This window comes from Brachycentrus maculatus, unplaced genomic scaffold (genome assembly GCF_059751285.1).
Source record: "Brachycentrus maculatus isolate JH-2025_06_01 unplaced genomic scaffold, ASM5975128v1 h1tg000026l, whole genome shotgun sequence".
Lineage (NCBI taxonomy): Eukaryota > Metazoa > Arthropoda > Insecta > Trichoptera > Brachycentridae > Brachycentrus > Brachycentrus maculatus.
The window spans coordinates 79,354-151,442 of NW_028280780.1; the positions used below are offsets into that span (position 1 = coordinate 79,354).

General features: G+C 30.2%; 1 protein-coding gene across 1 annotated transcript; it reads left to right on the top strand.

The window, feature by feature from the left end:
- The first annotated feature begins 686 nt into the window (after positions 1-686).
- On the top strand, positions 687-56,942 carry LOC148312989 (protein CFDP2-like). Its single transcript, XM_088269604.1, has 2 exons — positions 687-2,019; positions 56,851-56,942. Exons 1-2 carry the CDS (start codon positions 687-689, stop codon positions 56,940-56,942), a joined length of 1,425 nt encoding a protein of 474 aa, XP_088125730.1.
- The last annotated feature ends 15,147 nt before the right edge of the window (positions 56,943-72,089 follow it).

The window sequence follows — 72,089 nt, forward strand, 5'->3', positions numbered from 1 at the left end:
TGCACCGATTGCCTAATATTGTCAACACCTGAAGCAGCATGTCTCATTGTTAGTCAAAACACAATCTGCCGTACATCCCCACAGGATTTTCCGTTTAATTGAATCATAATATTTGTTTTTGTCCCAAGTCCAGCGCAAGGGGTCCAGACCAGCATTAGGATTTAGTGTTGGCGGAATGTTGCGGAGAAACTTTGCTACGTTTATTACATCATTTTAACGTATGAATATTTCATGCGAGCCGTTTGAGGCACGGTTTATTCAAACAACTAAAGTATTAATGTATTTTACTGAACAAGTATATCCTAAATGTATGAATATTATAATATTATGTACAAAGCACTTCGCCATTACAGTGCTTTACGTTGCGATATTAGTCTCGTAAGGTAAAACTTTTCAACTTAATTAATTTATCATACTGTTATTCATACCTTTTAAAACAACTTTTTGACATAAAACTTACATAAATTCAATACTCTCTTTATCATTCATCGTTTATTTTATGTAATGCCACAACAAATACTTTTTAAACAACAAATCTAATAATAATAAAAAAAAAAACAAAAAATAAAAAATGTATTAACATGTATTTCCCCCTCTTGATCCCCACCTTGTCGCGGTGAGGGGGCTTGCGTGCCTCAGTGATTCACCAGGCTATGGCGGTAGTCTAACTACCAGAAGGGTCTCCCATGCCAAGCAGGTTGGTGAAGAGAGGCCAGACAAAGCGGGAAACAAGGTTGAGCCAACCTGGTGAGGGGTCCTCGGACCTCAGGCCTCGGGAGCGCAGGGCCAATCACTCTGCCTCCCTAAACCCTTTGATTACGATAAGTCCACGAAATGCCTCGGACACCGGCTTCTCTGGCACCCCCCGACCCGGCTGTGGTATTAGGACTGCGCTCACTAAACGGCTCCTATCCAACAATTCATCTTTCCGGATTGGAACGTACAATGTGCGGACAATGCAGGTCCACGGTAAAGATATTCACGCGACTCGTATCATGGATGACTACAAGTTAGACATCCTAGGACTGAGCGAGTCGCGATGGAAAGGATCTGGAAAGAGGTTGTTGGATAGTCACATGTGTCTGCACTCCGGCCAAGAACGATATCACCGTCAAGGGGTGGCAATTCTCCTTTCAGAAAGAGCAGCAAAGTGCTTGCTTAGTTGGGAACCAATTTCTGAAAGGCTTATACGCGTCACCCTCCAAACGGCCGATAGTTCTGTCACTGTCCTTCAGTGCTACGCGCCTACCGAAATTGCAGATGTCCAAACAAAAGATGCCTTTTACGACTCTCTCCATGCGGTCATCGCCTCTCTCCCAAGAAGAACCCGCGTGGTAGTATTGGGAGATTTCAACGCGAGAGTTGGAACAGACCCATCACTTGCCCCAACGGTGATGGGAAGGCACGGCTATGGGCAAGCCAATGACAATGGAGAAAGACTGGTTGAGTTCGCTAGTATTAACGACCTTGTCATTGGCGGTACGCTATTTCCCCATAAGTCCATCCATAAGTACACCTGGACCTCCCCTGATGGACGAACAAGAGCGCAGATAGATCACGTCCTCTATGGACGTGCTAACCGGCGAGAGCTCCTCGATGTCAGGTCCTACAGAGGGGCCGACATTCAAAGTGATCACGAGTTACTCGTCGGAAGAATCTGTCTGCAGCTCAAACGTCTGACGAGATGTCCTCGGCGGAAGAGAATCAACTTAGACAAGTTGAAGAGTGCCGAAATAAGATTGAGATTCGAGGAAACGGTTGGACAACGTGTCCAGCAAGAAACCGATCCTCAGTCCATTTATGTTGACTCAATTGAGGCGCAGTGGGCTAGTCTCAAATCGGCTCTCAACTCTTCCGCCAATGAGGTTCTTGGCCCCAGGATAGGAGAAAGACCCCATTGGATGTCAGATGAGACTTGGGGAAAGATAGCTGAGCGCGCTCACTTAAAAGCACTGAGGGACAGTGAAAGCGACCCCTTCCAACTGGACACCCTCAGAGATGACTACAGGCGCCAAGATCGTATAGTTAAACGATCATGTAGACTCGATAAGCGCCGTCATCTCGATTCTCTTATTGTAACGGCGGAACATGCTGCCCAAGGAAATGACACGCGGAAATTATTCCAAATAACAAGAAAGATCTGCGGAAAGAATTCGATAACCCCTGGAGCTGTGAAAAACACAAATGGAGTTATCGAATCTGACGCGGATCGTATAAAGGAAATATGGCGTGATCATTTCCACAGGGTCTTGAATCGCCCTCCTCCACCAATCATCCTCGATATTCCCTCGGAGGCTGCGTCAAGCATTCCGCGGGCGGTCGCCATACCTGATGGTCCACCGACACAGGTAGAAATTATAGCTGCCGTGTCGAAATTGAAAAATGGGACTGCCCCTGGTGTTGATGGTATCCACCCGGAATTCTTGAAATGCAGCGTTACTGGCATTATTGGCCCTTTACACCAATTAATGTCCAGTGTGTGGGAAGAAGAGCGATGCTCTAGAGACTGGGTAAATGGGGAGATTACCGTGTTACATAAGAAGGGTGATCCACTCAACTGTGACAACTACCGCGGCATTACGCTACTCAGCGTACCTGGGAAGGTGCTTGCCCACGTAATCTTGCAGAGAATCCGAGCCCCCATTATGCAGGTGCTCAGAGAAAACCAGGCAGGGTTTCTGCCTGGCAGGTCCTGTGCGGATCAAATCCATAATATTCGCCACATTCTACAGCAGAGCCAGGAATTTAACAGTTCTCTGGCGATGTGTTTTGTAGACTATGAGAAAGCGTTTGATAGTCCGCACAGGCCCACACTCTGGAAAGTACTGGAAGCTTATGGGGTGCCTGCGAAATTAGTGGAGCTAATTAAGTCCCTTCACCTCAATAGTGAATGCCGTATGAGAGTTGACAATGTTGTCACGGATTGGTTTGGGGTCTCTACCGGAGTCAGACAAGGCTGCGTCCTTGCGCCGTTTCTCTTCATCATCCTCATGGATTTCATTCTTCGAAAGTCATTACCATCTGACCGAGGTATAACCATCTCCCCCTCCCGGAAACTCTGCGACCTAGAGTACGCAGATGATGCTGTTTTAATTGATGACTCCGTCGAGGGTCTTCAATTAATCGTCGACAGGGTAAATAGGTACTCTACGCACATGGGGCTAACAATAAATGTTGCAAAAACCCATGTGTTGTGCAACAGCTCATGCCTAGATGCCCAACAACCCTTGATGTTGAGTAACCAGCGCATCGAAAGGGTCGAGAGTTTCAAGTACTTGGGAGTGTACGCGACTGAAAATGGCAGCCTTCAAAAGGAACTGGGAGTGCGATTAGGACTCGCAGGGTCCGCATTTAACAGTATGAAGGCTGTCTGGAGATCGGATTTATACTCGGTGAGGACCAAATGCCGCCTATACAATGCCTGCATTGCTCCTGTTCTCTTATACGGCTGTGAAACATGGCACCTTACAAGGGCCCAGAGCAGCCGTGTACTAAGCTTTGAGAACAGGTGTTTGCGGAGAATTTTAGGCGTGCGGTGGTTTGACTTTGTGAGGAATGAAGAGATAAGGCGTAGGACGCAGCAAATCTTGATCACAACTGTCGTCAAGAAAAGGCGATTCAGTTGGCTTGGCCATGTACTCCGCATGCCTCCTGAGAGCCTTAATCAAGCTTGCCTCTTTTACAAGGCATCAGGTTCGCGCCGCCCAGGACGACCACTGCTGACAATTCGTCGGCAGTTCTCGTCAGAACTTCGGGACGCGGATCTGACTTGGGAGGATGCAAGGGAGCTGGCAGCCGACAGAAAAGCCTGGAGACAGTTTGTGGACTCCATATGCTCCACCTAGGGAGCGGATATGGTTTATTATTATTATTTCGGCTCAACACAGGCCATGCCTACATAGCCGTAATACATGTAGTGAAAAAATTGAAATGTATGTATAAAAAAAAACTTTTCGACATAAAAGTTACATAATTTCAACACTCTTATTAACATTCATCGTTCATTTTGTGTAAAGCCACTAGAAATACTTTTTAAACAACTTTTTGACAAAAAATAATACAACTTCTACATTCTTCTTATTATTTATTGTTCAAAATAGTTATGCTACAATAAATACCTCTTAAAACAATTTTTTGTCATAAAAGTTATATAACTCAAATACTCTCCTTATAAATCGTTCATTTTGTGTGGTGCCATAATAAAACTTGAAAAGGCAGACTTACCCCTTAAAATATGAGCGGTTAAATCAATCAAGACACAATACTTTAATATTAAACCAGAGCTTTAGGTACGATTTATATTTTATTATTATTTATTCTACGAAACACTGGATTATTCACCTTCAGCATGATATATCAATATTACACGCATTGTAACTTTAGATTAAATATCTTTATATTTTAAGCAGTATTAATATTAAAAGTATTGTTAACTTTGTGGTATGGTAATAAAACACTCTCATCATTCATTGTTCACTTTGTGTAATGCGTCTTAAAAATACTTCTTGATGTATACCGGTTTTGGAACAGCCAATCCATCATCAAGTCAAAAGAATTCTTACAATGCTCTTAATAAACAATAAATTTCAACATTTTGAGTGTGTCCAAATACTTGCTCACAAAATCTGGATTATCTCCAATTACAGGAGTTATTTTCATATTATTTTTTGACATCTCATCAAAGACGAAGAAGAATATGGAAGTCTGGGCATTTACGGGGCTGACGACCGTCATAGGCTGGTTTAAGTGATCACTTTACACACGTGTAACATTCACCAATTCTACCCATTATTGACTACCACACTACTCAAAATTTTACTGAGTAGTGTGGTGTGATATTCAATAATGGGGAGAATTGTGTACATTTTACAAGTATATGAAGTGTAATCACTTAAACCTTTATGTTAAGGTCGTAAGGGCTGGAATGCTCAGACTTCTATCATCTATCGCATAAAAATGATAGTCGCTTCGTCTTAAATCGAGATATATTTATGAAATGCGTTTGATGAAATACTCTCGAGTAAATCAAATAAAGCTTAGCGTGCGTCGAAGAGGTACTAGGCAAAAATCTGTATTCGCAGTATTTATATAATACATAATGCAAACTATGCCATGTTCTCTCCGATTCCGCGGCTTCACATGTTAGCCAATGCTTTTGAAAATATAGATTTATTTAATATATTGTTATCCACCTTGAAGTCTGTAATTTCTTCTCCATGTTATAATGGATAAATTTAAACGTTGTGTTTCGCTCTCTCTCGCTGCTCGCTGATAGTGTGTAAAGGAGACGTGTATTTACCAGTGCTTACTATTTATTATTTTATTATTACTTTCTGTTTAAGACTTTTTGTTTCTCTGTTAGTGTATTCATTCGTGTATTTTGATGCAGTATATATGTATTTTGTTTAAGGCTTTAGCCGTTCAATAAATAAATAAATCTATAAATGTATGATCTGCCTACCCTCTCGGAACACGGCAAACGAAATAGTTTTGTAGTTTGAAACACCATTAAATCTTTATCATGAATATATAGGGTGCTCTTTATATAGATGCTAATCCGTGATTTATGAGGGGAATTAAATTGCACTAACGAGTATGCACTTTATACCCTAAATAGATTTTACTGACTGGAAATGATTAAAGCATACGTTTTAAAATACTCTACTTACAAAGATTTGTTGCAAGTCATTTAGAAGGAATTATTGTAATGTATGTATATATCTAACGCAGTAAATGGCGTGTGAAAAATATCCAGCATTATACGGATGAAAAAGAAAAAAAAAAACATTCATTTCATCTATAAAAGTTTCGTCTTAAAATCCAAAAAGAATGAATTTATATTATTTTTTGACATCTCATCAAAGTTGAAGAAGAATATGGAAGTCTGGGCATTTACGGGGCTTACGACCGTCATAGGCTGGTTTAAGTGATCACTTTACACACGTGTAACATTCACCAATTCTACCCATTATTGACAACCACACTACTCAAATTCTTGGAAGTTCTATATATATGAACAGTTCTATATATATATGAACATATATATATAGAACTGTTGAACATATATATATAGAATATATATGAACAGTTCCATATATATACAGGAAGTTCTATATATATGAATAGTTCTATATATATGTAATTGGAGATAATCCAGATTTTGTGAACAAGTATTTGGACACACTCAAAATGTTGTAGAATGAATTTAGATAAAACACACTTTTTCCTACGTTTTTTTCCAAAATAATAATCATTTAAATATCCAAAATGCGAAATAAGACTCACATATTTTTTTATTAAAAGAGAACTATTTGTGTTTTTATTATTTTAAAAAAAAAACTTCAGTTTCATTTTTATTTCTGTGAGCCTAAGCGGCTCATTGTTAGAAAAACGTATCAAATTGTGGTAGAGTGGGTTCGAACCGAGAAACTCTGACTCAAGAGTCCGCGGCACTAACCACGGGACCACAACCCGACACCCCCGACAAACCTGACTTTAATTCAAAGATTTTGTTTATACATATGTATGTTATACATACTCCATCTACGCTTACTTTACAGAAGAAAGTAGAAATATTACGATACAACAATAAACTAACTTTGCATCCTTCAAGTAAATTCATCCATAGTAACCGACGATTATTCCGACACCTGACCACTTTCAAGTGTTCGACATACTGGATTATACCAAGTTTTCCTTGGTCTTTCTCTGCTTCTATTACCAATTACATTGACCTCTTTTTTCACTCGTTTGGTTCACATGCTTATTCACATTCACGTTCTCAACACATTTTTCTTAATTTTATCGATAATGCTTATCTCAGCCTCAACAATAAATTGCGTTTGATTAGTTAGTTTTATTAACATTTTGGGTGAACAAAGATTTCTCTTCTAACACTTATCCTCATCCAATGGTGCATATTGACGCAGTGTTGTCTTAATCATTATTTGCGTGAAGGCTAGGTGATCACTCCTGCGCTTCAGGGACCAGTCCAGGGTAATGTTATATAAATATTATGATGTAAATCACTAATATTTATTATACATCCCCCCCTGGGAATCGAATCTCGGACCTTCAGTACGGTAGCTAAATACGCTAACCATCATACCACGGAGGCTGACAAAAGATTTAGACACGCTCAAAATGTTGCCGAGGATAATAATATCAATTCTTTGAAATATAATCTAGATCATATCCATCGGTTTTATCTTTTTGTACATTTTTTAACATCTTGGTTTGACTGCAACGTTTCTCAATTTACCTATAATAAAGTCGTTACGTAGCGTCGGTCTCCAGGAGAACTTTTTCCTTATTTAAAGCCCGCAGGTGAGCAAAAAGTCTTGTGTCTGGAGAAACGGAGCAAATTACAGTGTGTTCACTAAATTTGTAAAACTTTTCCTTTGATATCCGCAACGCCAGGCGAGTCCTGTGCATCTGAATGGAAAATTTCATCCTTATCATCACAAGAGGATCATATTTGTTTTTTGACTTCCTTTAGGCGATTTATTGGAAAAACCGTCGTGTTAGTTCTATTAGGTGTCATAAATCAAACTTCATATTTTAAAGTGTATTGCAAAATCAATGATAAATATGTTCATTTTTAATTAATGTTTTACTTAGTAAATACCACTGGTGTTTGAAAATGATGCGGAATGCGTCGAAACACGTGTCACAGTAGATTTTAAGAAATAGTGGTATTTACTAAGTAAAACATTAATTACATAAAAGTGGATAGATTTTACCACAAAGTGACTGCCGAATCAATTAATGAAATAAATATGTTCATTTATTGAGTAAATATGGAATTTTTTTAAAGGTTATGTACTTAAAAGAGTAACTTTTTAGTACCTACTTAAAATAATATCTGAAATTCAAATTTGGAAATCTGGATTTCAGATGTTTTTTTTTTACATTTATTACATTTATTCAATAAATATTTTAATTACAATAAGTTGTATCCCGCTGCATATTTGTGTAGCTTAGCCTGTTTAATGGAAATGAAAGAAAATATAAAATTTAAACAAGAGCGTATTGAAATGCAATGTTAGTATATTATAGAATTTGTGAACTACAAGCGAAAATTTTAATTTTAATTTTTAAAGCTAACGGGCCTTTTATATCGAGGACAATACAATGCATTTTGAATAGCTACGTTCACAATAAAACGAATAAAACAGTAAAAATAATTCAAATAAAGATGAAAAACACAATGACATGTTTTATAAAAACACACGCGTATTCAAATGCAACGTTTCAAGGCTATCGGTGACTACCTCAAGGGGAAAAGAGATTTTGAGAAAATTACCATATATTTTCACTTATATAGAAAGATAGAATATGCATTTTTTCATTATTCAAGATCAGACAATAATTCAAGAGAATTATTTTTTTGATGTATAAAGAAGCAATTTCTTTATACTTGAAAGTATTACTATACGAGTATTATTACTTTTCTAACATATATTTTAATTATCATATAGTAAAAATTAATTAGAATAAAAATTATCTCTAACTATCAACTATCCACGAGTCTATACAAAATATGAAGGAACTGTTTTAATATAATTTTCGTTATAATTCATCTTAAGTGCTTTGCAAAAGACTAAACAATTAAATGAAAAAAATCTTCTTAGGAAGTAAAAGTATCCTCTGACATAAACTATTGAAATATGTTTTCAGAAATAATGGAATATTTATAAAATTCATTTCATTTATTGAAGACTCGAGCACCGCTAGGCAACTCGCGTAAAAATAAAACATACCCTTCCTTTTAGAAACGCTACTGGTATTAAACATGAAAATAGCAATGAATTCCTCTACCGTGTACGAAACCTAGTCTATGTTACCTTAGCAATCACACAAATGGCATCTGCATTAAATGCAAGCGGTAAATGTAGTAACATATAAAACATTTAACTTATGTGTCTTCTCCTTCTTCTGCTTTAGTTAGGGCTGTGTTTTGTTGTTCTCGGAGCCAACTTCTGTAAGGTCCTGATGTCCCTCCATCGTTTGGGTGGTCTTTCTGGGGTCTTACCTGTTATGTAAAATTTTTTTATCCTAGTCATACAGGAGAAACTGACCAAGTGCATTTTTTTACAAAAAACGTGATCATTGACTATTTGATATCTTACTAGCTTAATATTGCCCTGAAAAAATCATACATATTGATTTGTTAAAAAAGACTGACTGCATTGATGTTTATTTTCTTGCCAAGCAAAAGTGACTTTAATGGCCCTCCTGAACATTTTACGTTTTGGTAGTTGGTCACTTTCTCCTGTACGACTACGATATGCATATGAATATATTTCATTTATTTATTTTTATGTAAAACAAATACTAACCTTAAAAGCTTATTCCATATGATATTTCGTTATACAGACTGGTCTTATAACGATAAAATAACGACAAAATCCATTCTCTTGTATTAAAAATATTTGAATGAATCTTAATGAAATGTCATAAAGAAATATTGGCATTTTTATTAAAATTTAACTTGTTACACACAAATTATGAAAGATAACTATTTTGACGTGTGTTCATTCAACGCATTTAGCAAAATTATCAATCACCCTAAAATGTTTTAAAATTATGCTTACTGAATTGAAATACGTGACCAAATGGATTTTAACATAAATTGAGATATCGCTCACTCCTTTCAAGAATGTCATAAATCAAAATATTAGATTTTTCAGGAGAACGATTTTAATGTTTAAAAATATAACACAATGTATTAAAAATAAATATCAAGCCACTTATTGAACTTTTTACTGTGCAACAGATCTTTTTAGGTAAAACCTGAAGGTTTTTTCTACATTTGAAAAATATTTAATTTATTTTTAAAAATAATTAAACAATACATTTTCTTCAAAAACAACATTTTCTGCCCTGTACCGGGTAAATATTAAGTTAAAAATATGCCTTTTTTGCTGGGATTTAGTACATTTTCTGGGCATTCCGAAAACTGAAAATTGACGATTTTTGATTTATGACGTTCTTGAAAGGAGTGAGCGTATATACCACATACAATTTAAATTTAAAATGGATACATATTTCCAAAATGTAACTGCCGAATGAATTAATGAAACAGTTCAAATTTAGTGGATTTTTGTGAAATTAATTCGTATTAGTAGGTATATTACGCTCAAGATTACGTCACATTCCGATGCTGTGAAATGTGCTCCAATATATACAGATAGAAACAAGAGTTAATATATTTTAAAAAAATCAATTTTTCAAAAAGAAAAAAAGTAATTAAAAGAACTGTTTCAAACTTTCATAATTGAAGCTTACGTATTACAGAACCATACTTCAATTAGATAATGTTTGAAGTACTTTCAAACGTATGTGAAAGCGTACATACACAATATTTTGTACATGTGATGGTTGAAGCTGGTGGGAGATACTAAGGATGATGACCGACTCCACGATTATTTGAATGTCCCTACTTTCAACACTTTCAATCCAGAAACTCTTAATGAGTATAAAATTTTTACCATATTATATATCTATTATTAGAAATATTTATTTTCTTTTGAACTAAATATCAATTCATTTATTCTTGTTAACATTAAAAAAAATCATAATCCAAACCTTTTAAATAAAGTTTGTAGGCCTCCAGGGTGAATACAAATAGAGTTTTTTAATGGATAAAAAAAAGCGATAAAATAAAATAAAACCAATGAAGTATGCACACAAACATATATATTTATATATGGACGTAGCTTATAATGTTGTAACATAATTAAATTAATAATATTTTCAATTAATATTTTACTTAGTCGATACCACTATTTCTTAAAATCTACTGTGACGCATTCGCTATATGTTGCGATGCATTCGGCATCATTTTCAAACACCGTATGTGAAGCTGATTCTAAATTTTAGAGTTGGGTTCTTGGGACGTTGAAGGTTGAAGAAGGGGTAGTAGCTGTTTCTTATTTTTATTTATTTATAAATAAAAAAAATAATAAAAAAATAATTTCAGTGGGAACATAGAAAATAGGGGGGAGGCTTTAGTCATTGTCATATTGTTAATTATGGGTTAATTGTTATTTATATTTTTATGAATTTCTATTGTTTCAAAATGTTATAGTTTATGGCTTTTCGTATCGGTTATTTTTTAGGATTTCTAAGTTATTGTGGTTAAATTTGTGATCAATTAATTAATGATACACTTTAATTGAGTAAAAAAATCTTGTTGTGGTCAATCATGGGAAGAATGATGAATGTTATACGTCTGTAATGTGATCACTTCACCAGCCTTTGACTGATCATAAGCCCAATACATACACAGACTTCCATATTCTTCTTCATCTATGGTGAGATGTCAATTTTTTTTTTAAATACCTTTTTTTCTCATAATTTGTTTATTTTTGTTCCGGGTGTAAACGTGTTCACTTCCCTTTGAAGTATATTTGCTCTCCAAACGTATGGAGGGTAATGCAATATCCCTAAAGGCAGGAGAGTTCTGCAGTTTGTAACTGGCGAATGCTGGCAGTATGATGCATTGTATCATTTTATCCGTGAGAGCGCAATGCTTTATCGAAAATTTGAATCGTGAAAGCTTTGTTCCATGAATTTCTTGTCAGATACACGAATATCAAAAACAAATGAAAAAAACAAAAACAGAAAATAACAATTGTTTTAGTATTTTTATATCTCAACATAGATGAAGATGATATGGATTTGAACTTATGTCAGTATCATCAGTCTGTTTTTTATTGGTTGAAAGATAATGCCTCGTAAAAAAAAACAATATTAATTTATATCATGCATAAATATTATATCTATTATATATTTTATTATATAACATTAAACCACAAGTGTAAGTCCCTCTCCAAGCAAAGGAGCACAGTCTCTTTTATGGAGAGGCACAGCGAATCGAAATATAAAAGTTCTCCATATGTATAAATGATTCAAATGTATTATGTTATAAATAAAAATGTAATTATATGAAATGAATAAAAAAAAAAATAAAAAAATTAATGACAACATGAGTCTCCTAATACTTGTAGTTATTTTTACATTTTGACTTCTCAACATAACATAGATGAAGAAGAATATGGAAGTCTGGGTTTCCACAGAGTTATGATCTGTCATAGACTGGTTAAGTGATCACTTTACACACGTGCAAAATGTACCAATTCTACCCATGATTGACAACCATATAACTAAAAAATTTTATTGATCAATACAAAGATGTATTGATCAATCTCATGACAGTACACATGACTTTAAAACGACTATCTATGTTGGATTGAGAATTTTTTTATTTAGCAGAGACGATTTGCAAGATCCAAACCCGTAAATGTTAAAATAAATCCTAAGTGGAGAAAATCGAGATTTTTTAACAAGCATTTGGACACATTCAGAATGTGGTAGACTATTTTTTTCCAAACATTTATTTGAGTTTTAAGGCTGATGAATGAAAATGATTCTCTAATGAAAAATGAACCCATTAGGGTATAAATTGCAAACATATATAGGGTATAGTTTTCACAACGTAGAGAAGATAACATTAATTTGACTACAATTCGATAAAAACAAATTCATTTATTTTCTTTTCGGCACCTTCTGAAAACAATAATAAAATCCTTTTTTTTTAAATTATTTTTCTATTTATAAGCTGATATTTCTTTTAAATGTTAACTTATTATTATACTGTATTAAAAATAATAAATTTGTCTGATTTTAGAACAGATTTTTTTTTAAGATGGGAGTTGTATTTATTATTTACCTTGCTTAATATGTACAATGTTTACCACATACATCAATTAGTGAATTTTTGTTTCTTCTAGCTAAGAAGATGTTTTATTTTAATTTGTGTTGTGAAAAGAAAGGATAAACTAGAACAGAGACTGCACATCATTATCTATTGATACAAAAAGTGATTTATAAAAAATAAACAAGAAAGAAAACAAATCCAATAATGTACTGAAAATAAGAAGAAATTTTATTCAAATACCGATCAACATTCCATTGCCAAATTAGAAAATCGTTAAATAAAATATCTGTGAGCAAAATTATCTGTGAATAAAGTTATTTATTTTACAAAACATAGATAAGTCGTTAACATGCCATTTAAAATTCTAACCCAGGGGTGTAGTTACAATGAAAATGTAAAAGGTTATTTTTTTCAATTGCAGCTTTTCGTCAACAAAATGATTATTTCTGAAATAAAATTGCACTATTGACTGAAAAATATAGGGAATTGGTCGTGAAGGGAGTGATTCAGATTGTACACATATATCAAACGGTAATATGTGTATTTATCATGTAGTCCATTGGTTCGATTTGTACATTATTCAGCAGACTTCCCACGAGAGCAAAGGGTGTGAAAGGGCGGTATAGGTCAACAGATCAAGGGAAGGTGTTCAATAAATTATACCTCCAAATTGCGACGCCCTTCCCCAAGGGCTAAGTAGTTGGAAGGAAGTAAGTAACACACGGAACACGAGGATATAGGATCTTACACTTACCATATGCGTAAAAAAAACTTTTTAATTTTTAATTTTTTTTAAAAATCTATGCACTGATGACTGAAATATTGCAATTTCAATAAAATTAGCATTTATCGTATTTTTTACATGACAGTTTTTATGTGTATGTTTGTGTGTTTTTTAACACACACACAAACATACACACACACACACACACACACACACACACGCACACACACAAACACATACACACACACATACACACACACACACAGACACACACACACACACAAATAAATAAAATTGTATTCCGCTGTTATTAATATTACAAAAAGTATAAGTAATTGTGGAATGAACCGAGTAAAATTTATACTTAAGTATGTTTATTTTTTTATAATCTTATTTTTTCATCGTTTGATTCGGCACCCATTTCTTGTAAATACTGGTGTGGTTTCATTTTATTTTTATTTTACAAGGTAAATACCACAGTTTATTACATCATATAGTGATATTATTCAAGTGAACAAAAAAGAACTATTTTAGAAATAGAAAAAAGAAGTTTATTTTTTATTTAAACTCAAATGATGTAAATCATATTTTTTCATTGAGTGATTCTTTAGCCATTTTGTGGCAATACGCATTAATTTTTTTATTTAAATTTAACTTAGTAAATACCAATATTTATTACTCCATTTAGTTGTATTAAGGAAGTTAAGTTAAAACATAAAATATTTTTTATAAATTACACAAAATTGTCTTTTTTGTAAAATGAAAATGCGGATTTTATCGTTAATTAGATTGCGATAATTTATATATTAGCTTTTAAGATTTCTTGTACAGTCAAGAACTATTCCGCAGGAGTTACATCCCCCTAAAGCACTCTTGAGTACCATTTTAATAAATCATTGGATTTAAGTGCCTCCCCGAATCCAGTCGGGAAAGCCTTTATCTGCAGATGCTTGAAATATTACCAAATCAAAGGGTCGAAGTGTTGAAGATTGCCTATCCGTAGATTATCTGGTCAAAGAACTTAACTAACGACCCGAGTTCAGGGTGCATAATCTGTGCTTATGCATTAACTAACTCGGGTAATCATTTTCAGATTAGTCGCTTATCAGAGAAGTGGGGCCAAATTGAGGATTATTTTTTTATTTTTTTCAAATATATGCTAAAAGAAAAATGTTATTCAACATGTATTTATTTATTTACAACATTTTGAATGTGTCCAAATCTGGATTATCTCCAATTACAGGAGATATTTTCATATTATTTCAGGAGTTTTTTCAGGAGTTTATTTTCATATTACTTCAGGAGGTAATCATTTTCAGATTAGTCGCTTATCAGAGAAGTGGGGCCAAATTGAGGATTTTTTTTTTTTCAAATATATGCTTTAGGAAAAATGTTATTTAACGTGTATTTATTTATTTACAACATTTTGAGTGTGTCCAAATACTTGTTCACAAAATCTGGATTATCTCCAATTCAGGAGTTATTTTCATAGATAATATGAAAATAACTCCTGTGATTGGAGATAATCCAGATTTTGTGAACAAGTATTTGGACAAACTCAAAATGTTGTAAATAAATTAACTGGTCAAATTTTAAGCTTAATTAATAAAAATAAGAATTATATTTTCTGGCGTTTTTCATGTATGTGATTAAAATCCAGGATTTGGACATCATACACTTATATAAGAGTTTCTGCGCAATAGAAAGCTTCTTTTCATCTCACCAATAGATGTCTCTTGTGAAGTTCTAGTGATTCAAGAACAAGGTTTCGAAATTGGTTCATATATAGGACTTCTAAGAATTTTAGTAGTGTGGTTTTCAATAATGGGTAGAATTGGTGAATCTTACCTGTGTGTTAAGTGATCACTTAAACCAGCCTATGACGGTCGTCAGCCCTGTAAATGCCCAGACTTCCATATTCTTTTTCATCTTTGATAAGATGTCAAAAAATATATAATCAACATGTCATTTCACAAAGTTAATGCCGAATCAATAAATAATATTAAAAGCATCGTTAGCTTCGTTATATAGTTATTAACACTTTCATAGTCATTCATCGTTCACTTTGTGTTATACCACTAAGCACTTCTTCATAACTATAATCTCAGAAAAGCATTCGATCATCACGTTAACTGTAGATTAAAGTTAAATCGTTTTACTTTTCCTTGCATATAAAACAAACAAAAAATTGTTATTATTTATTATTATAACCGATATTTTGGTTATTTTTTACTGGCTCAACTTGTTTTTGATTGAAAAACAAACGTTTTATAGTACTAAATATTTTTCCAGTAAATAAATGCCTGAGTGTAATATTTATTTCCTTTACCCCAAAATCACAAATTCAGTCAAAGGGTCCAGCGATTGTTTTAAAGGTCGGTCTCATAAAACAAAATCCTCTTTGGTCCTTTGAAACAGACTCAAAGGGAATTTCACTCAATTTTGACCACAAAAACGTGACACGGGATGAGAGTGATTTGTTCTAAATTTATGTAATTTATCTAAAGATAATATAAATACTTCTGAATAGCAGGAAATTTGATATTCAAAAATATGTAACATAATAACAATTACATCTTTTTTTTCATTAATTGATTCGGCAGTCACTTTGTGGTAAAATCTATCCATTTTTAATAAATGTTTCACGTAGTAAATACCGCTATTTCTTCAAATCTACTATGACACGTGTTTCGATGCATTCAGCATCATTCCGCATCATACGGTGTTTGAAAATGATGCCGAATATATCGAAACACGTGTCACAGTAGATTTTAAGAAATAGTGGTATTTACCAAGTACAACATTAATTTTTTTTTATTTATTTAATATATTTACATTTTTATTTATAACATAATACATTTGAATCATTTATACATATGGAGAACTTTGATATTTCGATTCGCTGTGCCTCTCCATAAAAGAGACTGTGCTCTTGTGCTTGGAGAGGGACTTACACTCGTGGTTTAATATTATATAATAAAAGATATATTAGTTTTTTTTTTTATATTTTTTCAAGATTCAAATGTATAGAGCTTTAATTTTTTTCTTAAGTATTTTCGTATCATCTTTTTTTTTTATTTCATTAGAAATAAAAAAAATAGAAGAAAAAAAATATTTTTTTAATTAAAAATACATATTTTTTCACATTTATATTTTATACGACCAGTGACCGGGTCTTGTCGTTACCGATATCATCAGCTGACTAGTTTCCGCTAGACAAAATTACAACTATGTTAAAACAATGATTCTATGAAAAAAATCTGACAAAATAATTTGCAATTGAATAAATTTTAGAAGTGTATTATAAAATTAAGTTATGGCAAGGCTTTCGAGTTTTATTTTAAAATAGGTTGGTAATCTGGTTTTTTTTTTGTAGGTAATATATTTATTCACACACCCATACAAACATACAATTAGTGTGATTAATAAAAATGTTTAAAAAAAAAACTATAAACAAATCTTGTTTTGACACTTGTTTTCTTTAAAAATGATTAAAGTCTAACAGAATCTAAAATAAAGAAATCATTTATATTTTTATTATTAATTTTAACATATTTTAAGGGACACTTCACATGATTAAGTACATATTTACAATATTTGTAAGTGGTCACGTTAGGAGTCGGAATAATCTGCGGGTATGTATGAGGAGATCCATGAATACAAAAGAGGCGAAGATTTTTGTGGCGTTCTATTGTCTCTGACTACTTCTGCATGAAGTGGGGTAATGGTTAGTTAGTTAATTTATTTTATTAATTTTTGTGAGGGTTTTTTATTTTGTTAGATAAAGAATCAGTAACGATAACAAATTAACTAACTAACCATCATGCCGCTTCCCCGCAGGGGTAGGCAGAGAGAATAAAATACCACACCACTCTGTCCTTGCAAACATTCCTCGCCTCTTCCACGTCCATGCATCTCCTCATATATACCCGTCGATTGTTTCGACTCCTAACCTGACCGCTTTCAAATATTTGGCATACCTGATCGTGCCAAGTTTTTCTCGGTTTTTCTCTGCTCTTTTTTCCAATTACATTCGCCTCATAAATTTTTTTCACCGTTCTTTCCTCACTCATTCGTTCTACATGTCCACACCATCTCAACACACCTTTTTTAAATTTTATCGATAAAAGGTTATCTCAGATTTGCATTCTTTCCTTATTTCACTATTCGAACATCTATCATACATCGTTTTGCCGCATATTCTTCTGAGAGATCGCATTTCGACTGCATTCAGTCTAATGCATTCGATATGAAATTGAGATTAAATTTCATGAAATGTTTTGAGTTTACCATTCAATTCTAAAATGTATGAATAACATATATTACCATGTGTGCCCTGCAGTAAAAATTATTAGCCAAAATATATCCTCACATATTAAGATAAATATTTTCTTAGTCACGTGCTGTTTTTGCCTTGATTTAAATTTTCTCCCTCGATGATAATAATTCATGAAGTACCATAGGAGGTGAGACGATTAATTTCAATTAATTTAAAAGGTTTAAACATGCTCCGTACAATAAAGCTTGTCGTACTTAATGGGGTAAGCAAAGTGTAAACTTGAATTTATCTGTCTCTGGGGTGACTTAAAACTTGAAAAAAGCCAGACTCATCCCTTAAAGTACGTGTGGTTAAATCATACAGGACACAGTACTTATACATTAATCCAGGACTCTATGGTAGGTACAATTAATATATTATTTTTATTAGGTCTGTGAATGATATATCAATATTAAACTTGTCTTAACATATTATGATTAAAAATCTAATTATTTTATATTTTACAAGCATTGTTTTCTTTGTAGTATGAAAATATAATACTCTCCTTATCATTCTTCTCCTGATTTCACTTTGAGTAAACTTCTTCTAACCCTTATCCACACCCAATAGTACATAAGGCACTACGTCGTTACTTACATGAAGGCAAGGTGATCACTCCAGCGCTTCAGGAACAAGCCCACGGTAATATTAAATAAATATTGGATTGTAAAATCACTAATATTTATTTTAACACCCCCCTCCCTCTTGGGAACTGAACACGATAACCATTACACCACGGAGGCGGACATGACTATCGGTCTCGGAATAAATATTCCATCATCAGTCAAATGTATTATACAATGTGAATAAAAGGAGAGTGTTGAAAATATTTTGTTTACATAAAATAAAATGGAAGTCTGAACTAGTATTTATTATATGTGAAAACAGCATTGAATTTTCATCATCAAAAACTAACGCAATACTAATTTTCAAATATGGATAGAATGGTGAACGTTACACAAGTGTATAAAGTGATCAGCTGAGCTTACCAACTGCCAGGTCGTAATCCCTATAATGCCTAGAATCTCTTTTTTTTTCATCTATGTTGAGATATCTTTCAATACAATTAACATGAATAACTAACTCCTTTGGAGCTAATCCAGAAAATGTGGGCAAAAATTTTAACTCACTCAAAATCTTGTAATTAAACAGACATTTTAAACTAGATTAAACCCATTGCAGGCCTAACACTTCGCGACAGAGTAAGAAACTCAGATATAAGAAAAATTTGCGATGTCGAAGATGTTGTGCGATGGGGAAGAGAAAGAAGACGTTTCTGGAGAGATCATGTGAGAAGAGCGAGTTCGGATCGAGTGGTGAGGGTGGCAGCGGACAGCAGCATAGGCGGGATCAGACCCCCAGGAAGACCACCTAAACGATGGAAGGATAGCTGGTCTTCCACCTCCCAGGACCGACCCGAGAATGACAGGACCTAGTCCTAAAAGAAGAAGAAGAATCATATAGATATTCTATTATTTAATTTAAATATTTTTTTTTTAAATTAATTGATGTTAAGAAATAATCTTATCAACATAGTTTTCATAAATCAAGGAATTTTAGGAACGAACTTATCTTCATGCTTTTTGAGATGTTGAAGGTTCCAGACTCAACATGGCAATTTTCAAAGTACACAATAATTTCGCTCTAGAAATGTAGCCCTACATTCCGAGGAAAAGTTAGTGCGCAATATTGTCCGAGGACGAAGTTTCCAAGTAGTCTTCTTTAACGAAACTCAATCCTTTGATCCTTGCGATGCCACGTCAATTTTGGTTACCCAAGGATTTTCTGCGTACATACTTACGTGAGAACAAATACATTCCACAAATAACGAAAAAAAGGCTCTACAACATTTTGAGTGTGTCCAAATACTTGTTCACAAAATCTGGATTATCTCCAAATTACAGGAGTTATTTTCATATTATTTTTTGACATCTCATCAAAGATGAAGAAGAATATGGAAGTTTGGGCATTTACGGGGCTTACGACCGTCATAGGCTGGTTTAAGTGATCACTTTACACACGTGTAACATTCACCAATTCTACCCATTATTGACAACCACACTACTCAAATTCTTGGAAGTTCTATATATATGAACCAATTTAGAAACTTTGTTCTTGAATCACTAGAACTTCACTAGTTTCTGCTTAATAAAAAAGCTTCTTTACATCTCACCAATAGATATCTCTAGTGAAGTTCTAGTGATTCAAGAACAAAGTTTCTAAATTGGTTCATATATATAGAACTTCCAAGAATTTGAGTAGTGTGGTTGTCAATAATGGGTAGAATTGGTGAATGTTACACGTGTGTAAAGTGATCACTTAAACCAGCCTATGACGGTCGTAAGCCCCGTAAATGCCCAGACTTCCATATTCTTCTTCATCTTTGATGAGATGTCAAAAAATAATAAAAAAAGGCTCGTTTATTTGTGAAAAAAGGGATAAAAATGCCGTACTATTATGTATTCGTTTATATATTTTGTTCGCCTCCGTAGTGTAATGGTCAGCATGCTCGGTTACCGTACTGGAGATTCCGGGTTCGAGTCCCAGGGGGCAGGGTCAAATAAATATGAGTGATATTTTTCACTTTTCAGATACCAATCCTGGGTAATATTTATTCAATATTTCCCTGGACAGGTAGCTTCCTGAAGCGGGGAGCTGATCACCTTTCTTTCATGTGTTAACAATCAAGATAACACTGCGTTTATACGATGCAGAGTTTGAAAGATTGAATGAAATGAATATTATGAATAGTACTTTCCAATCATTAATCGCACTTTAATGCATTGATTAATTATTTTAATTAAATTAAACACTTGAATAATCCACTGAATTGAGTTTTATTTTTATTTACGACTAGTTTCGAAATCTACAATTGTTTTAATCTTCTGGTACAAATTAAAACAAGTCAAGTCATTTTTGAAACTAGTCGTAAATAAAAATAAAACTCAATTTAGTGGATTATTCAAGTGTTTAATTTAATTAAAATAATCATGTCATTCCACAAAGTTAATGCCGAATCAATAAATAATATAACATTGATTTATTAATTAATGATTCCGGTTATTTGATCCCAAATTACGAATATGTAAAACGATGGTCACTAAGAAGTTCTTCCAAAAAAAATCCTTCGAGAAATGTTACAAAAACGTGGATCTATTTTTTGTAAATAAAATTTTGAAAAATGAAGATAAAATTTCAACTCCACATATGCCACTAAAAACCCTCAAACGTTGTTGTATTTTACTAGAATCCTTTTTTTATCCCAAACCTCTTTTATAACACATTTAATAATAATTTATTCCTTTTGTTAAAAATCCTTTTGTCATATGAAATTGAATTGATAACATTGTCCCAAACACTGACAATACGCTCCGAAACCGGTTCTGCAGCGTTTAATTATTTTTTTCTGTCAAAACTGTTTGCCCCCATTAATATCCAGAATGCCCAGATAGAGTAAGCTCTCGATTATCCGCTGTAGGCTTAGGTGTTATCCGCGCACCCCCCATTTGCCAATGTGTTTGTCTCCGGCGTTACGGCGCAAGCCGGAATCGAAAACTTCTTGTTTTAACTACGTTACTTAAAATATCTACTCTGCATTTTGGAACTATAACAAACATACAATGATTCATAAGCATCGGATCTGAATGAGCCGAAAATATTAATTTGATGAAACATACAAATTATAAATGGAGGTGGAAAAGTATGTAGGAAGAAAGAATATTAACAATGGCTATGGTACACAGGATATTAAAAAAAATATTATTTATTAGTTGCCTATGAAAATTCTCCTTGCCAATTTTGTGCAAGGGTTTTAACATATTCAGTTTATACATCTTACAAAATGATTGTGAATGTGTGTAGTAAATAAAAAAAATAATAAGATTAATCTCTCAAACAACACAATAGATACAATACAAAACAATAGATATAATAAATTCAATAATTTTATCAATCAAGTTTGTCATAAAGATATTTTCTTTGAGTTATTCGTCTTGACATATTTTCTAAATAAGACACCACTAAATCTAATAGATTTTTACGCCTTATTGCCATATCAATTTTTGTCAACTGCATACCTTCTTTTGCACATTGTGTTGCAAATTTTTCTTTTTCAAAAACTAGACATATCTTTCATTGTGATGACTTGTCATCAAAAGAGTTTTGCCTTATTTTAACACGTAATCAGGATAACATGTACGTTTTTGAGCTAATGTAAGCATATGCTAATCAAAAGTTATTTATTGCTAATCAAAAGTTCTTGTGTTTTTCGGAAAAATAATTTGGACCATCACTGCTACCATGCTTTATCTAAAATTCAAGGTTTACCTAACTAAAAATGTATATCATGTGTGTAATATGAACAACCGTAGTGAAAAAATTCTGCTCGTTTACGTTTTTTATGTTTAAATTCAGTATACCACGCAGAGAGAATAGAACGCCAGATTTATTTTTTTGCAAACAATGGTCACTTCTTCTACATACCCGCTGATTATCCCAACCTCTGACCACTTTCAAGATGAAAAATTTGATCATGATTCAATATTTCAAATACTGAAAAGATGGCATATTTAGATTTTCTCGGTCTTCCTCTGCATATATTTTCAACTACATTGACCTGATTAACTTGCTTTTCAATTTTTCACTCATATTTAGATGCAGGGATCAGTAAAAATGCAATAGGATAAAAATCTTTGTCTCCAAACAGGCAAGAAATTGCAAAAAATTGTCAAACAACATTTTTTTTAAATAGACTTAAAACTAAAATTAACGGTATACAGAATCAAACGTATATATGTATAATTTTTTGACATCTCATCTAGCTCTAGTGATTCAAGAACAAGATTTCTAAATTGGTTCATATATATAGAACTTCCAAGAATTTGAGTAGTGTGGTTGTCAATAATGGGTAGAATTGGTGAATGTTACATGTGTGTAAAGTGATCACTTAAACCAGCCTATGACGGTCGTCAGCCCGGTAAATGCCCAGACTTCCATATTCTTCTTCATCTTTGATGAGATGTCAAAAAATAATATGAAAATAACTCCTTTAATTGGAGATTATCCCGATTTTGTGAACAAGTATTTGGACACACTCAAAATGTTGTTAATAATATGTTTTTAGAATCACATGAAAGAAAATCTACCAAAAACCTCTATTGATCAAAAAAAAAATTTTTTTTCGCAATAAAATGGTTCAACCTACTTTCATTATCTATTGTCATTAAAATTATAAACTAAAAGTAAATTAATTTTTTTTCTTGAATGTTTTTCGCAGGTACTTTGTGGCACATTTTATAAACCTTGTAAAATAAAACGACATTGTTTTGAACAATTTTTTTTAAAGTGGTTAAAAACAAAGTTGTTTTATTTTATAAAGTTAAAATGTTAAATTTCTATTCATAAGTAGATAATGAAAGTGTGGCACATCTGAAATAGATCGCTACATACAGCCATGTCATATTTGATTGCAGTAACAATTTTCTTACATTATAATTTATTTTTATTTTTTAAGATTTGAAAAATGTTCCTCTTGGCACGAGAAAACTCAATGACGGCACATTATTTTTATTAGTTATTGCTTTTTATGTATATGATGAAATAAATCAATATAAATATATAGACAATAACAAAATGCAAAAAGATTTGGTCCCGGATTTTGTTCCGTGACCATATGTATAAATGCATAGTAAATAGACACATGATATTTTTACACACACTATGGATTTGTGTGTTCATCCGAAAAAAATGGGTCGGAAAAAGGTGTTTTTAGTGTCAACTCGGAGATTTATGGTGTTAAAGGGATTTTGACCAAAATGACCTTTTAATAAATTTAAAAATAAAGACAGAATTTGTAGGAGTATTTGACATTTACCCAAGTACGTTGCTGTAACTGTAAAAACATTGATAAATATGTGTTATTTAAATAAACAAAATTAATGGAAAATTTACTGTCAAAATTATAATTGAACTTATGCATAGATAAAATTTTATTGATTGATTCGGCAATCAGTTTATGGTAATATCTTTCTATTTTTAATTTAAGTTTCACTTAATCAGTAAGTGTATAAGATGTGTGATTTTAAAGCGTGTCGGGTGTGGTTAGTGTCGCGAACTCTTAAGTCAAAGTTTCTCGGTTCGAACCCACTCTACCACAGTTTGGTAACTATTTCTTATTATGAGCCGCAAAGGCTCATAGAAATAGTATGAAATTGAAATATTAGTGTAAATAATAAAAACACAAATATTAATCTTTTTTTATAAAAAAAATAATAAAATAGTATTGGTCGTATAAATTAAACTTAAAGTAAAATAATTTCATTGATTGATTCGGCAGTCACTTTGAGGTAAAATCTATGCATTGTTAATTTAAGTTTTACTGAGTAAATACCACTCTTTCTTAAAATCTTTTGTGACATTCCGCATCAAAATATCTCGTTAAAATCCGCATTAAAATCTTTTGTGATATTTCGCAACAAAATGTTACGAAATACATCGAAAAACGTGTTACAATAAATTAAAAGAAATACATGTATTTACTTAGCAAAACATACAATAAAAATTAAAAAATATATATTTTAATGGAGTTAAATAAAATGCTTTGAAACAACTTTGTCTACATGATTTACGTAATATTTCAAGATTTGTATATTCGAATTCCACGAAAAGTTACCTATTAAAAAGTGTTTTATTATTATGTATTTTCATTTGAATGATCCATCACCCTATTCTGAAAAAGTAATAAAACAACAAAAAAAACCTTGTGAAAATATATGTCGTGAAAGAATACTTCATCCGCAATAAATTAAAAAAGTTTTGAAAAATCCTCCGGGATAATTAACATAATCTCCTGGTACGATGTAAGCTGTCATTTTTCCAGGATTATGAAAGGAGTTCTGAAAGTTGAGCCTATGTTTTGTTAAATCTTTCCAAAAATAAAGGGCCTTCACAATACACAAAATTTCCTCAAAGTAATATAATATTACATCCCTTATAATGCTCCCTTTCTTCCGAATGACTGAACAAAAGAAAAACAAATTAATTAACGTACGTAAAACGGTTTCCAAAATCCAATGAAATAAAGGTCTGTAAGAAATAAATGTTATTCTGTACATTTTTTCCTAAGTTTGATCAATAGTTATAAAATTTAAATATTCCTCATAGATGATAGGTGTTAAAATGGTGACATAAAGAAGAAATGCAACGCTGAAATAAGCATTATCGATCAAATTAAGAAAGGTGTGTTGAGATGGTTTGGGTATCTGAATCGAATGAGTGAAGAAAGAATAGTAAAACAAATTTACGAGGCAAATGTGGTCGATAATAGAAGGAGAGAAAGAACAAGGAAAATGTGGAATGATTTCAAGCACTTGAAAGTGGTCAGGTCAGTCCGAAAGTTATGAGTGCAAGTATGAGAAGATGCATGGATGTGGAAAAGGGGCGATAATTGTGTGCAAGGACAGATTGGTGAGGCGTTCTATTCTCTCTACCTGCCAGTGAACAAAAAAACACATTAAAAGACCTAAAAAACCTAAACATATTTGAAAAGCTCTTATTATAAAAGCTTTTATTATATCATTTAGAGGAAAAATATTAACAGCTAAATATTATAAAAATTAACGATTTTAATTTTATTAAAACAATTCATTAAAATCTAATGATAAGATACTGTTTGTATTTAATTTCAACTTGGAAAGGGCTTATAAAATGAAAAACCACTTTATCCCAAAATTGGCAAAGCCCTTTTACCAGTTTTTACATTATTGAAACGATTTTCAATTTATCACTACCCATTTAACACAATGCCGATGAATGGGATTGGAATCATTGTAGAATTCATATTGTGTAAAACGTGAAAAAATTGGTAGGCACAGTTAAAGTGCCTTCATATCCGGGCCGGTAATTGAGATAGAAAGGAAATAGGAAGTTGCGTGTATCCTCGATCGAGGGAGGAAGTAAAAGGTTCCGCTTTGCGGGACTCAAATCATTAGCACCGCTGAAAGTATTGAAAACCGACCTAAAATGGCTACTCGCGCTGCTTTATAGGTTGCTGTATCACGTAATAGAATGGGAACGTATTTCAAAGTTAGCGACTCTCTATTTTAGTGGGAACGTTGTTAACAGGGCAAGAACCGGAATTTGGAGATGTAACCTTTAAATGTACGTTAACCCGCTCATGCCCAATCGGGGGGTTTTATGGCACCGTGTGGTTTCTTTTATTTTTGCGAAAAAATGTTTGTAAATATTATTGTAAATGTGTTTTTCTGTAATCACAAGTATCTTCTTTGATAGCGTCCATCAAAAGATGTTTTTAGTTTAAAAAAATATATATATTTACTATTTTATTTTATACCTACACATATATGAGTACATTTCACATCACCTTTAATATATCTTTTTAATAATCATATTTTTCTAAACTTGAAGACAGTTGAATTATTTATAAACATTAAACGTTAAAATATCTAATACAGAATGATATTTTTTTAAATCATTTGGTTTAAAATACACATGCTTAATTAAATTTTATTTCTCTTAGTACAAAACATAATTTTAATAACACGTTTTATGCATAATTTTCAATCATTTTACATGAAAAATAGATAGATATTACCACTAATTGACTTCCGAATCAATGAATAGAAATAATTAATGAATTCATGCATACCTGAAATTCAATAAATCTGAATATTTAATCACAAAATAAATAATTTAATAATAATTTTCTTATTCATCGAATCGACAAAAGTCAATCTTAAGATTAAGAATAGTAAAATCATTTAACCCAGCCATATGCCAAGTCGTTAGTCCTGGAATCCTCAAACAAGAACTTTCCATCTTCTTTCGCAAAAAAGCGATAGATGTCTCATCTTATTTAACATATCACTCACTCCTTTAAACATTGTCATATATAAAAAATCGTAAATTTTCTGTTGTGCATGATTTCTGAATGCCCAGAAAATGTACTACATCCCAGCAAATGCGGCATATTTTTAACTTAATATTTACCATTTTTATTTTATGTATTACTTAGTAAATACCACTTTTTCTAAAAATTATTTACTAAGTAATACATTAATTAAAAATGTTTACATTTTATCACACAGTGACTGCCGAATCAATCAATGAAATTAGTATTTTTCCACTACAGGGAAGAAATTGTTATTTTTGCATTAAGAAAAAAAAGATATTGTTTAATTATTTTTAAACATACTTAATATTTTTCAAATGGAGAAAAAAATCAGGTTTTACCATAAAAAATCCTGTTTTTCCTTTTTTAGTTTGGAACAAGTAAAATTGATTACTCGTGGTAAAATTTACCCGTACTACAATTTAGGTGTTAACACTCAATTATTTGTGTGAAGGGTTTAGGAACAAGAATCGAATTTATTTACAGCGTTTATCCGTGAATTTGTGGAATGTGGTTTAGGTAATTACACCAAATTACGGAGGTACGGACCGAAATTATTATCCACTAAGAGGTTTCACCAAAACGTTCTTTATTCATCTGTCAACGGAGATCGGAAATACAAAATTAAGCAAATCAACCTGTCATACCATTTAATCGTCGAAATTAACACATATAATTAACATTTAATACTTCGCTTAAAATTTGAGATAATTTTGCCGTTAGATATAATTAAGTATGTTTTTTTTTTTATAAAATACAAAATATACATTTTGTATATAAAAAGCATTGATAACTTTGTGGTATGGTAATAAAACACTTTCCTTATCATCCATTGTTTACTTTGTGTAATACCACTTTTTTAAACAATTATTTGTGACTACCGGTTTTGGAAAATTATTATTATTATTATTGACAATCACAGTATTAAAATTCTTGGATTTTCTAGATATATAGATTAATTAAACTCAATATAGAGTTCTTGAACACGATAGTCTACACGAGAGACAAGCTTTTTATTAAGCAAAAACTCATTCATTTGTATGTGATGTCCGAATCCTGGATTATATTCACTAATTTAGGGTAGTTTATGAATATGTCGTCGAAATCAACACATACTGCCTTTACCTTTTCTTAATTATTAAAATTGTAAGTTAAATAAGAATCTTTTTCTTCTAATAATAAATAAATATTTTATTGTTTATTATTGAAATGCTTTATTTTTTATGTGTATGTGACTTATCACTGCAAAATGTATTTGATAACATCCTGGACGGGTAAAATCAATAATAATTAGAAGCAAAAAATGCTCTATTACTTTTGTAATTTTAGTCGTGTTTTAATACCAAAACGCTACCAGATGGCGCTAGGTGTCTACATACACAGTACACGGTGACGGAAACCCGTGGGCCTCGCAATCCATCATATAGCCCGGCACACTCATCAAATATTACAATCTACATTTTGTTTGGTATATTATGTTTCCTTTATACTTGTAGGTTCGCGTACACGGTACCACTGAACCGACGGCCATATCCTAAAAACACAAATACTGACATTTCAACATCTAAACAAAGATAAAGATGGAAATGTTTGTGTGAATTTATGTGTGTATTTAGAGGGTACATCCGTCATAAGTTTGTTTTAAAGTATGATCTAATCCTTGGTCACAAATTTTGGTTTCTCCACTTAGGGGTTGACTCCGAAGTGAAGAGAACTTGTGAAGAAGAATTTGGATTCACCTAAAATGTTACAAATATTGAAATTTGTAAATATAAAAATATATTTTTATTGAATTTTTTTTTATTGCCAAGATAAATCGATTTTTTGAAATTCTATAAAGATACAGTGAACAGAAAAAATATATTTACAAACATTTTGTTTAATTAAAAACTATTTCGTTAGGCCAAGTAGGTATAAATAAAGAAATTCTTCACATAAGTATGTATTGTTTACTTGAATATATTTACTTTAATATGCTTACTTGAACTTTCTTCTGATTTATCAAATTTGGTATTTTACATTATGATTTTTTTATTAATACTGAAAATTCGTTTTGCGGATTGTTTTTTTTTCTAAATGATATTTTATTTAAAATATTATATTTACGTTTCAGTGATGTTGGGCCACCGTACCTTACTCATATATTTTCTACTCTCAAGGGACTTGCATACTAGATCATCTATTCTATAGCCAAATCAGCTCAAACAAACTTTTTCTTTCTGATATCATAAACGAAGTTTATAACTGTACGAAAAAATACTAGGAAATGAATTGATTATTCAAATTGAATATTTCTTTTTTTTTCAATGTAACCAATGGTTTTATATAATATGTCGGCAAACCAATATACAATATACATTTTGCAAAAGCAGAAAAAGTAAAAAACAGATTTTTCTTTACATATATTATTATTGTATTTTAATAAAATAATAACCCTTAAAGATACTTAGTTATTTCACCCCTCAAACCAATGGCCGATTTTTTATAAGCTGGTTGGAGGGGTGGTAGTTTAATGTAAGTACACTTTTCTTATAATAAATTACGTTTAGTATCATTGAATACGTAATTCATAAAAAACATAGGTTTCTAAAAATTATAAATAAATCACAAAAAAAATAGTTTATAAAATATCAAAATTGTATCACAAAACATTGAATTAAAAATATTATTAATATAAACAATAAAATTTAAAGGTTTATAAATATTTTAAATACGATCACCTAAAGGTCTAAAAAAACTAATCAAATGTGATTTTTTAGAACACGACGTTAAAATTTATTAAATTTAAAGGAAAAATAAGGTGGAAAGTTGATTAAAATAATTAAATATTTATTTATATTTTGCAAGATAATTTATTAATATTTTAATACAAAACAAAGAAATGTGGCATGTAAATTCATTTAACAACATTTTTTTATGTCGTATCGAAATATTAACAAATTATCTAGCAATATTTTAATTAATTTATGTATTAAAATGTAGGTTTTCAAAGACACCATACAAAAACATTCTAGTTCTATAAGGCAGCCGACTTAATAATTTGACGTCACTGACATGCACCGTACAAAAAAATTTAAATGACTATAAAATACAGACTCTACGATGAAATGAAGGCGTTCAAAAGATACATTTTATATAAAATTATCATTTGTTGGTTTGAAAATTTACAGAAAAAAACGATAATAGCTTGGGGTGCATAGTATCAAATTGTAGAAGTTTAAAAAGCAGGCTTTAAATTAATTTCAAGTCACAAGATCGGTGTTTTTTGGGTAATTTATAACCTTCTCGATAGTACAGCCAAAATAAAATCAATCGCTAGAAATCGGAATTTAAGCTAGTCAAAAAATAATTGAAAAGCCTACACATTTGTTTTTATTAATCCAAACTGATAGCTTATCATTTTATTGAAAGCAAAATCAGCATTTTCCATACAAAATACGTTTTCACACTCACACATCCGAGCGTAATCGAAAAGTTATCTCAGTCACGAAATTTATTTCGGTTATTTATCCGACATTTGATTCATAAGCCTTTTCTTGATAGGGTACAATGAATACGTCATCGGGATATTTCGCCCCAGTGAACAAAAAACCCTTTCCGTCCACTAAATTTCAACCCTTCGACCCAAAGTACGCCTCCAATGGGTTAGAACCACACACATGCGAATTTCAGGAAATATTTCGGAATTAATCATATAAGTTCCGTTTAAGACCATTCGTTACGAACCAATGAGTTTTAGCAATTTGTTTTTTTAGAAACGTCAAGTATATTTTTTGTATTTTTTTCTATTATGTATTTATTGTTTTTAATTATGTTATATTTTTTAAGAATGCCAATAATCTTCTAAGTTGATATATTATAAATAAAAAACATTTTGAGTGTGTCCAAATACTTGTTTTTACATTCTTTTTTGACATCTCAACATAGATGAGGAAGAATATGGAAGTCAGGACATTTACAGGGCTTATGACCATCATATGCTGGTTTAAGTGATCACTTAACACACGAACAACATTCACCAATTCTACCTATAGGTAGAATTACGGGGTAAAATTATGAATGGGTAGAAGCCTTGTAAATGCCCAGATTTCCATATTCTTCTTCATCTTCATCTTATATATAATCTTACTAGATTTTTAAGTCCTATTCGTATCTCAATGCTGCATATAGCAGAATATTATTATCAATAGGGTACTGCATCGTAGTGACGCAGTGTTATCTTGATCGTTACTCACATGAAGGCAAGGTGATCACTTATGCGCTTCAGGCACCAACCCAGGGTAATATCAAATAAATATAAGGAATCATGTAAAGTCACTAATATTTATTTTTACCCCTTCCTGGCAAGGATATAATCGAACCCGGCATAGTAGATCTCCAGCATAGTAGATAAACATGTTTAACTAACATGACACCACACAGGCGAAGTCCTTAGTAACTCCTTAGTGGAACTGAATCCAGAATTTGTGAAGAAAAAAATTAACACTTCCAAATATTGTTTAAAATACATATTTTAAAGCAAGGTGAGAAATTTCTCGTTATTTTATCAATTATTCAAATCGAAAAAGATTGTTTTAATATTTCTTGTGTTTCACATTTTCTGAAATCTTTTTAAAGAGGTTTAAAATTAAACCGATTTTTAATTGAATATTATGAAAGTAATTCATTCTCTTAGTTATTATTGAAAAAGGTTTTTGCCTTGTGAATAAATATCTTCGGTCCAAGACGAAGGGGATGTGATGATTACCATAAATTTACAAGTTAATATGGAACCCGAGAAAGGGTTGGAAAACTTTACCCTTCATTAATAGCACTGAATTAGAATAATTATTATATTTTAACCCCTTAATAGTAATTTACCTATATTTTGTGAACTTATTGGAACTTGATTTAAACATCGCTCAAAATTCTTCAGTCAAATGAATCGTGAGTTTGTAAAGGTGCTTTTAAAAATAAAACATAGACTGTACGTTATATCATATGTTATTTTAAAACAATGCTCACGAAAATGAAAAAAAAATGCATGTATATTTTAACACACTGGATTACTCACCCTTTGAATGATACAATTTATCAATACCATTTACATAAAAGATGGATGTCTTAGCATCCTAGGGCTTACGGCTAGCTTAAGTGAGTATATTATTGAGCGTTTGTATTGTATTAATTTTTGAATAATTGACTATTGATTGCATTGATTTCAATATGCAGTGTTGTTGGATTCCTGTCATATGCTATGAATTAAATGAAAAAAAATTTAGTATGGCTTATAGTGGCGCCTCAAATTAAGAATTTTGTAAAGTATAATGCTTTCCTCCGTTCGCCGACGTAGTGTAATTGTCAGCATTCTCGTCTACCGTTCTGGAGGTCCCGAGTTCAATTCCCAGGGTGGGGGGGTAAATAAATATAATTGATTTATCACTGTAATATTTATTTAATTTTACCCTGGACTGGTACCTGAAGCGGACCCCTGATCACCTTTCCTTTATGTGTTCAAGGTAACACTGCATTTTTTTATGATGCAGTGCCTTTTGCACCATCGGGTGCAGATAAGGATTTGAATTTGAATTTTAAGCTTACTCCAATAGAACATAGATGAGATACATTCCAAAATAGTTCCTAAATGATGTACAAAACCGTAAACGTTACACAAGTGCATAATGTGATCACTTAAGCCAGCCAAACGCCAAGTCGTATGTTTTGGGAAACTATAACTTTTCTTTTTTTAAAACAAAATATGTTTCATCTCAAGTTAAAACACCTAAAATAAAATTAATTTTACAATTCTCTTCAACAGTATATTTTTGTGGCAAACACAGAATTAAAAGCTAAAAAGCCTTTCGAAAAGCTAAAACCAATTTTATAATTGACTTTTTAAATCATGGCGATTTTAAAATACAAGTGGGAAAATCCGAATGTTTGCCTCCGATTCGAATTGAAGACTAAATGGATTATTTTTTAACACGAAATTCAAATTCATTTTTGCCATCGAATAATATTGTAAAGAAAAAATGTAGTAATCCGTTCATAGTTCATTCGAATCTCCATTGTTTTGTTGCTGACATGACATGGTTTGATATTTTACAGACTAAAAATGCAATTTTATGTTTTACTTACTGTATATTATATAACTCTTTACATATCGCTCACTTCTTTCAACAACAATTTTAAAATGTAGTCAAATGTATTAAAAATAAATATCAAGCCACTTATTGAACTTTTTACTATGCAACTGATCTTTGTAGGTAAAACATTTGTTTATTTTTCCATTTGAAAAATATTTAGTTTATTTAAAAAAATAATTATACAATAGCTTTTCTTCAAAATGCAAAAACAACACTTTCTGCTTTGTAGCGGGTAAATATTAAGTTGAAAATGTGCCTCTTTTGCTGGGATATAGTTATATTTTCTGGGCATTCCGAAAACATGCACAACTGAAAATTAACGATTTTTGATAAATGACGTTGTTAAAAAGAGTGAGCGATTTGTATAAATGTAATATATGGTTTAAAAGCTCGTCTTTAGTATGCACATTTTAAATATAGATTTTAAAATTTTAAAATCATTATCGTTGTGATTTTTTTTTAATGTGACGTTTTAATGTGTAAAATATCTCTGCTCGTTTTTAGTTTGGATTTTAAATCATTTTGATTTTTTAAACATATTTCTGGTATTCACTGAAAATCACCGAAAACCTTGAATTGGTAAACAAACTTACCATCCAAAAAGTAATTCGTGTAACTTTGATGTCAATTGAATTGTACATTTTTAGTACCGTGTGATTTCGCGATTTATCACTGTTTCTTCATGATTTCAATAAAGCTCAATTTATTAAATTCAAATGACAGGATCACTAATTAGAAATGGGTACTGTTGCATTATTTTTTTAATGTCATACTTCATCGCTGAATATGATAATATGAAAATGTGAAAATAGCCATCGAAATTGCAACCATAATATCAAGCTATTCCGCGAAATTGCTTCAAATATTTTTCCATTAAGTAAGTACTTCGGCAAACGTGATTTTAAACGTTTTTTGTGATATTTTAAGCGTTTGAGTGCAATTATTTTTAAATATACTAAAATATATCACTTATTCGAAGGCACATTTTTTTTTGGAAAACCGTTTCCTTTTTACAACGTATGTAAGAACCTATTTGTGAATTTTTATAAAAACATAATTGGTGCGATATTTCTTGTGACTTAAATTGAATTTCAAACACATTAATAATCAATGCATTAATAATGCATGTTATTTTTTCAATAATATACAAATTCTATAAAAAAATATTGGTACGTCAAAGTCAATAATGCATCTGCTACATTTATACCTACTTATAATTTAATCAAATATTTTTTTTTCAAATGATAAAGCAATGAAACTAAATAATCAGTTTATTGAAAAAAAATCAATTAAAAATATCTCGCAATAGAAATATCTAAATAAATATTTTTTTTAAATTTTGTAAACATTAAAAAAAAATCTAAATAAAACATTTAAAACCAAACAAGAAATAACGAAAATAAATACAAGTTCTACACAAAGTACATGTTATCTCGCTGAGATCCTAATAGCTACTATAGAAATATATTAATATCAATCAATCTCTGATAACTTCAGGTACCTACGTACCTCAGAAAAACACAAGGTGTATAATAAAAAGAAAATTATGAGAAAAATAAAAACCAAAACTTTTCCATTAAACGTTCAAGTCCACACAACAATGTTAAGAGTGGATATGAGAGAATATAAGATACATAATGCAACTTTGCAAAGTTTTATAACACTCTTTACGGGATACTGTACAAGGGTATTCATAATTTCCATAAAATTTTCTTTGTGATAAAAACACTGACCGTAGTTCATTCTTGTTATAGTAATCGGTATAACTCGTAAAATAATAATTTTAAAAAATCAAGCAAAAGTGGATAGGTAAATCATTTTAAAAAGTTTTTTCCTTCAATTTCATACTTTATTATTTAATTTGACTCCCATTGACATCAGTAAAACAGAAACGAAGAAAGATTTCATGTTCAAATTGTACTGTATAAAAAAATATATATATTGCATTTTTTTACCCTTTGTTTTAACATATACGTACATAGATAGAGCTGTACTTACAACTACCGACTAACAACTTACTACCTGGACTGGAATTAAAGTAAAAGAATAAAGCATTAACAAAGTACTACACAAAGAGTACTTTAAGTATACTTTTCTCGAATTTTTACTTCTAACGAATTTACACTTTAAAATTGGGTTTCGATTACTTTTGTTGGAAATTTTAAGTTTATCAAATACTTGTATCTCCAGATTTTTTTACCGAAAAAAACTGAAATGATCTGTTTTCTATACTATAAGTTAAAGTGATTACTTTAGTATGGAATGTCTACCCAGGACCGGAATCACTTAGTCACGTTTACTTCCGTACAAAATCGATTCCCTGGGGTGATATCGAAATAAAAAATTAACGAATTAAAGTAGATAGGGTTTTTTTTTTAGCTTGACTAAGCAGTGACACACTCTCCTGTACTGATATACACTCCTGGCTTGCATGCCCTCCGATAACGTAGTCTTTTGATACCACCAGATTTTAGGTACTGATTGATCTGGTCGTGCCAAGTCTTTTCGGGTTTTGGTCGTTCCTATTTTGTCACGTGTCTTTACTACCATTTAAAATGTCTGAATCCACCCTCGCTACACTATATATTATATTGTATATAAGTAACAGGACGGACATTAATACGTGGTTTTTCTTCCTTCAACAGGACTACCCAGTTAACACCTCAATTCCGTTTTGATATCTCCCCAAAGGTTAGCTTAATTTTCTTGTAATCTAGAAGGTAATGAGTTAAACTTTTTCCGGAATTACCATTCTTCTATTAAACGAGAAACGAAGAAAAGTTTTTCAATCGCAGAGAAACGTGCCCGCTCTTGTTGCCTCTTCTCTCTGCTCTAGTATCTATTTCTTGCTAACTTTCCTACAAAGAACTACTCATTTCGATTGATAAACACGTAGTTTGCCTTGTAACTTCAGCTTTATTTGCACAGAAAACTTCAAGTTAAGTAAAATAAAATTGGTTTTCAAAGAAATCTATTTTTGATAGAACTATGATTTATTACAGAAAATCATGCCTGTATAGTCTATAAAATAGTATTTCTTCAACAAAATACTAATTGAACACCATCAATTTACAAGAAGTATTAATGATGTTTTTATAACATCATTTCACAACATTTTGAGTTCAAAATCAGGGTTTCTCCACTTACATGGGAGTAATTTTAACATTTTGACATCTCAACACACATGTGTAAGTTATAATATAAAAATAAAAACCTCAAAGGGGGGTTCTAAGATATGTTTATACTCTAAAAACTGTTGCCCGTTTTAATAAATGTAATATTGTTTCATGTGCTTAAATTTAAAACTCCGTTATGGTTGTTGTAATGTAACATATGATGCTAGCTTTTTTGTCACCAGTAACTCTGTTTCATGATATATAGTATTTTAGAAATGCCTCAACATGCTTTTTATGCCTTCAAAAATCAAGTTTTTAATATCTTTACTAAAACAATTAGTAACCATTTTTATAGCATCGTTTTTTTTATATTAATTATCGTTTGTTCTAGAGGGTCAAATAAACATTTTAAATCTTAAGTTTACTGTTCTGGGAACATAAATTGACATTCAATTACTTTTAAATATCCTTAGATTTCTATGAACAACGCAAAGGTTCGTTAAAGCAAAAAGCCCACTCTAACGGCAGAATCTATAGTTAACCCTAAGTGGCCGTCATTAAGTGCAGAGAAATTCCCATGATAAGACTCATACCAATCTCAATTAGCGTAATACTCATCCCCTTCTAGGTATTGCCCACCCTATCATGAGAACTCGAATTCACTCAGTCCTTGATTATACACTACCCTGCAACTTCCAGAAACATCTTAGCTTCTTCACTGGGTGGTTCTCGTTCCCATTTCATCGAGGTTTTAAAAAACTCTAGTAAAAATACATGTCATTGAGATTTTACCAATTTTTATTATTTATTTGGATTATTTATCAGCGAGATAAATAATCCATTACATTACAAATATCTTAACTTGAGATGTAACATTTATCGTTCAAATGAAAGAAGATGGTAGTCTGAATTTTCCAAGGCCTACGACCTGGAATTTTACCTCGCATAATTGAACACTCAACACACTTATGTAACCTCCACCATTCTGTCTTTTATAAAATATCAAATCCTGAATTTATCCGGAGCATTGGTCTGTATGTTCCCGATAGTTACCTTAGACAGCTTCGGCATAGATTGTTTCACATTTATATATATAAGACTAACCTACCAATGGTCATGCCTGTAGGAAGAGCTACCGCTATGTTAAACAATATCATACTGGATAATGATATGTTCCATGTGTCTGAAGGAGTATTCCGAAGTGGGATTCTTATACATCATTAACAAGAGCCTTGTTGCTCAATTTTTTAATTTATGTTTTTTTTTTATGTATACGCCTTAAATGTTTGTTTGTAATGTATATATATATATATACATATATATATATATATATATATATATATATATATATATATATATATATATATATATATATATAAATATATATATATATATATATATTTATATATATATATATATATATATATATATATATATATATATATATATATATATATATATATATATATATATATATATATATATATAAACATACATATATATATATATATATATATATATATATATATATATATATATATATATATATATATATATATACATATATGTATATATATATATATATATATATATATAAATATATATATATATATATATATATATATATATATATATATATATATATATATATATATATATATATATATATATATATATATATATATTAATTATTGAATTAATTTAATTTAATTGATTTGAAAATCAAATGATCTAGGAGCTTTTTTGTCCACTATATACTTTACATATATTGTTTGGGAGAGAAAGCCTTAAATGTCATTGGAAAATTTAACATGTTTCAGTTTTCAACAGTTGATTTTACACAATCTTTTTTTATTTATTCTCTCACACTTTTTTTTCACTCTACGGGTGATATATCGATATTATATGTGGGTGTCTCAATTTGAGATAAAACATCCATCGTTTATAAAAATGAAATCTGAACATCCCAGGGCTTATTTTACCCACACTATTTTACCTACTTCATTAAGGGTATTATTACAAGAAGGTACTTTATTTAATTTGTTCCAAAAATCGTGCAGGATTTTCAGATCATGAAAGGGAACCAGGAACCGCGCTGTAGCGATATTTACGTTTTGCACCACGCTGAGTGGAAGGCATTATAAAATACGTAGGTACTTACCAACCTAACTCTCTTAAATATCTTAGAAGCGGTACGTTTTTCAATTAAAATCAAAAGAAAATTATGTTTTTGTTATTTATTTTATTTTGTTACAAAAAATATTACAATTAAATATATTTGCTAGACATTTTAACTTTTTATATACCTTGATACTAGTTACCCTGTTCCTCTCCAAAAGGAGACAAAGCACTTGTGCTTGAAGAGGGACTCGCACTTTTTGTTGATGTTTTTTTACTTACGTATGATTTTCAAAAAAATTTTTTTTTTTTTTTTGTAGGCGTTTATTTTTCTCAATTATTAATTTTAATATCTCAGCATAGATGAAGAAAAATATAGATTTTTGGCATTTAATGGGTTTACGACCTGTCATGGTGACCTGACCTGGCTGGTGATAATGCACGTACAACATTCAACATTCTACCTTGGATTGATAACCACACTGCTCAAATTTCGAAAGTTTTTTTATTTATTTAGTAGAGACCTTAATGGTATGTATGTATGTTAAATTATTTTCGCAATCTTTTAAAACTTGATTTTCAATTTTTGTAAAACTTATATTTTGACCACATATTTAATTTCAAATCTTTTAAGTGTGTAATTTTTTTATAATGATTTATACAAAAATCTGGGTTTTGCCTACATAGAAATTTTTTATACAAACAGATTAATCAAATAAGCATGTATTTTTAAATGTTGAGAATATCTGCAGTTCTTGAATCTAGTCATGTTAATATTAATACTTGCAAAAAGTGGTATTTTTTTTATTTTATTTATTATTTATCCTATAAAATGCTGGATTATTCACGCAACGGATTATATATCAACATAAAACAAATGTTTAAATCATCTCAGACGACGTATCTGTCATTATTATATGAAACTGAGAAACTTACTGTTTTTATATTATTATCGAATTTTAATTTCATGAAAAACTGAAAACGCGCGTTTGATAAACTGTTCCAGCAATGAGAAATAGGGACCACGCAAGTCAATGAGCGCTTCCTTCTCATATCTTAATTGCCCCGGCTGATGAAGAAAATGCCACTTAGTGTGGGGAACTTCTCTTCAATTGATAAATTAAATTTGTTTATCAAACTTGGTTGTGTAGCCATTAATTACCATTTTGTCGTAACGGTAATGTTTATCATTCTGTTCCGCGATAGCCAATTATGTCACTTATATGACTGTGCTTTCAATGAACATAAATTTTTATTTATTGTCTCGGCATTTACTTTGTGGTTATTCAGACCTTATTCAGACCTGACGATGGAAGTTAAGCTTCCGAAACTAGTATTAATAAAGTGAAGTGGTATAAAAATAAATGTTTCCTTAATCATTTAAACATTGCGAGTGTTTTTGCCTAGAATTTTTACTCATGAATTACAAGAAATTATAGTAACTTTAAACATAAAGAGTTACACTCCACTCACAAATAGGTACAGGCTATGAGTTCCATAAGCCGTAGCTAGATTCCAGAGTCACTTGGGCGTTAGGTTTTTTTTAACACACTTGAAAAATATTGTGAACCAAACAAAATTATTTTGTCCATTAAAGATTTACAAACATTTTTTTCTCATTGTTCCAAAAATTGTTTTTCTTTGCGTCAAATAAAGGTGGGCTCTTCTTATCTACAGGAAATATTACTCCCCTTCTTCTGAAACTTAATCAGCAACCTACTTCCGCATGCTGTTTTATAAAACCAACACGGATAACCGAGCGCCTTATGAATTAACTTGATTAAGATAAAAAATAATTACTTTAACTTGTATTTATGAACTTGAGGCGAGCGGATTAAACCACCTTATTTATAAACTACATTTAAAAAAAATATATAAGATGAACACTTGAAGATTACAATTTTTTAACTTTGTTTACTTTTGATATATAGTGAAACTTCTATCGTTTCTAAATGGACCTTTTAAAATAAACCATGAATGCGGGAAAACAACAGATGCGGGATTAAGAAGTCAATACACATGAAGATACAATCGAGTAAAGATACCGTCCTCCCAATCTGCATAACAATGGTTAGGTTAAAATTCTAAGCAGAATACAAACTTTAAATGCAAATGAAAGTATTTATTTAACAGAACCAAAAAAATATTAAAGTTTCTTGGATTCTTAATAATCTTTGATGGACATTTGTTTTTGACTGTTTTATTTCCATAAATCAACAGTATATTTTGGGCTTTGCAAATATTATTTCGGCATCAGTTATTGAATGTGCGTAGTAGAAAGCTTTTTATTTTAAAAAGAGTGTGCATGCTTCTGAAAATAAAAGTACAGGCAGTGGCTCCGCTTCATCAATATTTACCTCTGCTGTATCTGTCAACCTCAAGTCACACAAGCTTCATATATGTAGTTTCTATACCACACGTTGGAATATTGGCGTCAATTGTAACAAAATTGAGAAGAATGCAAAAAAAACAGACAAAATATGTCAAGTGTGCGGCGTGATTCAAACGATGAATGCGGTAAAATGGTATATATATACATATATATATATTTATATATATATTTATATATATATATATATATATATAAATATATAAATATATATATATATATATATATATATATATATATATATATATATATATATATATATATATATATATATATATATATATATATATATATATATATATATATGTGTGTGTGTGTATGTATAAACATATATAAAATATTTGCACTAAAAATCATCACAGATTATAAACACTGCACAAGGAGAGCAATAAAGAGTTCTATTTTACTTTGATAAAGTTATTAAAATTTTCCATTGCATAGTAGTAATAAGACAAACAAGTAAACAATCCTCTTATCACAACGTACTTCGATATATTTTCCCGGAAATTTTGCAAGTTTCAGAGCTTACGAACCTGTAAAAGTGCTTGAATTATCAGAGCATAGCAATACTTGGCGCAAAGCACCCTTAACTTGGATCTTTAAACCGGTACAGGTACACTTTCTGAAGACACAGCGCTGAAACGTGTTTATCCCTGAAACTGAAACAGGACATTACAGGTGATGCCAACATTACGTGGCTATATTACTTTTATCGTCTGAAAACAGCCAGTAGAAAACCGTGAAGCCTCAAATCCTGTAAAAACCTGTTAAATTTACGCAATACGCAAGCATAATTAAATCAGCGCACCTGAAATTCTGATAGATGTTTTGTGTATTGATTTATCCCAATACATTCTTATAAGGACTAAAAAGGTTCGATATATAATCATATTCCTTATCCACGTCCGCATCCAAACGTAACTGCATCAAATTGATGTAATGTTAAGTTGACCGTTAATTTTACTAAAGCAATTTTATCAGTCATGTTCGCCTCCATGATGTAATGGTTAGCGTGTTTAGCTACCATGTTGGAGGTCCCAGGTTCGATTTTCATGGGAGGTGAATATAAATATTGGTGATTTTACACTCACATATTTATTTTATATTACCCTGGGCTGGTCTCCAGAGCGCTGAAGTGATCACCTAGCCTTCATGTAAGTAACGGTGAAGATAACACTGCGTCAATACGATGCATTGCTCTATGCTACATTAGGTGCGGATAAGGTTTAGTTGAAGAAGAAGAAGGCAGTTTTACGCTTTTACAAACACTCTGAGGTAGTTTGGAATATATTATAAATTTTGATATTATTTTTATCATATAAATATTTAACGATGAAAATTTTCAATTTAATTCTTTTATTTTATTTATCAATTTCTTATTAATTGAAGTGTTTTCTTCATTAAAAGTAATCAAATTTACTTATACTTGCAATGTTTGTTGCACTCACTCTGTTAGTCAATATTTTACAAATTACAAGTTTGTCGTAAATCACAATTGTTTTAATTTTAATTTAATTATAATGTGGATGGATTTCGATACTCACAACTTTTTCCTCAAAATGCATAAGATTTATCAGTCTTAGTGAAGAAGAAGCTGTTTTATTTGAAACCGGTCAATTTAAAAACAAAGTAATTTTTAGAGTTTTATTAATTTATATCTGACAATAAAAACAATTTATAGTTAAATAAATGTAGATACATTATGTATTCCTAAATGCCAATAGACAAACTCGACCATATGAAATGAACCACGATTTGAATCAGAAAAAACATTTTTAGGAAGTGTTTCGCAGAAAGATTGTGCCAGAAAGTTATCTAACCGAGAAAAGAGGAGAAAAGGATTTGAGAATAGCAATTTCTAAAGCACACGTGCATAACCACACATTGCCATACAAAAATATCCACACACATATAAATAAAAGGTAGCATCTCAAATGAAATGAAGATATATTTATTTACGTATAAAGGATTTTATGAGGAGTGAAAGAGAGAGAAAGAAAACCAATATCCGCACCCCAATGGTGCATAGGGCACTGCGTCATATGAACGCAGTGTTATCTTGATCGTTTTCACATGAAGAAAAGGTGATCAGCCCTCTGCTTCAGGTACCAGACCAGGATAATATTGAATAAATATTACAGTGAGAAAAATGGGGAGAGAGAAAGATAAAGCAATTTTTTTTTTTAAAAAATTTATGTATCAACAGAAAATAAAAAATAACAATGTTTTTAAGAATTTGACAATATATATTTTTTTGCAAATATTGAATGTATGAAAATGTAAGGAATCAAGGTATGTTAGTGACATATTGGTGACAGCAACATAGCAGCAATCGTAAGCAAACGCATTCTGGATTTATCTCTCCTTGAAACCAGTCACTCACTTAGATCTAACTAGTAATATTTTTTTTTATAATTAACCAAAGTCAAAGTGCTAGTGAGCTTTACTACTCATATTTTGCTACCTTATTACATAACAGGAAACGAAGCGTGAAGTTGACAAAAGAAGGGTTGAAAGCAGACTGAATGCAGACGAAATCCGATCTCTAAGACAAATGTGTGAAACGATGTATGATAAATGTTCGAATGGTGATAAAAGGAAAAATGCAAAGCTGAGATAAGCTTTAGAGATAAAATTAAAAAGGTGATTCGGGATAGTTTGGGCATGTCAATCGAATGAGTACAGAAAGAACTTCTGAGGCAAATATGTTTGGTAATAGGGCCAAGGAAAACTTGGCATGATCAAGCATTTAAAAATTCTTGAAAGTGATCAGATCAGCATTTGGAATAATCGGCTGGTATGCGTGAGAAAATTTATGAATTTGGAAGTTGTTTATCTTCATTAAATAATTCAATGATTTCAAAATGGTTATTGTTTAAGATAAAAAATAAATCCTTTTTTTTAACAACTCACATTATATTTACTCAATTTAACTTACTGATTACAGTAGTATGTTTCAATAAAGTAATACAAATTATACATTCATTCAAACATTAAAACAAAATTTTATAACAATTTCGTTTAAAAAAATGTTTCCTGAGGTATCAAAATAAAGCTAATGTTAAAAATTCCATCTTTTTTGCGAATTCGTGCTTAATTTTTATTTTTTAATACAACAATGTGCGCATGGGAGAAGAATGGAACTAACTGGACTTCCCAACATTGCATTTAACGCCAACCCCAAGGTAGACGACTCCCATGAAGACCACCAAAGAGATGGATGTGGACGAGCTGAGAATGGACATCGTAGGAGGCTAATTCCTCTTTGAAACGCGCCACGAGTCCTACGACAAGAAAAAAAAGAAGAAAAAATAAAACAATTTTGTAACATAAAACCTCCTTAAGTGAATAATTGTTTTTTTACGACAGTAGACGAAAATAAATTGATTCATTTTTATTTCTTATTCCATCCTACTTCATTTAGAGTACTTACCATAGTGATTTTAATGGCAAAAAGAACAGTCCATAAAATACTACATTTCGTTTCACCAATTAAAATAAACGAGTTTTTAAATTCTGTTAAACGAAAAAAATTAAACCCTCAAAGTATTAATTTAAATATATAACTCCACTTTCAAAAAGCGCTGAACCGAGGAACTTTATAAATTAAACCTTAGTAAATGGACTGTCTTATGGTAGTGAAACAATTTTTTCGGCCGCCTCACCTTCTTTCTCTTTCATTAAAGTATGAAATGCGAAAAGCGGTAAAATTAAATTTTAATAATAATTTTCCTTAGATAAAACGAATCCCAAAGAATTTCAAAGGTCGAAAGTTGGAGCGAGCCTTCAAAAAAGTCAAACGCCTGAATATTCATAAATGTGCTTCACGGGCTACAGAAAATAATGTAGGTATAATATTCAACTCTGTTGCTGAAGTTTTAAATGAAACTTTCAGTGTACATTACTTTCGTTGTGACTGTAAATAAATTAACATCTGACAACGACAGTCTTCCTAGTTTTCATCCGCTGCAACCCGCGATATTTTATCTGAAAGTGCTCTATAATTTATTCAGATGTCTTTGCACCGCATTTAAAAAGCTTTCAAGCGTTATTAAATATACAAGCCCAGTTTATTACTCCGCTAAACATCGTAATAATAATTGCTTTCTCTTCGATCAAAGCTCCTAGAAATTCAATCTCATTTTTCACTGCGAATGAAACGGATCTCAAATCTTGGAATAACTTAACGCTAACATGCATAGTTTCCTATTAAAAACTTTTAATCCTGCGTAAAATACAAACCTACACAATTGTGTAGATTTTTTATTTATTGTTTTGGCATTTACTTTTTGGTAAGGCATGATGAAATTTTAAAAGAAAAACACTTGATTTCTACCTGTTTGAGTTATATTTATTTAAATATAAAGACTTGTTTCCGAATCAATGCTTTCATCTAGAGTTGTAAATATAAACAGTTTATATTTAGACCTGAAGATGGAAGCAAAGCTATCGAAAATAGTCGTTATAATTAAATGAATATAACTCAAGTGTGTAGGTTTCAATTTTTAATGTTTTTCATCTCAATTTACACAGATCTTTTCATTACACAATAGGGGGATTTAAAATCTCACTATAACAATGCGTCACTCGATAACTCGATTACCATTTAAGCAATTGGATCAACATTTGTTTTAATCTTTAAAATAATACTTTAAAATACTTTGGCATTTTTGGTTCAAAATTTTCTAAACGTGTGATTATGAATGATTTTTCGATAAATTAAAACACTTTCAATTTGTAAATATGTTACTTATAATACGTCATTTATCATAAACTACGTATTAATTACAATATTTCTACAAATACTGACTGCGAAACATTCGTAATTTTTAAATACTTCAAACGGGACTGAAACGTTTTCGTTGATGTAGTAAATTTTTAAAAATACATATATTAATATTTACGAGCAGTTGCTTTGATTCGTCAGTTTCAAAATTTTTATTCAGGTTTCTTACGATAAATTGTATTTTGAGTCGTTTTAAAAGCTGTGGAATATTTAATTAATATATCGTTTCATAAATTGCTGTAAGGGTTTTTGCATTCATTAATTTGCCGGTCAATAAGTGGTAATATGTATTCATTTTTACTAGATAAATTATATTTTAAATTGTGGTATTTACCCAGAAAAACTTAAAAAATCAAGAATCTACGTCAAGAGATCGTTTTAAATATAATATGGAAAAAAATTTAACATGCCGAAACACATTCGTTTTTATATCACCGTATAAACAACACTACTCCAATCCATGAATAAATAAATAAACATTTAAATTTGTCTACAAGATACGGAGGTACAGACATCCCTGCGCAATATTTTATGTAAATATACGCGCCACTATGCGAACGGACACATGATATATTTTATTCATTTTGTAGCAATGCCATCATAAAATATACACCCTTATTCCACACTATACCTAACCAGGGGTAACTTTTTTCCAGAACTCAATTTCGGATCTTATCAATATCAGATATGAAGGAAATTCTGAAGCCATGAAGCAGACGACGTTTTAGACGTTTCGCATTTACTTGGATCGATTTTCATCTCATTCCGAGGGGATGAAAGACAAATGTCAGAGTTTTCTTATCCAGCTAGCTGGTCATTTTATCTAAGGGTGTTGAAATATGAGGAAGTACACGAAAAAAACACCCTCAATCTGCCTCTTTTTCAAAATTTCAAATCCAATTTTTCATTTAATATTTCTGTAATTTAAATTACCTTTTTTGAAACGTTTCAGAAAAAGATACTTGAACTTTTTTGTCTTAACCTCATATTATCATCCTTTTATTCATAAGTATTTAGTAGAAAAAACTTAAACATTTGAGATACATATAAAAAAAAAATAAGTCGAGTTGTAATAAGAGTCAGATATTCTTGGTTGGACACCAACTTTGCCAAAACTTGAGTCATATTTTCAAACACAATCTGAATATTATTCTTCTTCTTCTTCTTTTTCTTCCGTCTAGGTTCTCTTGAAGAGCAATTCGATAGCCAGTATATTTTCTTTACAACATTTTGAGTGTGTCCAAATACTTGTTCACAAATCTGGATTATCTCCAATTAAATGAGTTATTTTTTGACAAAGTGGTTGTCAATAATGGGTAGAATAGGTGAATGTTACACGTGTGTATAGTGATCACTTGAACCAGCCTATGACGGCCATCAGCTCCGTAAATTCTTTAACTTCCATATTCTTGTTCATCTTTGATGACATGTCAAAAAACAACAGTCTTTTTTCTTTCATTATATAAACATAGGAGTATCCTCTTCGCTGTCTTCCCCATCTGAATATATCCTTTTTACTTATACGTTATCTGATAATGCCTATCCAAAAAAAGTATGCGATTTAAATCTACGTGTATTATTATAATAAAAATATCTCAAAGCAGATCTTCTCAATTCTCGTTGACATAGAGGGGTTAGAAAATACGCGTTCGGTTATTTTTAGATGATTTTTTCATTCTTTATAATTTCCTCACATTTTCGTCAAAAATATCAAACATGGTTAAATCTAAAATGTCAATTATTACGCTTTAAAGCATGTGTGTATTTTAGTTCTATTCCTTTGATTACGTTTTATGATAAAACATGCTAAAATAACATATTTCTTTTTGTTTTAAAATTATTCGGTCCATGTTTTGTCTAAATAAAAAAGGATTTTTCTCCAAATCATCATACCAGGAGTACAGAATCAAGTAAAAGTGAGCAATATTATTTTTTTACGCATTTTACATACTAGAATACGCATGATAAAAATACCCTTTGTCGGGGACGCTCTCAATTTTTTTATACGAAATCTTTATATATTTGTCATTTTATTACAGAAAAGTGGGAGTTGGTGAGGAAATAATATGCCTATGCTGTGATGGGTTGCGTTCAACAACATTGAACTAAGCCGAATATATATATATATATATATATATATATATATATATATATATATATATATATATATATATATATATATATATATATATATATATATATATATATATATATATATATATATATATATATATATATATATATATATATATATATATATATATATATATATATATATATATATAATATATAAATATATATATATATATATATATATATATATATATATATATATATATATATATATATATATATATATATATATATATATATATATATATATATATATATATATATATACATATATACATATTTATAATCATCGCCAAGCAGTGATAAAAAATGCGCTAAGAGTATCAAAAATGAAGACCCTAAGGACCACATCTGGCAAGAGTCTACGAGATGGACAATAGGATAAGAGAAATATGCGAGAGAAAGAGAAATATCGAAGATGTCGTTAGGTAAGGAACACAACAAAGAAAATGGTATGCTCATGTGAAAAGAATGGAACCATCCAGACTCCCCCACATAGCACTGCACAGCCAACCCCAAGGGAGACGATTTCCGGGCAGACCAACAAAATGGTTTGACATCTGGGGATTGACATCGCAGGAGGTTAATCTTTATTAAAAACAGGCCATAAGATGAAGGAGAAGAAGAAGATTTTCAGATGACGTAATTATTAAATTCTAAGTATTAAAAAAAAAAAAACCTTTTACTCTTTTCAACTTTTTAATTAAAAACTTCATGCTAGACCACAAGGAAGAATTTAACGAGAGAGCATTAAAATTTGTGTATTTAATAAATTATATTATAAAGTTGGTAAATTATTTAAATACCGCCGTTTTAAAGTTTCCCGGGGTGTTGTAAAGTTACTCAAAGCACTGTACACAACTCTAATCCTCAAGTTTCATGTTCCAATATACAATTACGGTTTTAACCCTCGATTAGTACGAAAGATTTCTGTGTATTCAAATGTATATAACTAATTATATAAGAACTTGTGTTAGATTGCGTTAATCCTTTAAGTTTTCAGTGCAAATAAGGAAAATGATAGACATTTCTAATTAATTTTACTAATAAACTTACTATCTCGCCACTTCTTTGCATAGATTGACGCTCGACTGTGAAACTGGCGTCACGGGTTCGATTCCCGCCAACTGCAAAATAAATTCTAGGAAGATTTATTTTCAACTGGTCTGGGTATTTGTAAAGTGATAATCACATTTACCTTTCCTATCCTCACTATCCTACCTGCTTTTTTTCAGACATATGGACCGAGATCCAATCTTCTTCTTCTACGCTTCTAACCCCTATCCGCACCCAATGGTGCATAGGGCACTGCATGGTATTAACGCAGTGTGATCTTGATTGTTACTTCCGTGAAGGCAAGGTGATCACTTCTTCACTTCACTTTCAGTCCAGGGTAATATTGAATAAATATTTATTTTCACTCCCACCCGTGAATCGAACCCGGGTCTTCCAGCACGGTAACTTAACATGCTCACCATTACATTACGGTGGAGATCCAATATATATAGAGCATAAGTCAAATTCAATCCGAATTAGTTCGCATATAATTTTAAGAAGAAAAATAATTTCTTTTCTTGAACGCTTTTCGCTGATACTTTGTGGCACATTTTATAAACTTTGTAAATTTAAACAACCTTGTTTTAACCACTTTTGTATTATAAGTACACTTTAACTTACCGGTTTTGACAAGAACCTTGTTATCATCAGAGCTCTGGTAAGGGGATGTAACTAATTATGAGTATTTTCATGTTTTTAATGTTTTAGAATTTAATAAACCCTGATGATGACAAAAATAATAAAAAAAGTGGTAAAAACAAAGTTATTTAATTTTATAAAGTGTAAACAATATTTTTGGATACTTCTTTTGACCAGTTGATTATCAACATTATTTTATTTTGCAAACATTTAAATTTATCTAACACTGAGTTAGTCTCCTTACAGATGATTTTATAGCCCTCTCAACTGACGTTAAAGCATATTTCGTTTTTAATGAGTTAAAAAATTATTTATTATGGATAAAAATAATTTTTATCATAATTTTAATCACGAACAAAAATAACTAATATAAGTCTCTCATTTCCTGACATGTAATATTTGCGTAATATACTTCCCATCATAAGATTTTCAAGTCGATTCAACACCAAATGGTTTGACTTCAAATCGCTTAACTCCGATCAATTTCAGGAATAAACTTATTTTCAGATTGTGATATTTTGTAGAGAGTACCTATCTCAATACGATCACTTTTTTATTGTTCAGCTTATTTGATAAAGATGAGTATGGAAGAGAAGTTCGTTTTCTAACAGAGAGACAAATAGTTGAAATGCCATCGAGTAAAATCTCGTGATATTTTATAGTAATTTTACTGTTTTAACTTAAAAAAATATTATGATATCGTAAGAAAGCTAGTACACCTTTACTTTATACAAAGTAAGGACTTTAAGGAAATATTATACCAACATACCCGTATTTACGATTTTTTATATAGTATAAAAATTCGACATTCTGCTCAGTTTATTCGTTATTTAATAAAGCTGTACCATTTTATTTCTTTACAACATTTTGAGTGTGTCTAAATACTTGTTCGCAAATCTGGATTATCTCCAATTATAGGAGTTATTTTCATATTATTTTTGACATCTCATTAAAGATTCTTTTCATCTCACCAATAGATGTCTCTAGTGAAGATCTACTGATTCAAGAACAATGTTTCGAAATTGGTGAAAATACATAGAACTTCCAAGAATTTGAGTAATGTGGTTGTCAATAATGGGTAGAATTGGTGAATGTTCACGTGTATAAAGTGATCAATTAAACCAGCCTATGACAGTCGTCAGCCCCGTAAAATCCCAGACCTCCATATTCTCCTTCAACTTTGATGAGATGTCAAAAATAATATTTTATTTCTTTATTTTTCCTTTATTTTTTTCTATTTCTCCATACCCAAAGGATGCATTGGGCATCACAATACATTGACCTTGGTATTATTTGATCGTTAATCATTTGGTCACAATTATTTGGTGAATGTCTGATCCTTTAATATCCTATAAGCTACCGATTGATTCCTGGCTATAAAGCTTAATGTTCTTATCTATTGATGCGGAAAATATCCAATTAAAGCTCCTTTTTTCTTAATTAGGAAATTGTCAAGTGCTAAAGAAAACAATTGGTCATTAACTAATTAGTCGGTTTAAAGGACAAATTCGTTAAGATGCTCCTTATATTTATAAAAAATTAAAAAAAAAACATGTTGATTTGTTCAATATCTTCTGTCTCCATTAGATAATCAACGAGTGTTAATAATATTTATTTGATTTTTTTACAAATTTGACTTAACGTTGCATTTGAATACATCTGTGACAAGTGTTCCTTCTTACTCTTGTCCGCACCCAGTGGTGCATAGGGCACTGATCTTGATCTTTTCTTACATTAAGGCAAGGTGATTACCCCTGCGCTTCGGAAACCAGTCCTAGGTAGTATTAAAAAAATATTGGAGTGTAAAATCATTATTATTTATTTTCACCCCGCCTGGGAATCGAACCCGGGATCTCAGTAGCTCATTACACCACGGAGGTAGATAGGTAAAAATATGCACATTAAAAATAATAAAGAATTATAGTTATGGCATCGCCATCTGTTGAACGTAACAGCAACACACGCAATACTAAATACCGCTCATAGCAGACAGCGTGCTTTTGGATAGTTGCTTTTACTTCATCGTCCGATTGCATTGTTGATTCATTGATTTAGGATATTAAGCCTTGTGATATTTTCAAAAAAATGTTAAAAAATATGTCTTTATTGTTAAATTAAAAATGATTTGATTCATAATTATTTTTTTGACAAAGAACTCTTGAATAAATATTGAAAGTTTCTTGGTATGTCAAAATAAGAAACCTTTGTGTATTTATAGTAACAATAATCTTTCCTTATCGACTTTAAAAGCTCCCTTCCGATTTAAAGCGAGTTCGTTTGCACGATTAAATAATAAGGGTTTACTTGACCGAAAGGGTGTAATCGCTCGGCAAAGGAAACTACCCCTTGAAGTGAAATTGGAATAATACCTTACGCAGATATGTGGGGTACAATCGAGGACATTAATTCCTGACGTGTTTTGAAGTTAATTCTCTCGCGGGTTCCTGCACGTCTGCGAGTGTTCATATTTTATGTAATATTACTATACCGTACTACACTAGAGGCCACAAGTTTGACGGGCTTTTTAAATTAATTTAAATATATTGAAAAAGTTATAACAAATAACGGGAAATGTTCAAAACGTTTTTTAAAGATCATAATTTACACTAAGACTACACATAATTTACTCTTCGAGATATATTGTAATAAGAAACTCCAGGATCAGGGAAATATGCGAGATCGAAGATGTCGTTAGGTGGGGAAGGCAACGAAGGAGACAATGGTATCCGCATGTGAGGAGAATGGAGAATGGAATGGAGAATGAATCCAGACTCCCCCCACATTGCACTGTACGGCCAACCCCATGGTAGACGACTCCCTAGCAGACCACAAAAGAGATGGGTCGATAGCTGGGAATTGACATCGCAGGAGGCTAATCCTTCTTTTAAACAGGCCACAAGGCCTACAACAATATGAAGAAGAAGAAGAAAATAATTTACATGTACGAGTATATTGCGAGTATAAAGTACCTGTATATGTAAACATTCTTCAACTCCTACTTTTATTGGTACCATATAATGTATACTTTGCTACTTTATTTTTTATATCTTACATACTCATTTGACTAATTAACAATATAAATTATTATAAAACAAATTAACATGAAAAAATATCTGTAATGAATCATACATATATCACACATAACTAATATAATTTCCTTTAGCAATATATTTGTATGAAATTATTGTAAAAAATATTGAGCATTCTTCATTTTCATCATCGCGTGTGTGTGTGTTTGTATGTGTGTGTGCCTGGGTATGTGTTAGAGGATCAAACGCTGATTATTATGGAGATCAATTTAAAAAGTTACAAATATTTTAAGTGTCTTAATCTTTATTCACAAATCTCGGTTTGCCTACTTTAGAGTTCATCCACGTAGTTTCATAAAGGTCTCTACTTAATAGGAAGCTCACACAACGCAACTATAGAAGGCGCTAAGAACTCACATGTGCAAAAACTTGTCAATTTAAGGATAAATATACAAGTTCCAAAGTTTTCAATCGTGGGTAGAATGGTGAATACACGTGTATAAAGTGATCAGTCAAACTTACCTATTATAATAGATTTATATTATCCACTGACATTTCGTGATGGAATTGCATTTTTAATATATTATTAGATTGAAACCAACATGTTTCGCTTTTCCACTTTATTTTTTATTTGACCAGCGACCGAATTTCGTCATTACCGACATCATCAGACTGGTGGGAGGCTATACAAATTGTTATGTTATATATAAAACAAGGCAGGGGTTGATAACCATGATTTGATATGATATAAAAAAAAAATAATAATAAAAATAAATTAAATAAATAAATAAAAATTATATAATATAAAAAAAAATAATAAAAAAATATACAAAAAAAATGAATAAATAAAAATTATATCAAATCATGGTTATCAACTCCTGCCTTGTTTTATATATAACATAACAATTTGTTTTGCTTCCCACCAGTCTGATGATGTCAGTAATGACGAAACCCGGTCGCTGGTCAAATAAAAATAAAGTAGAAAAGCTAAAAATATTGGTTTTAATCTAATAATATATTAACCTATTATAGATAGTGTGCCCAGTAAATACCCAGACATCCATATTCTTCTTCATGTATTGTATATTGAGATATTGATATATTTCTCATCTCACTATCGACGATTTGCGTGGATGTTCTAGCCAATCTCTGAATCAAGTCATAGTGTTCTCTGGACAAACCCACTTAACGTCGCTTAAAAACGTTCTTGAAAGTTATACTTATTTACCTACAGCATTACTTTGCAAGACTTAACTAGTTGTTACGAGAATATTTCCACAAGAATTACAGTAAAACTTGAGACAAATGGTGTTCATGAAACTTTTCCCGGGTGTGCTTCATATTATTTATGTCAAAGAAGCAAGGAAATGAAAAATATAATATTATTTGACAAACATTTATAAGTTTGTAAACCATTTAAAAACAAAGACACAAGTTTTTCCGGTTGTCAAAAAGATACTTCATACAGAAAATAATAATCTAACATTCAATAATTACATTTTCTGTCTTTATTTTTAAATATACACGAATAGTAGGTACTACCAATTTCGCGAGTTAAAAAACTCGTATTAAAGATTTTACACATTTTAAATATAAATTTAAATTGGTAAATAAAACTATGTATTTCTTGAAATCTATGTATTATAACACGTGTTTCTATGCAATACGCATTATTTTCAAACACAGTATGTGAAGCTAAGTCCTAATTTTACAGTTGTGTCTTTGGGACGTTGAAGGATGAAGAGGGGGAACATAGACTAAAGGATTATCTTTGTTCCGACTAAAAAAATATATAAAGGAAAAAATAGCTTCTGAAAAGGGGTTTCATTCTTTTAAGTCCCAAGAACACATCTCTAAAATTTAAACAAAGCTCCACATACTGCTTATAAAATAAAACAACTTTGTTTTAACCACTTTTTTATTGTTACACTTTATCCAACCGGTTTTGACAAGAACCTTGTTATCATCAGGGTTGATGTACTAAATTCTAAAACATTGAAATACTCGTAATTAATTACCCTTCCCTTACCAAAAACTTCCACGCACTCCGTACAAGGTTCATGACAAGGTTCTTGTCAAAACCAGTTGGATAAAGTGTAGGAATAAAAAAGTGGTTCAAACAAAGTTGTTTAATTTTATAAAGTTTATAAAATGTACCACAAAGTATCTGCGAAAAACATTTTAAAAATTCACATACCGTGTTTTAAAATGATGCGGAAATGATTTTAAGTAAAAGTGGTATGTACCAAGTAAAAACTTAATTAACAAATGAATAGATATTACCCCAAAGTGACTGCAGATTCAAATTATAAAATGATTGTAAAAAGTTTGATGACGCTATTTTATTTATTTTTCCTAACCACTTTAAATATTTTGAATAGAGCTCCGCTCGGATCGCCCATCCGCAAACCACTACTTTGTAAATGTAATAGTATGTAAATGGGTACTTTGTGCTGCTTTAAAATATTTATGCACATATCTTATGCAACTTATATAAATGTAAATGAGTCGTTAAATGCGCCCTAAACAGAACTTTATTCGAACATACCCCTTGTGAAGAAAACTTAAAGTTTGAAGCATTAATCTTTTGAGAGAATATTCGCCAAGGCCCCTTTTGCCATCGAGCCCCTTTTGTCAATATTCTCTCTAACAACTGTTTTTTTTGTATGCATATATAAGCAGTTATTCTCAAACTGTTGTAAAGCTTCATTTCGTTTGAAGACAAAGACATCGTCCCAGATTTTTACATTAACGTGGAAACACTTCTAAAATACCACTTTTGAGTATATCATTGTAAACACGACTAGTTTTGAGAACTAAAGATGCTCTAATCAACAGGCAAAACTACGATGAGATTGTATAAACAACAAAATTGGTTGTTTGTTTGTTTAAATAAATAAAAAAAACTCATTTTCAAAAATTCGATTGATAAAATCAAATTTAGTAAAATTAAAATAGTAAAATTATAATTCATTATTTAAAAAAAAAATAAAATGAAAATCATTAAAATTAAAAATTCAATTAAATTAAATAAATTAAATTAAAAAGTAAAATTTGTTTACAAAATATGCAATTAGAAAAATTGTGATTTTTTTTGCTATTAAATTTGTAGAATAATACGATGATCTAAATATAGAAATAAAAACTTGTATTATACCACTTTTGAGTAAATTAATGTACTTTCACCTGTAAATGAGAACATATGTAGTTCTCGAAACTAGCCGTGTTTACATTAATAAACTTCAAAGTCGTCCTTGCAAGTGTTTTATTATAATATTTAAATCAACACGTTATTAAATTAAGTTCATATCAAATTATTAAATTATATAATTTTAGGCTTTGTTCTAAACTTCTAGGGTTTTATGCCTGATTTCACATTTGCCTACAAAATTTTACCAAACCTAAAAAAGTTTTATCGGCCTTCACCCCCTGAATCCTACTCTCATCTAGTTATAATCATCCTATTTTCTAGTAAATTGCCATCGCTCTAGACCCACGTTCCAAAACGCAATAGCAAAATCAGCTTTATACTTGATCAGGGTAGCAACGAGGGGGTGAGATTTGGCCTAACTGTTTTTTTCGTATGAAATTTTGGTAATCAGACCAATTTTATTTATTTTGGATATATGTTTATTTTTTTACATCGCGGAGATCATTGAAAAAAAAAATTTAAATATCTCATTTCTGTATTGAACATCATTATTTTAACATTATTAACAATTACATAACAAAAAACATATTGAAAAATATCTTTTAATCAAATTTCATAGTTTTTACAAAGACTGCTTAAAATAATTCAATATTTTATTAAAATTTTACTTTAATGTTAACCGAATTCGAACCGAACCGCTTCTTTCATAATACTGTTAAATATTTAAAATATATTTCAAAAATTGGCGGCAACAAGAATTTTCTGACTATGTAGTATAGTAGTAACTGTATTCATCTACCGTGCTAGCCTAAAATAAATATAAAATATACTCACTCCCACATATATTTTACATCACCCTGGACTGGTACTATAAACGCAGGATTGATTAACTTACAGTCATGCAATTAATGATCAAGATAACACTGCGTTGGTATAATGGAGTGCCCTATGCACCATTGAAATCAGATAAAGGATTAGAAGAAGGTTACGAGAACTTGGATTGAAATCGTAAGTGGCTATTTTTCTTATTTTGTATTGATTGGAAGTTGAGACACCGACATATAAATAGCCTTCACACAATTCTCAATATTATTAACATTTAAAGCATTTACTTTGTGGTTAGTTATTTTTATATTTAACCACTCACCGAGATTTTTATGAAGACATAAAAATCTCGGTGAGTGGTTAAAAACTAATAATACTAATATTTTTGTAAAAAAATATAAAAGTAAAACTGACTAACAACTAAGTAAATGCTTTAAATATTAATAATATTCGGAACAGTATGAATTTGAAATATAATTATGTAGACTTAAAAAACTCGTGTGAAAAAAACAAAGTGAGTGGTTACATACTAATATTACTAACATTTTTGTAAAAAAAAATTATATGTATAAAAGCCTTTATACTATTGAACGTGGAGCTCGCAAGACCTAGATACAACCCCAGTTCATTTACATATATGATACACACTGTAAAGAATAAAATCTATATTTATCAATTAATCTTCCTGAAAATTACTTTTCACAATTCTTTTTACAAATTGATAGTGTTCTTTCGAATATTTGAGAAACTGTGTGAAGTCTTACTAATGTTCTCTCTTCGTAGCAAACTTTGTTCCGTTTTGTTTGCAGAGAGTCAGCGGCACCATCAATCTCCGTTTTCTTCTAACTCCTCGCCCATTTTATTCCCCATCAAGTGGAGCACTAAAGTTTTTTTTCTCTAACCTCTTCTCCTATCTTCTATTCAATGATCTGCAATCCCATCTACACGTGTAAGGGTGAGATCATTATTTACACCTACTAATAATGTCTGATTTTCTCCCCTCCGTTTTGTATTTTTTGTTTTATTGTGTTCGATACTGAAAACGACAGTGCTTTATTGCCATGATTAACCGTTATGTCGAATAACCACATCACCATAATTCAAAACCGATAATAATTAATTATCTACGTGATAAAAATTTAGAGTTCAACACTTTAAATATTTAATAAAAATATATTTACGCATTTAATTGTGCCTAGATATTAAGTTATATTTATTAATATAAGATACTAACGTTTGAAAGTGTAGCAAAGAAGTTAGCAAAAGAATGATGGATGTAGACTGAATTCGGTTGAAATGCGACCTCTCAGACGAATGTGCGGCAAAACGATGTATGGTAGATGTTCGAATAGTGAAATAAGGAAAGAATGCATGGCTGATATAAGCGTTGAACCTGTGGAACGAATGAGTGAGGAAAGAAGAGTTAAACGAATTTATAAGGCGAACGAATTCGGAAAAAGTAGCAGAGGAAGACCGAGAAAAACTTGTTATCAAATACTTGAAAGTGGTCTGGTCAGAAGTCGAAATGATCGGCGGGTAGGTATGAGGAGATGCATGAATGTGGAAGAGGCGAAGATTGTTCGAAAAAACAGATTGGTATGGCGTTTTATTCACTCTGCCTACCCCTGCAGTAAAGCAGCATGATGGTTAGTTAATGGTGGTGGTTAATATGAATACCATTTGCTTAACCAAAGCGATTATTTAATAATTCAATATTTTATTTGTATCACTTTCAATACCGACATATTTTACAGTGCACTTATGTTTAAAAAAGCTTCTTGCTTTTAATGACTAGATTTAAAGTTCAGAAAAATTAAATCTTGTTAAAAAATCAGTTGAATTTGTATAACGTAAAGAGGGTAAAAACATTGTCAGACTTTTGATGGAAACTTGAATAATCTAATAAAAAGGTTTTTAAAAAATGACAAAGAAATGGATTTTCTCGTTAATTAGTAAAAGTTTTAGCTGGAATCAAATTCAAATTTATGTTAAATAAAATCATTGGAAGGTTTACTTATTTAAGAAACCTCTTTAAGTCTAGTCTCTGCCATTGAATCAGAAACCATTGTACGATGAATTTACTCAACTTAAAATATTTTAATTGATTTTTTTATCTTCAAATCGGCTTATTGAAATTCGTTTTGATTCCACAGCTCGTGTCAGAATTTATAAAATCGTAAAACAATTAGAAATTTGTAAATTGTACTTAAAGTACATATTAGCGGGTTTAATTATTTCGTATCGTATTCTGCCTGGAATGTGTTTGCCTTTTGATGATTTAAAAATAGCAGTAACTTTTAAGTTTTATAAAGTTATGACATTTTGAGTGTGTCCAAATACGTCACAAATCAGGATTATCTCCAATTATGATACAATACATTATTTTGACATATCAACGTAGACATGCACATCAAAAATAAACATCTTCTTCGTCTATGTTGAGATTTAAAAAAATTATGTAAATAAAGTAAATTTCAGCATTTTGGGGTGTTTCCAAATCCTTCATCACACATCAGCCAATATATAAAACAATCCAGTTAGAATATTGCATCACACTCAATAAAAAGTTCTCTGTTGACTAAAAGATTTTTCAAACCAACGAAAGATGGATTAAGTGAACTCACACATCACTAGTGTCATAAGATTGATGATAAACGAGTATGTATGTAGGAAAACCATAAATTAGAGTAGCGTGGTTGTCAATCATGGGTAGAATGGTAAACGTTGCACTATGAAAAGTGATAACTTAACCAGCCTATGAACGTTCATAAGCCCTATAAATGCCTTGAAATCCACATTCATCTTCATCTTTGTTGAGATGTTAAGAAAATGGATATATTAATTAATTATTTTATTTATTATTTCGGCATTTACTTTGTGGTAAGACATGTTAAAATTATTATAGAAAACACTTGTATTTTTACCACTTCAGTTTATTTATATAGAGCTGAAGTTGGAAGCTTAGCTTCTGAAACTAGTAGTCATAAATATACTCAAGTGGTAAAAACAAGTGTTTTCTTTAATAATTTTAAGTAATTATGCTTTATCCAAAGTAAAACGAGAAATTAAAAAAATAAATTGATAATTTGTTTCCTTGTATTTTTTTATTGTTTTCTATCAAGCACGTATTGATATATCACTAGTGTTTTTTTAACATGATTATTTAGCCTTAATTAAATAAAACACCAAGTAAAATATATAACTAAGTATTAAGATAGATTAATTAATTTTTTATATATTATTACCAAAATATATTTATCAAAGTCAAATACTTTGAAAATAATTTCTAAATTACTTATTTTATATATGGTTTGGGAAGGTATAAGTTTAAAAAAAAACTTTCCACTATTGTTAAAATGGTGATTCGTAACGTTTCAGCACAAAAAGTTAAAAGGCTAAGTATGTTATTTATACACCATTTTACAAACGCAAAATAATTAATGTTCCCAAAGTACATACATTATGGCGTCTTTTGAATTCTCTATAAATGAATGGTCTAGCGGGCAAATTTAGCGTAAGAATCTTAAAGGATCCGACTTTAGGGTGTTTTTGTGAATGTCGTTCAAGGGCTAACTGTATCTTTACTACCCCGCAAATACTTTTCCAACCAATTAACTTAACGTAGCCCTGACCAGTGAAATGAAAGTAGGTACATTCGATATCTTAACAAAATAAGATATTTTTATTTATTTTATTTATTTATTTAATCTTGTTACATTTTTTAATTCAATTTAATACATTTCTATAAATTTTTATCATAAATTTAATTCAATCTTTTGATTTTAATTTCGCTGAGACTCTCCAAAAAAGAGATTATCTCATGTGCTTTTTCGACTTTTTTTAGAGAGAAGGACTTTTTTCGTTTTTTTCTGTTAGTACAGTGTTTTACATTTTGAAAAATATTATTCTGAACATATATTTCTATGCGGTTTAGTTTTCTATTGTATAGTCTGTATATGTTTATAGTATTCGTTTAGTTTATTTTTTAGAGCGTTTGTGTCTTTTTTTTCTAAAGGGAAGCTGTTAATTTTTGTTGGTACTGTTTTATGTCGCGTTTGGATATTTTAAAATTATTTTCATATGTTTAGTATATGTTTTTTTTTCTAGTTTTAAGTGATTTTTTTGTTTGAGATGTTGTATATTTGATGTTTTTTTGTTAATATATTCTTTGATATGTATTGGGAATTTTGCAAAAAGGGTTGGTTGGAAATACAGACTAGAATTGAAAAAAAAACTTTATATAACAGAGTTTGGCTACCGTACTAGAATTTTTAGGTTATTTTTTCAGGGAGTCAAATAAACAATCTATGATTTTAACTTTCATATTTATTTAATATTTTCTCAAACGCAGTGCTGATCACCTTACCCTCGTGTATTTGACGATAAAGATAACACTTCTTAAATACGACGCAGAAGTGCCCTATGTACTAAAGGATCAAAAAATAATTTTGTGGTGTTAGTAACAAACTCAAGTTTCTGAAATATTGTAAAAATAAATAAACTTTCTTTTAATAAATAAAATAAAAAAAATAAAAAAATTGTTGTTAATTTTTTTTTATCAATATAAATATTTAAAATAAAAACATAAATATTTCAAAATATGTAAGTGATGCTTCCTTGAAATTTTACTCTTAATCCTCGTCCAATTATCGATTATCGAATCGCCACCTAAGACGATTCACATCAATAATAAACTTTGAAAATATGATGTGTGTATTTTCACCTGTTGATGAGAACATCTGTGGTTTTCGAAATTAGTCGTGTTTACTATTTACTTTGTAATAAACTCAAAAAAGTGTTTTCAAATAAGTGTTTAAATATTTAAATTTATAAACGACTTTATACGGCTCATTTTATATTTCAAGCCAAATTTTAAAAAAAAGCTTTTAAGGCCCTATGATTCGTTTTTATTTGACCTTTACAAGCTTTAACAAAAAAAAATCTTCAATGACTTTCGCCTTTATTTGTCTTTTATATTGCGCCGATTCCATTTATTTCAAAGTCTAGGTATATTTGAGATGTGCGTATTAAGTATCTTCAAATCGAATGGAAAAACGGTTCTTTCCAGTGATATTTTATTATGATATCACATAGTATCGTGAGATACATTGAATATTAATTTTATTTTTTTTTTCGATTTACTTGGTTAATATTATATAAGGTAAATATAATACGTAGCAGTTTAGTAGTCTTTAGTAATTATTATACTTCACTATATAAGTTTTTAAAATAGGTGCCTGAGGCGAATACTGGGTGTAAAGCGGTATGACTTCGTCAGGAATATGAGTGGAAAAAATCAACAGCCCCTCATACTGGAAGTCCTGAAGAGGAGAAGATGGGAACCTGTCTTTAGAATACCACCAGAGAGTATTAAACCCTCATGTCTCATCTTCCGACTCCGAGGATTCCGGGGCCCCGGAAGGCCGCTGACGACCATTCACCGACTATATTCAGCAGAACTTCGAGATGCTGGACTGACCTGGGAGGAAGCCATGGAGATGGCGCGTGATAGAGTGACATGGAGACGTCTCGTGTTGACCATATGCTCCAACAAGTTAGCGAATATAAAAAAAGAAGTAAAATGAAAATTAAAGAGCCTGCTCCTTTAATCTTATATGTGGAACCTTTTAATTTAATTAATATTCCAGTTACATCATATTTAAAAAAAAAAAAAATAAACTGCTGATTTGAAAATATATATTTTACGAAAATACGTCATGATAAAAATTTTTAACAATTTTCGTCATACAAAATTTGTATATTTTGTGGATACAAGTTACAATATATATAATAAACCCGAGTGAGTAAAAAATATTATTTTGTTAAAACAAAATGTTTAAAACTCACTCAAAATTTTTTTTTTTACAATCGTTATTCGATAAAATTACTACGTTCATATATTGTACAAAAAACGTCGTATTTAACCGTTTCTACAGAAGTCTTCATACAAAATTTGTATCTTTTGTGGACACATACAAAAGATACAAGACATATTGTAAACCCAAGTGAGTAGAAAAAATTCTTTTGTTAAAATATCATGCTTAAAGAGTCATATAATAAATAAGAGATGCTTGAAGAATTGCTGTGAAATATTAAGTACTACCCATTGTAAGCGAATAGCGTTACTTTAATATATGACACAAAATATTTTGATAATATTTTTGTAGAATATTTTTTTGAGATATTAGCTTGTGAACTGTCATAACGGTATAAATGGTGTATTTTACGATATATCTTGGTTTATAATACGTAAATGTTCTTAAATCGACAATTCACTATAATTAGAGAAAAAAAATGGATATATATATATATATATATATATATATATATATATATATAATATATATATATACATATTTATATTTAAAAAAAAAAATATATATATATATATATATATATTTATATATATATTTATATATCTATATATATATATAAATATATATATATATATATATATATATATATATATATATATATATATATATATATATATATATATATATATATATATATATATATATATATATATATATATATATATATATATATATATATATATATATATATATATATATATATATTGACATTCAACTTCAAGGACTCATTCATAATCATATAAACTTGAAAGCTTTCCTAAATTTGTTCAGTAAAGTTGTGAAAGTCTAGTTGGAAATAGAAGCAAAGAAAAATCGAGTAAAACTTGGTTTGATCAATTGTGGACACAAGTCGGAATAATTGACGAGTATGTATTTTATAAGGAGTTCCACGAGTTCCATATGGAAGAGGCGAAGAACGTCAATAAGACAGACGGCTTTTTTCTCTCTGCTTACTTTTGCGGGGAAGCGGCTTGATGGTAAGTTAGTTAGTTAATAAAATAAATGAAGTGTTATAAGTTTTTATGTCCTTTTTAATAATGTCTATGTCCTACCGACAGATCCTAAAAGCAAATTGTATATATATTTCCACATTGATTGGAAACGCACCAATTAACGGACCGTTATTCTTATACGGTGTATTATTGGAAAAGGGTTTATTTCAAAAGATTTGTTTGAATTGGAACTGGAGAGGTTCTATCTGATGAAGTGGAGAGAGTGAAAAACGACTATCAATTAAATTTATTAAGTACGGTATATATTTTTTTTTAATTTGACTTTATTTGACACGGTATTAATATTTGATTTTATAAACAATTTATAGTTATTTATTTTATCTTTTTTTTTCTACGGATGACTTCTTAATAGACAAAATTCATATATTAATAAAACAAAAGAGATGGAATTCAATCATTGGGATGTTATTATGTGGAATCAGTTTTAACAAATAAAAACCTTTTCCCAAAAGCTTAACTGGAAGTACACAACGTAGTCCTGGTTCCAACCCTAATGTATAGAAGTAAAATATGGAGTTGAGTAGACTGAATACAGTCAAAATGCTATTGAAATGCGAATGTGAGGAAAAACGATATATGAGAGATGTTCGAATGGTCAAATAAGGAAGGAATGCAAAGGTGAGATAAGCATTATCGTTGAAATTAAGAAAGATATGTTGAGATGATTTGAACATATGAAACGAATGAGTGAAAAAAAATCGGTAAAACAAATTTGTTTGGCGAATGTTGTTGGAAAAAATAGTAGAGAAAGACTGAGAAAAAAAAGCTCAAATTAATAATTCAAACAATATGACCCCGTTCATGATTCAAATGCAGTACGTCGCATTGCTTTTCCGGCGCTTGAACGTTAAAATATTTTCCTTTGACGTTAGAAATGCAGTCTTCCATCCGACGGAGAGGAAAATCTGTTTGATTTTCACAGAAATATGAAATATTTTCAGTTATGATGACGTCAGAATCGAATTTCGAAGTGGAAATAATAAAGTCGTATATTTCAACCGATTCATCCAACTAGTATATATAATATATATAGTCATACACATAACGCGATATAAATATAAAACTTTATGCTTTTTAACATACTGAGGTTTTTGTTCGTAATATTGAATAAGCGCTGAGATTCAATATCCAGAAAATCAAAACGAAAATGATATTTCAATGATCCTTTTCCTAGAAACATTTATCAAATACAATTAGGTTGGATCAGAAATTTTAAAAAAAATCAATAGAGTCTGAGAAGAATATTGACAAATGTTTATCCCGTAGCATTATTAACATACTTAAAATGAAAAACCAGAAAAAAAATGGAAACCAAAAATTTGTAAAAGTCATGTAGTTATTTTACTTTTACTTGAAGCATTTATTTATAACAATAAGGTTGGGTCCGAAATAATAAAACATTTTTTAATGTAAAGAGACTCAGAAGATTATTAATATATATTTTCCCCGCATTATTGACATAAGTTTAATAAAGAGTTTGAATAAATAAGTTTTAAAGTAAAATGGATAAAAGTTTCGTAAAGTTTTGTTGGTCAGAAACAATAAAATATTTTTATTTATAAAAAGAGTCTCAGAAGATTTTCAACATATTTTTGTCTAGCATTATTGACATATTTGTTTTAAAAAGCCAAAACAACGCTTTAAAATATTAAGTAAAAATGACAGATGAACTAGTAAAGTTATTTAATTACTATGCTGTATTAAAAATAGTTAATAATAAGTTCAATTAGGTTAATAATTTGAAGCAGTTTCCATGCTCGAGATTTTGGATTCGAATTGCGAAATACAACTCATTATTTCTGTATCAAACCATATAGTTGTGGCGCGCAGTAGTTAGTGTGAAATAAAATGTATGAGGTTAATATAAATAACACATTTTGACAAGGATCGTTGGACTATTGGATTGCGTATCGATGAATTCGACCACAGATCGCGGGAATATTCAGCTAAACAATAAATTTTAGATTTTAAAAAATATTTATAAATAATATCTATAAAAAAATATATTTGCTCCAGCTGGGGTGAAATAAATCAAATATCTCAGGTAAGCAAAAAAAACACTTTTTGACACGAATTGTTCAACTAATGGATTCAATTGCAGATCGCGATAATACTCATCAAAACAGTAAATCAAATATAAAACGCTTTGAACATTTTAAAACAAAAAATGCTGAAGTATTCCCATGTAAGAATACAAAAAATATTAATCGAATTACTTGGACGATTATCAAGTTATAGAGAAAATATTGTTTCGGGGTGGATGTTAAATCTCTCTTCTTAGGTCCGGATGAGTTAACTATCCAAATTGAGTAAAATACATATTGTTATGAGTTTTGCGCTTGTGTTTTGGTTAATATGGGCAATAGGCACTTCCTGCAAGGGCCGTTCTAGCAAAGTATGCGGGCTGATATCCAATTTGAGTCGCAGCGTGTTTTGTTTCTGTAATTGCGTCGTATGGGCAGATAAAAAATACATGAATCGCCTTTATTGCTATATTAGGCAAGCGTCCAAATTTCTTATTGGCGACTTAAAATACTTCCTACGTAGAATGGGACTCAGTTCGTTGGCAATTTATACGTTGCGTAAATTTTGCCAGATACATAAAACACCAAGTTTAACTATCGATTCCAGAAAATAGTTCATTGTTTGATTTTATATAAATTGATCCTAATGGCTCATTTTTTGCTCACCTCTGTAGGTTGAAAGCATTTGGCTACCGTGCTGGAGGTTCCAAATTCGATTTCCAGAGGGTTCTTAATAAATTGAAGTCGTTTTATTTTTGTGAATCTTTTTCCCTTATACTTAATAAAATAGAACTCCAACATTGTTTTTAACCACTTTTCTTACTACTCACCTAACTATTGATTTATCTCACTTATTTTTTTTTTTTAAAAAAATGTTGATAATGTTAGTAAATTACCACTCACCGAGATTTTTATGTCTACCGTTTTCGAGACGTACCCGTCTCTTTGTCAGGACAATCACTATGCTATGGTGGTGAAGGGTGGTATTGTTTGCGTGCTGTGGTATGATTGTCCTGACGAAGAGACGGGTACGTCTCGAAACCGCTGGTACGTCTCGAAACCAGTAGACATAAAAATCTCGGTGAGTGGTTATATAGTAATATTATTAACATTTTTGTAAAAAAATAAATAAGTAAAAATGACTAACCACAAAGTAAATGCTTTATATATTCAATAATTCGATGACTGTTTTTTAGCATCTTCAAGACTTCATCTTTAGACTGTTGATGCAAGCACGAAGATATTTTTTTTAGTACTGAAAAAAATCATGGACGTTATTTATGAACCTCTGGGATTTGTTTTAAAAGCATTTTAGCCGGGTTCAAAATAATGCTCCACATGATCCAAGGAACGTATCCCGATCCTATTTGGACACTGTATTGAGTATTTTGGATATCTCAACAAAGATGAAGAGGATTATGGAAGTCTGGGTATTTACATGGCTTAACACCGGTTAAGTGACCATTTTACACACGTGCAACATTCATCGTTCTACCCATTGACAAACACGCTACTCATTTTTTTGGAACTACTACATATATCATGATAGTGTACTCGTACATGTTAATTCACTGGAGCCATTTATGATTGGATTTGAAAAGCTTTTATTAAGTAGAGACCCTTTTATTTGTATGTATGTAAGATCCGAACCCCTGAAGAAAAAAACGGATTTGTGAACAAGTGTTTAGACACACTCGAAATATCGTGTATTGTGTTTAACTATATTTGAGACATTAGTTCCAAAATAACGAAAATTATTGAGCAACCACCTTGTACCTACCAGCCTTTAATCTTATTGAAAAAGTAATAAATTTAGACATTTTTTGATAATGCCATGACTTTTTGACCCCCGTGTTGCCCAAAATGGCCACACTCTTATTATAACTTATTTGTTGAAAGGTTGGACCAATTATTTATATTATTGATAGGCCAAAGTCTGGCCAGCAATAGCCAGTCCGTCTGACGTCGAGTTATATTTATCCCGGAAGATACTCTACCGGGAAATACAGGAATGCTTTGTGATTCGGTAATTGGCATAATGGTCCAAACTCTAATCGAAACCGGAAATAGAGGAAATATAATTATGTATTTCATGGGAATCAGATTTCAGGTAACTATTGTATTTATGATTTCAGCCGTCGGAAATATTTGAAACCTAAGAAATATGTATTTTGAGTGTATCTAAATCATTGTTCACAATTTTTCTCAGTTTGTCTTCGCTAAGTAGTTATTTAGATTAACATTTTTTTAAATATTTCAACTAGAATGAAGAATATGGAACTCTGGGCTAATGCCAGGTTGATACCATAGGCTGGTTCAAGTGATTGTTGATTTTATACATACCTAACATTCACCATCCTTACAATGTTTGACATCCATAATATTACAATTTTGGAAGTTATATTTATGTTTCGATTAAACCTTGATACTTGCTAATGCGTCAACATCATCTATGATTGAACTAAGTATGTTTTACAGAAGAGACCTTTACGAAATGTGTGTAAGATACTTTTTACACGGGAGACGCCTGAAAATTGTATTTTCTACATATTTTTTTAAAGAACATATTTTACATATATAACTAACAGCGAAACCTGGTTACACGAATATCATGAAATATACTAATAATTAAGGTACTTTATTTCTTATTAACCCCGTTATTTAACGTCTCGATTATTGTGAAATATATTTTTAATTCACGTCTTTTTACCCCATTTTTATTATTTATTTTTGAAAAATAAATATATATATATATATATATATTATATATATTATAATAAATATATATATATATATATATATATATATATATATATATATATATATATATATATATATATATATATATATATATATATATATATATATATATATATATATATATATATATATATATATATATATATATATATATATATATATATATATATATATTTATTTATATATATATATATATATATATATATATATATATATATATTTATATATATATATATACATATATATATATATATATATATATATATATATATATATATATATATATATATATATATATATATATATATATATATATATATATATATATATATATATATATATATATATATATATATATATATATATATATATATATATATATATATATATATATATATATATATATATATATATATATATATATATATATATATATATATATATATATATATATATATATATATATATATATATATATATATATATATGTATATATATATATTTATTTATATATATATATATATATATATATATATATATATATATATATATATATATATATACATATATATATATATATATATATATATATATATATATATATATATATATATATATATATATATATATATATATATATATATATATATATATATATAAAATATATATAAATATATATGAATATATATATATATATATATTTATATATATATATATATATATATATATATATATATATATATATATATATATATATATATATATATATTTATATATATAAATACATATATATATATATATATATATATATATATAAATACATATATATATATATATATATATATATATATATACTACTACTACTACTACCATCACGCCGTTTCCCCGCAGGGGTAGGCAGAGAGGATGGAACGCCACACTCTTCTTTCCTGACATACACTCCTAGCCTCCTTCACATCCATACATCTAGTCATACATGCCCTCCGATTACGCAGACTTTTGACACCGCCAGATTTTAGGTTCTGATTGATCTGATCGTGCCAAGTCTTTTTCGGTCGTCCACGTTCTGTTTTCCCTCTCACATTCGCCACATATATTTTCTTAGTCATTCTCTCGCTATCCATTCGCTCCACATGTCCATAACACCGCAAAGAGCTCTTTCTAATCTTTTCAATTATTCCTCGTTCAGCCTTACATTCCTTTCTTATATCATCGTTTTTAATTCTGTCATACAATGATTTTCCACACATTCGTCTGAGGGAGCGCATTTCAACAGCATTCACTTTGCTTTCATCCTTCCTTTGCCAGTTCCATGTTTCGCTTCCATACATTAGTGTCGGTACTAGCACGCCGTTGTGAACCGCTAGCTTGGCTTCCATGGACATATTCTTATTCCCAATCACTCTGTTAAAAGCACCATTTATTCTATTCTATATATATATATACATATATATATATATATATATATATATATATATATATATATATATATATATATATATATATATATATATATACATATGTCTTTTTAATCTTGTTATTTCACGTATCAAATACAATGAAATATATTATTCATTAACGTTTTTTCTGTTTTCTACTCCGTTATTTTATAACCCCATCTTGAATATTATGAAATGAATAAATTCATTTTAATTTTTTCACTATTTTCCTTTGGTATTCTACGTTCCAAATATTGTGAAATAAATTATCAATTAAAGTTCTTTTCTCTTTTTTACACCATTATTTCCCGTATCGTACCTTATAAAATATTTATGCAAATTTTGGGCAACTCTGTTTCAAATAATAAAAAATCACTAATACGACAAAAGTATAGATTCGTTAGACGGACAAGGATCGTTACCTGAATTTAAAACGCGTCAATTTGAATATCAGCCCAGTGTAGGCAGTATAGGCACCCTTTTTATGACAAAATTATTTATGAAATTCATCACGTTCCTCGTAACACAGCGTGTAGGAAGTGTTATTATAAAACCTAATAGATTATTACCGGAAAACACACATTGGATATTTTTTTGTGAACTCGGCTTGAATTACAGAGAAAAGTTAACGAGTTGACTACGCAGTGTTAATATTCTACATCTAGGCATTCATTTTTAACGGCTTTGGCATTTTGAAACCGATTGTCGATTAGTATTTTTAGAATGTTAATGATACCGAAAAGAAGATGTATGAAAATTAGATTTTTATCGACAATATGTAGAGAGTCGGACTGTGTTGCATAGTACGTTCACTTTGTGGTAATATCTATCGATTTTAAATTAAAATTTAACTTTGTAAATTCCACTCTAATATAGAATAGTGGTAAAAATATTTTAAAAAGTAAAATTTTATTTGTAAATGAATATTATCGATTTATTTATTTTCGTATATGATTATTTTTATTTTCAATAAAAAAATATTCAATCATCAAGCATTAGGGCATTGCTAGTTTTGAGAACTACATATCGCTCATTCCTTTCAAGAACGTCATAAATTTTCAGTTGTACATGTTTTCGGAATGCCCTGAAAATGTACTATATTCCAGCAAAGGAGACATATTTTAACTTAATATTTACCCGCTACAGGGCAGAAAGTGTTATTTTTGCATTTTGAAGAAAAGGTATTGTTAAATAATTTTTTTAAATATACTAAATATTTTTCAAATGGAGAAAAAACCATCAGGTTAAACCTAAAAAGATCTGTTGCATAGTAAAAAGTTCAATAAGTGGCTTTATATTTATTTTTAATACATTGTATTATATTTTTAAACTTTAAAAACGTTCTCCTGAAAAATCAATTTTTTGATTTATGACGTTCTTGAAAGGAGTGAGCGATATGTTCTCATCATTAAGTGAAGAAAAAAAAATAATTAATATTTTAACACGTCGATTTTTATATTAGAATCAATACAATGAGTTTATTTAGTTCGTTTTATATTTAAGACCAGATGTAAAAGGTAGCTTTTGAGGCCCTGTAATGAGTATATTTCGACTTTTACTAGGTTCATCATAAAAAAATATCATTACCATAGTTACTTTCGCCTTTATTTATGTTTTATATTACGCCGATTCCATTAATTTCAATGTATACAAGTAGTTTTCGAAACTAGTCATGCTTGCATCAATAAACCCAAAAATATTCATTTAAAAATGAAAAAAGAATAAAATTTTCAAAAAGTGCGTGATTTAAAATCCTGCTTTATAAATGAACCAAGTGCTCATTATTTCAACGATTTTCATGTTAACAATATCTTTTACTGGATTTATCTCATATCCTGACATGAACGAAAATGTCATTGAGATGGATGCCTGGGTTTATAGGGCTTACGATCTTTTGTAGTAATCGCCTTATACACGGTGTAATATTTTCCATTTCTCACACAATTGATAAAAATATTACTAAATTTCGGAAATCGTTTATTATATTTTGAGATATTGACATTATTTTAACAAACATCACTGATGCCATATGCTGCAGAACTTGAATGGAAGAATCAATTAAACTTTACATAATCATGAAAATAAAAATCTTTAATGTTTTTCGCAAATACTTTGTCGTACATTTAATAAACTTTATTAAATAAGACAACATTGTTTTGAACCACTGTTTAAAGATATATTTTTTTAAAGTGGTTTAAAACGAATTTGTTTTATTTTATAAAGTTTTAAAATAAAAAAAAGGTATTTTTGGACTTTGGATGAATTCTTAAAAAAATATAAAATAATAAATAAAAAAATTACTCCTCCAACTCCTTTCACTTAAAATCTCACTCAATGAACCACTCAATCAACCTAAACTAATTTTTAATTACATTTCTCTGTTTTAAAGTTAGTGCATGTCCATCCGTGGAAAAATGCTAGGAACTTGTTAAAACCGGTAGGAAAAATATCAAGTAAACCATAAATGAAAGTGGTTTAAACCAACTTTGTGTTTTATTATTTATAGTTTAAGTTTGTAAAAAATGCCTCAAGGTATCGCCAAAAAACATACAAAAATTCAGTTGAAAGTGCCATCAACAAATTTTGGTCGACTAAGTAGCTAAGCTTAACCCAAGAACCATATCAAAATAAAGTAATAGTATTTTCTTACATCGATTCTCACCAGGTAAGACCATATAAGGAGATTTATTTGCTATTACAAATAATAAATGTTATTTTTTAAACCGATTTTATCAATCAATCTCAAAAGTTTCAAAAGAGAACTATTGTCGTTTAGTTCTTAAAAGGGTTAAGAAGAAAAAACGGTAAATTTTTACTTTCAAAAGTTTTAAAGTGTTCAAACTTAACAACTGTACTTTACAATTGAATAAAATAAATTTTCAAGGTAAAGGATCTCGAACGATTTTCGCAGGCGGTGAAATTAAATTCTATAATAT

Bases quoted from the DNA above. Each gene is read 5' to 3' on its own strand.
- LOC148312989 (XM_088269604.1), top strand. From the start codon at position 687: ATGCCAAGCAGGTTGGTGAAGAGAGGCCAGACAAAGCGGGAAACAAGG. The intron at 2,020-56,850 runs GTATAGTTAAAC...TTTTGTTTGCAG, and splicing joins TGACTACAGGCGCCAAGATC to AGAGTCAGCGGCACCATCAA.